Below are 60,948 nucleotides of genomic sequence, written 5' to 3' on the forward strand. Positions count from 1 at the left end.
GGCGAGGCCCAGCCGGATAGGGTTCGTGGGCTGCATCTCCTTCTTGCTGATGTCCATTGCCTCTTGGTAAGCTTTCCGTGCATTGTCGATGATCTGCTTGCGGTCATCCCCAGTGGCCACCTCGGCCAAGTAGCGGAAATAGTCGCCTTTCATCTTCAGGTAGAAGACTTTGCTCTCTGGGTCGCCGGCTTTCTGGATGAGGTGCTTGTCCAGCAGCCCCAGGACAACGTTGCAGACATCCTTCAGCTCCTTCTCAATCTTCTCCCGGTATTCGTTGACCAGCTGGGATTTGTCGTCACCTTCCTCGGTCTTGTGCTCGATGCTGGAGATGACCCTCCAGGCAGACCTCTGGCAGCCGACCACGTTCTTGTAGGCGACGGAGAGGAGGTTGCGCTCCTCGTTCGAGAGTTCAGCTCCGTCCTCCACCACTGCCTTCATGAAGTCGGCCATGTCCTCATAGCGCTCGGCCTGCTCAGCCAGCTTGGCTTTCTGCACCTGGTGGTTCCTGGCCATCGTGGGGGCAACGGAAGGGAGTGCTGGGCAAGGAGAGAGATCAGGCAGCTACTCGAAGAGCCCTCAAGAGTCTCTGCTGAGTTCAGCTGCCGGGATCGGCTTTTGGCTTTGGCGTCTCAGCCTGGAGCAAGAACAAGGCGTGGTGAAGAAGCGCTCAATGAGCTGCCCTTCCCCCACTTCCTTTCCTGCAGCCTCTCCTTAAAAGGAAAGTGGCAGTGATTCACTCTTTGAGCAAGACGGTGAATGAATGCTCACCTGCCCAGAGAGAGAGAGAGAGACACCTCTTGGGCAAGAGGTCGCTTGTCCTCCTGATAGAGGCATCAGTGGACAAAAATGGGCCACAGAGCATGAGCTCAAATAAAAGAGCGTCTGTTCCCCTCCAGGGGGCAGTGCACAAAAACCTAACCTGACCCACAAGTCCCAATCTTGACCCCTGTCCATCCCCAGCATTCTCTAGCCAGTATTTTCCAGGGGATTTCAGTATGCCTACACATCATATATCTAATCACATTCCTCCTCCCAAAAAATCATGGGAACTGTAGTTTTTCCAAGTGTGCTGGGAATCCTAGACCTGTGAGGGGTAAACTACAGTTCCCAGGATTGTTGCGTGTGCTTTAAATGTGTGGCATCTATGCACCCAGTACTGACTATGTGAAATTGCCTCCCTTCCGAACATGGGACCAGTTTATATGATCAATGGAACAGGACCCCAGCGGTCACTGTGGCTGGTATACTGTTGTTGTTTTGTTGATCTTTTAAACAGGATTTTTATTGTGATTTTATGGCTGCATGAGCCATTTTAGAGAGCAGTTATAGACAAGTCATGTGCAGACGATATTCAGCTATATGGAGCAATTTACGTGTGTTCAATATGTGCATGCAAACTGTGTGTGACAGTGCTGAACATGGACGTGACCCCAAAACATCACAGAAAAGGACAGGGTGGGGGCAGAACAGGGTGTTTGCAGGCTTTTTCAATGGTGTTTCAAATATATGCAATTTCACTTAAATGCATGGTGGCTTGGAATGTAACCCCTGCGTAAATGACCAGTTGCCTGTAACTCAAAATGGCATATTCTCATTAGACACATATCCCACTGCCACCTGCAAGAATTTGCAGATAGTCAAATATGGCTATGCTCAACCCCACTTCTCCAAGTGGTGAAAAGCTCCAGGTTGATGCTCTTTGGAAGAAACTCATTGGACGTCATGGGCCAGGAGTCAGCTTCACCTGCTGAGCAGCAGCCTGAAGGAGCAGAAGGTGAAGTGACTCCACCTGCTGCTGATCAGCCTTATTGCTCCTGATGAGAACCAACAGGCCCCAGCTTTCTTAAGCAGGGTTTCCAGCCTCAGTCAGTTGCGGGAAACAACATTAATCATTCCTGGTCAGACCTTGCTGCTTCTTGTGACCTTGGATCTTTGGCTTTCTTGACCCCTGGATTATTTGACTACGTGAACTAAGATACTCCTTACCTTTGGACTGGACTGGACCTTGTATGCAGACTCTGTCTCCAGGCAAGTACCCCCCCCCCCACTTGGCTGGCTGGCTGAGCTCTGCTGTGGCTGGAAGCAAAGGACTAAGACACATGAAGCTTACTGGCAGACTGAGGTTGGTGAGGCACTGTCCCGTTTGCCCTAATAGCCCAGCCTCCTAACTGTTCTGTTTTTAACACAGCTATTCAAGTTTACATAGAGATCCAAGTTCAAGGAACTTTGCTTGTGATAGAACATAAATCTCCTTAGCCCAGTGACTTGCAGCTAATAGAAAGACAATAATACAGATAATCACCTAATGACTTCCAAGATTTAGCTCAAAGGTATCAAGCTTGTTGGCTGGAGTCGTTTTCTTTTTCTGTGATATCTCCAAGAAGCACCTGCCACACCTAACAGTCACTTTAAAGTTTGACAGGGAGGAATGGACGACTCTTCGGAGAGGTGCGGATGTGGCATCTGTTCACACATGTTCACACTCGGTGATTGCAACCTCATTTGATGATAGGCATATGTGAATCAGCCACGACAAATCATCACAGGCCAAGGATCTTGCACACCTATCTTAGGAAGCTGCTTGTAGTCAATCAAATTACTGGCTCATCTAGCCCAGTACTGTCCACTCTGACTCGTAGCAACTGCAGGTGCTGTCAGGGAAGGACTTTGGGACTGAGGTCCAGGGCCCAACTCACCAGGAGGGGCCCCAAATGCAGCAGAATACAGTACCTCAGTTCTCGAACATCTCCGTTGACTAACGTTTTCGAACCCAAACACTGAAAAACTGGAAGTAAATGCTTCTGTTTTTGAACGCGCCTTGGAAGTTGAACAGCATCCGCTACGTGTTTCTCAGTTTTCTCAGTTGAATTTGCGGGCAGCCCTTTGCGCCTCAGTTTTCTAATGTTTTGGAACTGGCTCGGTCTTTTGGAACAGATTACGTTCAAGAACCGAGTTACTGCTGTAACTGGCTCACTGCATTTTGAGAGATCACTAAAACTGCATATACACCATGCAGTTGTACCTTGGATCCTGAACGCCTTGCGAGTCGAACGTTTTGCCTTCCGGACGCCGTAAACGCAGAAGTGAGTGTTCTGGTTTGCGAACATTCTTTGGAACCCAAATGTCTGATGCAGCTTCCACGGCTCCCAATTGGCTGCAGTAGCTTCCTGCAGCCAATCAGAAGCCGTGCCTTAGTTTCCGAACATTTTGGAAGTCAAATGGACTTCCGGAATGGATTCCGTTAGACTTCTGAGGTGCCACTGTATATTTAAAGCACATTCTCTTCCCCACCACAAATGTTGCATGTGCATCGTCAGGAGGCAGCTGAGTGCCTAGTCCAGCGCTGCACAGCGTCAATGGCCACAGCTCCTCCTCTCTCGCACTCTCAAGAGGAGCCTGTCACTGATGCTGCACCACATTTGGCTCAGCGCTCAGCCTCCTCTGCCCCCTCAATATTGGGAGTGGGGCTGAGCCCCCTGCTAAACAATATGGAGGGGGCTGAAGACACATCACCCTAAGGAGTTGGTGCCTATGGTGTACAGCATTGCACAGGATTCAGCCATATACAGAATCTAGCTCAGGCATAGGCAACCTTGGCTCTCCAGATGTTTTGGAACTACAACTCCCATGATCCCTGACCACTGGCCCTGTTAGCTAGGGATCATGGGAGTTGTAGCTCCAAAACATCTGGAGAGCCAAGGTTGCTATGCCTGGTCTAGATCCATATATACTAACTGGCTACATAAAGTAACATGTAGTCAGCAGGGGTAGCCAATGTGGTTCCCTCCAGATGCTGATGGGCTCCCACACCCATTAGCACTAGCCAGTATAGCCAATGGCTAGGAATGCTGGGAGTTATAGTCCAGCAACATATGGAGGACACCATGTTGACTGATCTACACTAACTGGCAGCATCTCTCTAGGATTTCATACAGGAGTCTTTCACAGACCTGCTTGGGGACGCTGAGGAACGAACCTGGAACCTTCTATATAGCTACAAAGAGACTTCAACAAACATTACCCATACATTCTCCTCTTTTCTTTGCCATGCTCCACATTAGTCTCCATGAAAGTACAGAAAAAGTTTCACTCTCAGAACTAAACCTGTTGCCACTTGCCGAAAGACTTCTCTTTTCTTTTGACACTGCCGAAAAGACAGATGGGAGAAAGCCCAACTGCATGACAAATTCCTTGCACTGCTGAGTGTTTTTTGAGCCTAGGGTGATACATCCCAGGCTAGCATGAGGAGAGGATGGGTGTGGCTGATAGCTCAGTTGCTCCAGCTTGAGAAGGTGAATTGTTCCACCAGGGGTGACTCATTGCTGATCTACGTTATGTGGTCTGAGCAAAACTGCCTTGTAGCATCTTAGCAGTGTGACACAGACCGCACTTTTCTTTTCAACTCAAGCGACTGGGTGGTGCAGGGAGATTCCTAAGGTGAGGGAGGAAAATGGGTCAGGAGCCCCGGAACACACCCAGACAGCTTCAAGGGCCTTGTAGGATAGTGGAATCAGAGCCATTAGGCTAAATGGGGTGCTGCCCCACCAACTTCCATTCTAGTCTCAGCCAGCCCACCTGCTTGACTTTATGCAAGCCTAGGGGGTGTCCTCCTCCCCAGCCTCAGTTTTGCTCTAGCAGAACTCAGGTGGGAGGATGGGGACATATCCAGAACTAGGTGGCTCTGCCTCTCATTGGCTCTGGTGCCACCTACTGTTTGGGTTCCCCATATTCAGCCCCGGCAATCACAATGGGCACCAACCAGCACTGTAGGAGGGGTGTCCAATTTCAGAGCACTGGAAGGAAAATGGCTTTGTGAACCATTTGGTCCAAACTTTGCTCAAAGCAGGGGATCCAGAGCTAGAGCAGCCTTTAACAGGTGGCCAGAGGCAAACCTAGGGTCCCTTGTGCCCTTGGCAAGGAGCTGTAGCGGCGCTCCCCCCCCCTCCACAGAAAAACACCTTGCTGTAATAGCCACACTAGAAAGTACTACATTTTATGTGACCCAACTACTTGAAACTTCTCCTGTGTTTGATCTTGCTGTGATGGCGGCATTGTATCACCACACACATTTATGTCACACACCCCGTAGTCTCCAGCTGTCTACCATCATACAGTTTTGCCATTTCTCTTACTGCTCAGCTCCCAGCTCTTATCTAAGCTCGCAATCTTACACAGATAGCTGGAGACAAACCTGGGGTGATTTTTTTGGGGGGGGGCAGTCTTGCCAACCTCTAGGTACAGCTCTGCAGGTGGCTGGTTGTATATCTCCGCAAGGCAGATCCCATCCACTCCCAGGTATTGGTTCCACTGGCAAACCGCTCGGCTGAGAGCTTTCTCTTCATATTCAGCTGAAACCTGCCCTCCCTGTAAGTTAAGCCTATTTGATCTAGGCCTGTCCTCTGTGACAACAGGGAACAAGTCTTTGGCCTTTTTTTCAGCATGACAGCACACCAAGTATTTGAAGAGTGCTATATGCTGTATGCCAAGAACACCTGATTTATATGCAGAAGGCCCTAGGTTCAATTTCTGACCTCTCCAGTTGAAAAAGCAAGTGATGACCGGGGGGGGGGGGGAGACGGACACTGCCTGAAGAGCTAGAAAGCTGCTGTCAGCCCATATAGATGATGGGTCATGGGTCTGACTCAGATCCATATATTGCTAATTGGTTGTGCAAGGAAGTTGGCCTGTTTTAGGGACGGCATTTACCCAGGATTCCAATCCAAATAAATTAAAACTGTTCGGAAACGATGAATTCTTTCCTCAAGCTAGCAAAACTATTGGGACTTGGAAGGGCTGCGTTTCTTGCCAAGGGTCCCTGTGTTTTCATTGCTTGATTGTACACAGCCCTTTTATAGGAAGGGTGGTATAGAAATGTTATAAAAAGCAATAGCACCAGAAAAACAAAATAATCTTGTGGGCGTCTGCTATCAGATTCTGCACTAAGGTGGTTCTTGAGCTACAGTTGCAACCTCCTCACATTCCTGCAGGATCTTAAGGGAGTGTCTTGTATCACATTGCAGAATCGCAGAACACATAATTATATGCTTGTGTGGCACTTTTTCATGACAAACACAGTGCTTCTGCTGGCATTAGCAATGTCCCCAAAGTTTGTGAGGCTGAATTTCCAAGCAGTTTTCTGGCATTGGTGGTGCTGGAACACAATTCCCAGGAGAGAACACAATATAATGAGCATGCGGGTGGTACCATCAGTGCAAATGTACCATTGCAAGCCAGGCGAGAACTCTTGGAAAACGGATGAGTGTTTTCTAATCACTCACCAAGAAAGCTCATGATTCTTGAGTCAGCTTCAAATCTAAGGGGAGTTTGCTTGTTGCTGGTCAGCATACTGATGTCATGACTAAACCACCCAAGAAGCATTTTCAGCTCATACAAGATGGCTGTTGCACACATTCCCAGCAATGGGGAAAAGACGGTTCCGGTCATTTTTCTTGATTATCCAACCATACATTACTAGAACAGACATTAGTCTTTGTCCTAGAGTCTGAGAAACACTTCTGACTTGATAAGTATGGAGTGACATTGTCTTGCTTGTACCATAAAATGCTCCCTGTAGTGTAAAAATCCAACACAGCTGTCAGTTCCTGTACCATGTTTTCTCATTTGTGCAGGAGCCTCTCTTCATTGTAGAGTAGGGGTGAGGAACCTGTGGGCCTGCAGATGTTGCTAGACTCCAGCCCCCATCAGCACCAGCCAGCCTGGCCAATGAGCAGGGATGATGGGAGCTGGAGACAGGCAACAGATGGAGGGACACAAGTGGTACACAATGCAAGGTGTGTGTGTGTGTGTGAGAGAGAGAGAGAGAATATCATACAAAGCTACCTCGTACCAGCTATTTAACCATCTAGCCTTTGCAGATTTAAGTCTAAAGTTTGCTGTTTGCAACAGTCCACCATGTACACCATGTGATTGCAAGATCACAGGCAGAGTTAGGTGTATACAGTAGTAGGCAGCAAAGAAAAATGGACGGCCCTGCAAAGAGGATGTTTCCATCAATTAAAACGCAAAAACCAGACAGTCATGGAGTAAGATAGGAGAAATTTTATTGTTACAAAAGTGAAAGGTATAACTGAATTTCAAACCCTACACAACTACACTTAAGGGACCGAAAGGGTTTGGTTTTGCTCCCTGTAGAGCCACCTGACAACCTCCCTGTGTTCCTTGGCCCTCATCTACCTGCAAAAGGTGAGGCAAGGCAGAATTCTGTACAGGAACTGTTGGATAAGCACTACAAAATACTGTTAATGGTTTATTTATTTATTTTTGGTGTGGAGGATGAAAGGCAGGGGTCCCCAGACTTACCGCGCAGCGGGCCGGTGCCCGCCGCGCCGACCGCGCGGCGGGCCGGAGGGCAGGGGAGTGCGCGCGCAGCGGGCCGGAGGGCGGGGGAGTGCGCGCCCGTGTGCATGCGCACATGCACACGGTCGGGGAAAAATCGCCGAAAAACGCTTGTGCGCATGCGTATGGGCCTCCCCCGACCCGGAAGTGCATCGGAAATGACCTCTTCTGGGTCGGGAGAGGCCCATACGCATGCGCACAAAGGATTTTCGGCGATTTTTTGCCAACTTTTAAGATTGTTGCTGCGCGCGTGGCGGCAGCAGGCGGCGGGGGTCGTCGCGGGCTGGATTGGGAGGCCGATTGGGCCGCATCCGGCCCCGGGGCCGTAGTTTGGGGACCCCTGATGAAAGAGAGGGAATAGATCTAAAGGAATCCTAAAAACAAGTGAGCTTATTAGCAAGTTAAAATGCCGGAAGGTACAAATTCCTATCTGACTACACCCAAGGAGTGTGCACCTTCCCCCAACACTCAAAAGTTTGAATAAGCAGCTTAGATGTGGGTTCTCTAATCCACAGCCTATGCAAAATCCTGCTTTGCAGGCCGTATCAGCTACATTTGTGCATTTCAGAAGGGAAGGGTTGCACTCTGGGGTGAAGCTGGCTCCTCTCACCCTCGTGGGGCAGCCCAAGACAGGGGTTAGGCACAGCATCCTATATAGCAGGGCTGTGTACCACTCTGTGCTTAAGAAGGTAGAAGAAAAGAAAGTTCTGTATCATGAAAAGCTAAATTACGCAGTGTATAAATTATGCAAGTTGACTTATTTACATAATCATTTAACAAATTTGCATATTTCTGTTTTTTTCGCCAGTGATGGGAAGGAGTGAAGGGTGATGTAGAGAACCGAATCTCCACCTTGAGTCATTGGAAATCCAAGTCTGCTACCCTTCTGGCTTTGAAATTTCGGCAGAAACAGCACCTACACATAGTAAGCATATCTTTGTAACGATTAAGGTTTAGAACTTGCCCTTTTTAAAGGAAAAAAGCATGAGATTCTCAGGAACAGGAATTCTGCATCCATTACCACGTTAAAACAAAATTGTTTTTAATGCTCCTGTGGAACCACATCACATCACAGACACACAGAGCCCTGGGTCTTGGTTCACAGTTCTAATGCACCACATCGCATTCAAACAGATGCAAGTTTTGACCAACTGCATCAAGTGGGAGCACATTAAACAGCTAGTGCAAACACAGCTTAATGGGCCCTGCTCTGCTGCAGCTAAAGACACCACATCAGTTCTTGACACCACAAGCAGATCGGGGCGCAGGGGAGAGAGAAGAGGTGGGTGCCTTCAATTGACTAGAAAAGTAACACAATTATCTCCTAGAATCTCTGGAGTCTTGAGACATCTTTTCTGCAGAGCAAGACTAGATAAAAACTCACCCTGGCATTGATGTGCTTAGATGCTGGAGTCCATTCCCCCCACCCACAAAAAAATAGGAACTCCCGTTATTGCACTCACAGCAGGTGGCATGTATGGCTTTAAGCTTCAAACCCTACAGACAGCAGGAGCACCTCTGCCTGAGGGTTTGGAGTAGCTTTTTCCTTGTGCATGTGGCATCTCCCTATTCTTGCTGTGAAACGGGAAGAGATGCAGCGATATATTAAAAAAAAAAGATAGCCCTGGAGGGTAGAGAGGCACAGGTGGTGGCAATGGCTGTACTTTCAGATATTTGACAGAGCCTCTTGGGGTCGCCTTGGGTTTTGCCACGAGGCGCAGAGGGTCCTCAAAATCTCTTTTGTGCCCCGGACACACTGGATGTTCCCAAGCAGTGCAGGAAGAGGGGAAAAACAGAGAGAGAAAAAGAGAGAGAAAGAAAGAGGATTAGTAAAAGGAAACACCAGAGACAGAAAAAAAGGGTGTGTTTACAGGAGTAGGTGCCTTCAGGCAAGCTAAAGAGGAGGAAGGGGGAAGATCCTGGGAAATTAGTGCAGTTTGGGTAAATGTGGAACAAGTGCCATTCTGGTAAGGATGACTTTATGAATGCTCAGGTGAGAAATGTCAGGAAAAGGAGCCGTTGGGTATATCAGACTACCAAAGAAAGGAATTTCAAAGTGATCCTGATAAGTTAAGTGTAATTACAAAAAGGGGGGGGTCCTGATTAGTGTTTCATGTGGGCATGCAAGTGTAAAAAAAGGACAGGCAAGGAAATGCCTGATAATGTCTGGATAGCAAAATACAGGCAGAAGCCAAGTGTGTCAGGTTGCCTCCCAAGTCACTTAATTCACTTTCCTTGGCATCTGTTTTAGCTACAGCCTCTGCTGCCATATCAGAAGAGAGAAGTGTCCCAAAGTTCACGATGCATCTCAACACTAGAAATAGTGTGGTAAAGGACCGTTTGATGGACTCTTCCGTTCAGACACGGCCCACTTTGAGCAGGATAGCTAGGAACTTCATTTCACACTGCCCCCATCATACAATACTGTATATGCAGCAACAGTTAAAAAGTAGGAAATAGCCAACCTGCCACCGGCATGGCTAATGTTTAGGGGTGATGGGAGCTGCAGTCCAACAGCTGTTGGTGGGCACCATGTTGGCTGCCCCTGGTGTGAAAAGAGGCTTTGCTGGGTTGCCGAGCACTCAGGCTGTGGGGGAACAGATGGAAGCAAGTTGCATTTTGCCTGGGATGGGTTCTATTTGGAATTCGCATCCCACCCTTTCCCTAGCAGTGAATACAGGCTGGAAAGCTCAACCCAAGTGCTCAGTCTTCTTCTGCTCTGCCCAGCACTCCAGCAAGGAGAGAACTGTCACCGCAAGCCCAACATAAGCAGTTTGCTTTATCGGCTAGCAGAACCCTCATTGCCCCAGCGGCTTCTCCTTTTGCTTGCTCTTGCCAAGGACAAGTGGGCAGCAACAGCTTTCTCCCTTCTGTGTGAGTGATGGGGAGTGGGGAAGGCAAGATGAAGAGAGAGCAAGATATAAGGAAGGTTCTCCAGATTTGTTTTTGCTGATGGGAGACAGGAGAAAGTGAGGTGGGCAGGTGGGTGGTTAACATGCATTTCCTCATCAAGGGTAACATATAAACTAGGGGTGGGGAACCTGTTTTTCAGCCCTAGGCAAGCTTGAGGGAGGCAAACGACAGCAATGAGCAGGGCCAAAAGGAGCAATGAATGTTAATTTTACCTTTGTACAGCAGGCTTGTTTCTACACACGTCACACACACTATCCTTCATCCAGGCAAGTGAAAAAGTATTATCAGAGTTCAAGGCAAAGATACTCAAGGAAGGGTGCAAAGCACTGTTGGCAAGGGGTGTGCTGGCTTGGTAAGAGTCTCGAGAGTCAGACCCCTCTCCCTGCCCATCCCTAATATAAACCAAAGACTTTGGGAAGCTATGACTATTTTTGTCATGAAACAGTCACAACAAATAAACCTAGGGGCTGGGCAACAGCACCAATTCAAGCCAGGCAAACAGACATTAGAATATGAGACTGTTTGTGAGTGATAATGCTGCCAGATATCTCTTATTCCAGAACATCTACATTTTTAGTCCACCTCAATACCTCAGGGCATCTATCTGTAATGAAAACATTCAGAACTTCCCAAAGTTAAGACAGTGAGCTTCCATACATCAATATACTCCTTTGAATCAAATGAGAAGCAGAGTTCTGGAACACCTGCACACCTTATTCAACACTGTTGTCAAACAAAGCATCCTCGTAATTACTTACCAGCAATGCACATACAGATGTGATACAGTTAAGCCTCATTTTGGAGGACGTGAGATGGCAACAAAATGAGAGCACCAGAGAGGGTGGGGGCAACAGCCATTAAAAGAGCAGAGCCAAGATAGCAGATTAGATTCTGGCTTTTCACTAAAATTTGGGTGTGGATACCCTGCACACCAGCTGGGGTAATGGTTAAGAGACTGGGCTGTAAACCAAGAAGTCCTTGGTTCAATTGTCACCTCAAATGTGAGAGTGGGTCTATTAGGCAAACCACCCACCCACAGCCTCAGTCCCACCTGAAATATAGGGAGAATACTGATCATACAGGGTAGTCATGAGAAAAACAGAGATAATGTGATTACATACTATATATAAAGTATGCTAAGTGGTGATATTTTCTACCCTGTCTCCACCTTAACCTGCCCTAAACTAAAATATCCTTTATGAAAACAAGGTAGGTGCAGGCTGATGATCCTGGACATCATCCCTTGTTCTGCACCCCAAAAGTGTTTGAGCTGATAACCTACTATAAAAATCATCTGCTACTAGTTGCAATAGTGAGTTGGCAGTATTGGGACTTGGGACCCCCCCCCCCCGGTCAAGCTTAAGCATCTCCCTGGTCCCAGCTTTTGGAAAATAACTGTGCATGGCATACTCATGACATGTTAGGCTCAACCACAACCCTAACTTAATTTATAACTTGATTTACACAAACAAGAGATTTCCTAAACATTTCTGCCTAGTTTTTGACTACTTCATGATAGTAACTAGTACATGGGAGGTAATTTTCATTTTTAGTCCTCCAAGCCATCATACAGAAGTGTAAAGACCTGCCCAAAAAGCCTGTGAAGACATTTCCTACCTCCTGTGTAGTCTCAAAATCTACTGGGATAAGCTGGGGCATCATGCAGTAGCCCATACATGGCAAGAAACAGACCATGTGTGAAAATATGTTCCCATCACGTTGAAAAGATTGCCTGGACAACTTCCACATGTGCAATGATGGTTTTAGTGCCACAGGGAGTCCTGCCATGGGAGGTGAGAGTAGAAGGTACCATGAACATCTATCTCATTTGCTCAAGATTCTCCTAACCTATCCCTCACGGCTACCTTGCTGTCACACAGGCCTCACAGATCTTCACGAGGCTTAAGCTATTGGTGGGATGGGTTGTGGGGCACACAACAAAATGAGAACAGCCACACAGACTGGAGGGATAGATGGGCTCCAGGCTTGAAGCAATTCATGCGGCAACAATGAGATGATTCACCAGATGAGGGCGAGGGGGGAAAAACCAATGCGTTCTTACCAGCTAACCTTCAGAGAGCAGTGCTAACCCATCCTGTGGGATGGGGTTATCCCATCAGGCAGTGCAAGATATGGCAAAGTCCTGGCAGGCATCCTCCTAGAGAAGACACCAGAGATTATGCACCATGGCAGTCTCAGGTTTGGGGAAGTAGAATTGGGGGAGGGAAAGGGGAAGAGAGAAAGAAAGAGCATGCTGTGCCCTCCATCAGTAGCATAACGTGCTGCTTTGTGCGGGGATAGGCCAGCTTAAGTTACAGCTACTTTGAAACTCTACACTACTAAATCACTGCAATTAACAGTACACAGATCCCCCCATATCCTCAACCACAATTAGAGCACTTAGGAGTTGCTTTTATGCCTGCTGGTCTCTAGTGTCAGCATCCAGGCAACCGTCTTAACCAGCAGATGTTCTTCCTCCAGTGATTTGCCCAAGCTCAGCTTCTTGCTATTGGAAGGAGCTTGAGCTTTAAATCTAGTGTTATGGTAATGCAAACACAAAATTCAAAGCGATTAGCTCTTTAAAAATAAAAATTTTTATTACAAAAGCAAATAACAAAAGAAACTCCCCACACAGACGTAACACTGCTACAAGTCCTTGTCCCCTCCCTCCCTCCCTCCCTGAGCTTTACAAATAAGATGGTGTTGGAGGGTGGCCTGAGCTCTCCCTCAACAAGAACAGGATCCTTCCCTGATAACTGAATGAGGCCACCCTTCTGTAAATAAGAGGGTAATCTAGGACAGACAATGATTAGTGTGCCTGGCATATGGAAGCCAGGAATCTTCTCTCCCTCCTGCACTTTTGATTCTGTTCCTGAAAAGTTGTACAAGAAATGAGTGTGTTTCCAACTCTTGGAAAGCAAAGCTGCTAGCTTTTCAGCAGGTAGTTCCAGAAGCCTTGCCTGTGCTGGCAAAGCTATCCTTTGGAAATGCACGCTTCACAGATGAGACTGTTAATGTGGCTGTGATGGAAACAGCACAGGCTGACATCTCTGGCACGATGCAGGGCACAACGGGGACACTGCTGCCTTCAACATCAAGGTTCAAGAGTCTTAATATTAACGGATTTGGCACTTGCCAAAATGGCACATGTGTTCAAGCGCTTGTCCCATGCATCAGCCAGCACAACACTTGGAATAGCCTTTGCAATAGCATCCAGATGTCAGGATGAGGACTAGCTAGGAAACCCATAGTTTCTTGGGGTCCTATATTTAGCAGAAGAGAATTGCAAGACCTGTCATACCTCCTGGGGGAATAAGTCATACTTGGAGGTTCTCCAAGAGGCCGATCAGTTACGAAACCCTTCAGATCTGCAGTACGAATAAGCCAAATTTTGCCTATCAAAATAAAAATGCAGGTCAAGCAGCCCTATTATAGAGATGGGTGTGTATCATGTATTCCAGACACACACCCGATTGAATGGGAAATGGTGTGGAAGTCTTTAGACACCAGCAGAATGTTCCAGTATGGCCCTAGTCCAGTATGTATCTGAGCTTGTCTTAAGTGCAAGCTTAAGACAAACTTCTAAGTTTTAGAAAGGGAAGTGATTATATGAGCTTCTTGGTTTCTCATTGTAACTCTCCTGATTTGTCAGGCAAACGCATTAGAATGCTGTCTGAATATGCTGTCTGAACAAAATTAATAAGAAAAGCAAGGGAAGCATAGAACAGGGTTAAGGACCCTCTAGGTCCAACTCCTATCAGCCCCAGACAGCCCTATAAATGGTTAGGAATGATAGGAGTTATAGTACAAAAACATCTTGAGGACACACAGTTGGCTACTCCCACCACAATATGTCAGTTAACGCTTACTAATGGAGAGTGCAAGGTGGAGGATGCTAATTTCCTCTTCACAAAACACACACCTCTCTACAGGGCTGGGTAATTTGCTGCCCATCTCGAGAAACCCTTACAAGAATCCTCTACTGGCTAGTGGGTGAAATCTGCCAGGTGCTTGTTTGTTGTAACTGATCGCTCTCAAGGACATTCTGCTGAATGGGGTGGTGCCACTCAAAAGTGCTGATGGATGTAACACGGCCCTGAACAGCATGAATGACGTTGGAAGGAAAGATCTGACTTACTCACTATCCAACTGCTAACTCAGTCACTAACTATTAACACAAATTCCTACAAGGTGACTACAATTATGCCAATTTTTATTTTTAAAAAGATGCAATGTTTGAACCTTCCTTATTCTCTGCAGATGCAAGGCAGGGAATGCTCATGTCCCTTTATTTCTCCCTTTGAGACCAGAGATCCTACCATGTTTTCCACAAACCTTAGTTTCTGCAGGTCTATAGGGATAAGAAAGGAGAATCTAGCTAGCCGTCATGTGTCCTATGGGCTCCCCATCTTTTCCTATGGACTGGTGAAGTCTAGGAAATAATGACTTAGAGATCTTTGTGTATGAAAATTACTTGATACAAAAATTCCAACATTGTAATAATAATTATATATCTAATGTGGTTCCAAGAACCTGTCACACAGGTTTATGTATAGTAAAAAGTTACTTTTAAAAAAACCCTTAGAAAAACCTACAAAATATGTGCAAAAATATCCAGCAGCTTTTAATAAACACATTTCAAGTATCTAACATATTTTAACCTTCCTATATGCATGAGGACTCAGCAGAACAAGATGGGAGGCACTGTAAGAGGATCTCCAGTAAGAAGAAACATGTTATATTGGTCTTTATGTGACTGGTTAAGAATTGAAGTGAATGGCCTCAACTTCCTACAGGAAACAAGCTTATTTTTGGACAGTGTATGCAGGAAGATATCCCTCCAAATTCCTCTTTGAAAATAGCCTTTGGTCAACAGGTCTCCTGTGTACGGATTTCCCTACCCTACCCCCACCATAGCTCTCTCACCCATATGCACACCAATGAATTATGTCTCATCTCTATTCACATCACTTAAGAATCTCAGATTGGCTTACTTCATTTTTTCCTAACCATTAAACACAGAACCTCACTGGGCTGTGTTTATCCTCTTGTCATAGCAATCATGCAATTGAAACGAACAAGGACAACTCCCGGTCAGTTCCCAAAGTGAGAAATCATTGCTGATCAAATAGATCTACTCAGGATCTTTCCTAGGGATCTTCAACAGTTTACATCTCCTTCATTCCCATCGGTGGGAGCCAGGCAAAGCAGATCACCAAGCACCACTTGCTGCTAGGGCATGGCGTGCTGTGTCCTCAAATGGTTCAGCTCTCTGCCTTACAACTTAGGCCAGCACCAATTATCTTTTGTGGTGGGATCCCTCATGCGTAGCGGTCCACCTTAACCGAGAAGCAAGTTCAAAAATAACCCGGAGTGTAGCTTCAGGGATGATACCTTGGTTCCCCCTGCTTCATTGTACTAACTCCATGCAAGCTACTACATCCTTTTCAACCAACCCCTGCAGAAGACCCTCTGAGAGTGGATGGCTTTCAAGAAGCTGGCATTTCCCAACCAGAGGCACTCTCTGCTCTAAGTGGCTCCAGTACTCTTTTTTTCCCCACTGTGAAAAGACGGCCCTGTCTAGGCTTAACTGCAGCAGTCCACAGTGTTCAATTTAAGTTCCACTGTATAAAAATGAAACCAAATAAAAATCAATGCACAAGGCGATGGGATGTGCTTTGAGTAGGAACTTTGGAGGCTCCGCCCTACAAGGCTGTCCTTCCTGGGCCCAGGAAATGGTAAAATGGAGGAGAGGCACCGGCTGGAGGTAGGCATAGGCATAGGACTGCTTAAGGGTTGGCTCATACCATACTGGCATCGGATTTCGTTCCAAAGGAAGGAATTTCACTCTTAGGAGTGGATGGGGTCCCAGCATCCGCCTGGATAAATCCTCTTCTGTCTATTAGGCTAGGGTGGGGGAAAAGAAAAACAAGTAACAAGGGGGGGGGGGGGTCAGTCTGGTAATCAATGCTAAACCAAATCAGCAGCAGCAGCAGAACTTTTTCACCTTGTCAATGCATGTTTGTGGATGAGATGGGAATTCCAACCTGCATTTGGATCACAAACATGAAATCAAGGGCATCATTTATGCATTAGCGCCGGGGTAGAGAACCTAAATCCCACTTGGTTCAAGTACATGTGTGAGTTCCTTGCAGGGAACATTCTCATGCCTCCAAGTTCTACAGAGAGAGAACTCTTTGTGCATCAGCTGGTGCATAAGTTCAGTCCTGTTGGTCACTCTTTCCTCCTCATGTGCCAACTGTGATGTCATTATGATGTCAGATAATTGAGAGGTGAGTGGTCCCTTTCAAAGTTGGCCCCTCGGGTGAGGAGATCAAGATTTGCATTATGGATGGTGAAAAGTATGTTTCTTTATTATATTTACCTGCATCTTCTCTTCTTACCTGCACATTTTAAACATGATAAATATGTTTAAAAATGAAAACAAAGGCATGTGCTCAAAAATTTAGGTGAATGTTCATAAAGGAAAACCTTGAATTTTCCCTTCAAGGAGGCCTGAAGCAGATCAATTCCTCCATCCAGGAAGGGTGAAGAGTCCAAGGCCCATCAAACACTTAGTGTGTCTCTTGCAGGTGGTTTGGATAGAATGGAGTTCTATCTACTGGAAGTACTGTTAAATCACGGCTAAATTCTGAGTACATTTTGTAAAGGCCAGACTCCCATATGATGAGAGCGGCTCATTGCCCATTGTAGTTTCAGAGAGGGAACAATGTGGAGGTGCTATATATTGAAGACAGGAGCTGAGGAATCCACAATAACAGTGGCACAAAAAGCAACTGTAAAAAAATAAGCTGAGCTGGAAGCACTCTTCAACTACAGTGGAACCTCGGCTCCCGAACACCTTGGCAGCTGAATGTTCTGGCTCCCGAGCAAACGAAAACCAGAAGTAATTTTTCTGATATAGCAGTATATAAACATTTAAATCAATAAAAAAAGTTTTCACTATATTTCATTGATTTCATTTGACCACCGTCAGGCTGTACAGTCTAACATACAGTATCAAGGACCCTCTTAGACTCCCAAGAGACAAGCCTAATCTGAACTTTAGTGTTCATGGAGTGACTATTTGATGTAATCTTGTAGTTGTGGAAAAGTTACAGCTCACATGGATGTCCAGTTTTTCTCAGGATACCATAGAAAGCACCTAACAGAAACAAAAGGTCCTGCCCAAATCATCCTTCCCAAAAACTCTACATGGAAAACCTTTTGCTGACAACTTTTCCTCCGGTATATGTACTCATAAATTCCTCCAAGGAGTCATCTCACAAACACCACATGCTAGTGATATAATTGCCCTTCATTTTGTCCAATTCTGCCCCCTTGTGACTATGTGGAGGTTGTTAAACTCGGATTATCAGCGAGGCACCAGGTAGGTTAAACTTGGATCTGTAAATACAGTAGAACTGTGTGCTAGACAGACAAGAATGTTACTCAATGGAGATTTCTTACATCAGCAATTGTCAAATGCTCATAATAGCACTACAGACCTGACATCTTTCCAGGGCTGGGCCTGCCATTAGGCTGAGTGGAAAAGCTGCTTGAAGGAGGCAATTTGTGTGTGATATTAAGGGGCAGAGGGAGAGAGGGGATGAACTTGAATTTCCTGCCTCAAGTGCAAAAATATATTGGGCGAGCTCTGCATCTTTCAACATTTAATTTCTTGCTTGCCTTTAGTTTATGTCTCATCCCCCAAGCCCTCCCCACTGCCATCTCTTTTAATTTCCTCCATCTTTCCAAGTCTATGTTTTGCACAGGAGTATGTGTGTCTGTTGTGTGTCTGTGTTGTTTCAACAGACATGTGTGCACATAATGGTGAGCAAAGGTTCTTGGCTTAACAAATCATATCGTGCACGCAACTTAATCGGTCCTGCTTCACTCCTCCCCTGGCATGAGCAAGTAAACAAACCAAGGAGGGGACATTTTAGTGTTGCATCTGAACCCAGGATCATTGTTTGTTTCATCCTAACAAGCCACCACCAGTAAGCCAACAACAAATCATGGTTTAAGGTTGGTGAGCAATCACTGTTTGTTAGGACAAAACCAACCACAATGCTGGGTTTAGAGGCAATGCCAAACCATCCCCTTTGTGATGTGTTTGCATACTCTTACCAGGGGAGGAACGAGGTGGAAGAAATTCATTTGCATGCACTTTGTGCTTAGTATGATTTATTAAACCAATAACCTCAGCTTTGTGTTATGAGTGAATGTGACCAACCTCTCTCAAGCTGTAAGGAGGAAGCAGCCATCATTCTGAGCAGTATACTGTAGATAGTTTTTGGAGTTAGCTTCCCACCTTTGGAAGCACATGCCCATTTCTTCCTTACTCATGGTGATGGGCCACCTGCGTGATCCTGACACACTGGTTGTTTCTCTCTTTTGTTCTCCCTACATGCACAGTAGCACAGAGTAGCAGCAGAAGCCAGTCATGGCAGAAAACAGCAACATCCCTCTCAACTTTACAATTCAAAAGTAGAAGCAAAATTTGGCAAGTTAGCAAGTCCCTGTCTTTTGGGTTTCTGTAATATCTTACCCATCAAATCAACACTGATACACACATCAATTCATACTGCTGTTCTGTATCTATCTCCCCACTTGAACATGATTCAGGAGCATGTATTCTGGAGCAAGTGGCCTTACCTGGGATAGAATGGTCCACAGAGCACTGCACAGCAGTTGGTGAAGATACTTTTATGGCTGTAGGGGTTGGCAAATTCAGAACCTCTTTTACTTGACCATGCTCCTTTGAGCTACAATCCAAGAGAGGGATGGTTAGGGAAAGGAAAAGGAGGCAGGAGATAATGAAAATAATGTGTTGGGGTGCTCTATAAAAGAATTTTGGAGTCATCTTTGGAGTCCTTCATATAGGCTCAGGAGCAGATAGACTACATGCACAAGTTTTGAAGAATCAGCAAATCACAGAAGTGCCAGCACACTTCAGCAATGAAGGAATTTCTGAAGAAAACAACTGTCCACAGAATGCAAAGTGACTGTACTTGCCGCTGCCTTTAGTTAACATGATTAGGTAATTTCTATGATCTATCTGCATTAGGAACAAGGAAGATGTGGCCCTCCAGATATTGTTGAATTCTCATCAGCCCCAGACAGCATGGTCTGGGGTGCATTGTTGCATATTACCCCTCCACCTTCTTAGATCTGCTGGAGATCTAAGAGGCCTTAATCTGTATTCTCCCCATTTACATATATGAAATCTACTGAGGTGCAGAGCAGAGAGTTCCACAATAGAGGAGTGCATGACAATGATTTGTTTCCCATATATTGATTAAAGTCTTAGATAATATAGAATTTTATCATTCCCTTGCAAGCCAATCTGAACACTTTAAATGGAAGAGCAACTAAGAAATTCAAATATAAAATAAAAGTCTTTAGAAGTATAAAGGGCTGCTTTGCTCTTATCCCCAGTCATGAATTAGGACTACAACATATCTCATCAAATAAGAAGTTAGTATAATCAATTAAAAAGTTGTCCTGATGAAATCAGATGGATTTCGTATGAGAATCTGACAGAAATAGTGGATAGCAAGCACCACTTTAGAAGAAGCATTCTTCTTTCTCTCCTACACAAGAGGGAATGACTTCTAAGGTGGGGCCTGATGCAGCATATCCAGGTATAATCCAGAAACAAAGATTATAGTCTTTGGGGTGACTGGCTAGAAGTGGGGCTGCTACTGTTTGCTTGATTGTGGAATTGGTTTAAAGCCCTAATAAGGAGTGATTGGGCTTCTATTTGATGAACAGAGATGGAAAAATATATACTCACATCTTCATTGGTTGTCAAGTTGGAGGCAACTAAGTAAGTGTGAAACCCTGAGAGGCCAAAAATAGACCATACTGAGAAGAAACAGACCACCAATTCCAACACAGTGAGTGAAGAGTCAAGGAAGGAACATCAGTATGTGATTGTGGAAAACCCACTCACCCCAAATGGTCCTAGACAAGGATCTTTTCCTTTAGTTTACAAATTCTCAAACCACTTTCAGCATATTTCTGGAAGGTGGCATGAACAAAAAAACTGGTTGATAATTATCATAAGTAGTTCACTAAAACAAGAAACATACTATACATGAGGACCAGGTTTCAGTTTCTGATATCTCTAGCTATTTATATGCAATATCAGATACCCAGCTTTTCAGTCCTTTAAAGGATTCACTGATTAGTTAAAGGTATAGTAATTAGCTGGTTTTTAAAATTCAAAACCCATAAACAAGAAAATAAAAATAACAAATGGCGGCAACAAACTAAAGCCGTACATCATACGGGACAGCCACACAGGCCATGTTAAAATGAAGATGTAAAAGGTCTCCATTTGACACCAAAAAGAAATGAACATGGCACCAGGCAAGCTGCATCAAGGGAAGGCAGATCACAGGGCTGAAGATTATTTCTGCTTTGGACCATTGAGAATTTGTTTTTCAGATTGGGCAAGATTGAAGACACTGGGCTATGTGGTCCAATTTTTACAAAATGAAGCCATTCTTTGTATCAGTCCTAGCTCTAAGGCAGAATAATGTGGAAAATTCTGCAAAAAGAAAAAAGAGATTATTAACAAAGATCAAGCCCCAAAGCAAAAGTTTTCTTTGACCCCTATAAGAAGATTCCCTGTGTGAGTGATCATGAGAGTTTGGCTGTTTCTTGCTTTACCCACTCAGAAAACACATCGGAGGACATTTTAGATTTTAGAATCTGTTATGCTAAACTGGCTCCTTCTTTGTCCCAACAAAAAAAGGAGGGGAGGGGGGAAGGAAGACCGATAGTGAAAGGATATCTTGCTGGTGTTGCTTTCAAAACAGTGAGAAAATCACTTCCCTGGGAACCTGCAAAGCAAAGCGAAAAGAGGAATGAGTTGAATGAAGCCATTTTATATTTCAAGCATGCAAGAGGTCATGTGGCACTAACAGCATACAGAACCCTTCTGGAAGCCCAGGTTCTCAGGAAGACAGAAGTGGTGAGGCAAGTTTTGGGCTATCCTGGATAGGTTTGCCTAAATTTAGCATGATAATGTACCAGGTTTTAAATAACACTTTAGAGTTGGCTTGGTGTTGTAAATTCTCCCTCCATCCAAAGAGATTGGTGGCATGGCGCTTTGAAAAGCATCCTGGCTTGGAAATGTGCTCACCCAGACACCTACAGAGACAGCGGGAGAGCTTCTGGTTCAGAAAGTACTTTATTAAAAGCTATACTTACGCAGGGCAAGATGGGTAATGACACAAGCGAAGATGAAGGCTGTCAGGAAGGAGAGGGAGAGGATGAAGGCATAGAAGTATCGGTAATTTCGCTTCCCTACGCAGTTGCCCACCCAGGGACAGTGGTGATCAAACCGTTCTGTGGGGGGGAAGGCAACAAGATGATAATATTAGGGTGGTTTACATACCACACACCGAAGCAAAACAAAAGCAAATGAAGCATAGCAGTACCATGAATTTGTCTAATTTCCTTTTAAGTTGGTGGCCATCACTATATCCTATGGTAGTTAATTCCACTTTATATTGTGTACTATATTCTTTTTTGTCTGTCCTGAATCTTCCAACATTCAGCTTCATTGGATGTCCCACTGGGTTCTAGGATTTTGAGGGAGGGAGAAGATGGGAACTCACTCCTCTACACTATGCATAATTTTATACATTTCTATCTTGTGCCCCCAAAGTTGGCATTTTTTCTAACCTAAAAAGTCACAGTAGTTGTAACCTTTCCTCTCTGGGCAGTTGCTCAAGTTCCTTGATTATTTTGGTTGCCTCTTTCTGCTTCTTCTTTTTTAACTCTAGAACATCCTTTTTCAGGTGTGGCATCCAGAACTGTACAAAGCATTCCAAGTGGAGTCACACAATAGATTTGTATAGTAGCACTATTATATTGGCAGCTTTATTTTCAGCATTTCAAGTATATTTTCAAGAGAATGCACTGCAAAAAAAATAAAAATACTGGAGGCCACACATAGGACCAGGCCCTCTTCTAATATATGCACAGTGAGAATAATAACTTCTTTTTTTTTTAAAGAGAGGGCTGTGACCATTTTAAGTCACTTTGTCTGAAATCAATGGATGCTTCTGATTGTATCACACATAACCTTGTTGAGGGCTAACCTTTTGGGGGCTATTCAGGTGTTGGCTTGGTTGTGGAAAAGCCAACTCCAAGTCTTCCTTTACTCATTAAGCCCACTGTGTGGATCTATCCTGTTATAAAATATATTCCTTGTCCTGCAGCACTACCAGATCTATATCCATTATAAGACTCCCAAAGCAAGGCTTTGTGGCCTTACTTGTACAAAAACAAGTACGCTAGTCATGTGATACTATCTGAACCCTGATCCTATATTCCTTACCCTCCTCTCTCTTACACACACAAAGAATACTGTTTATTTTGTATTTTTATGCTGTGAACTGCCTTGAGATCTTTGGATGAAGAGGTGTGTGTGTGTATATATATATTGTTGTTGTTTAGTCGTTTAGTCGTGTCAGACTCTTCGTGACCCCATGGACCAGAGCATGCCAGGCACTCCTGTCTTGCACTGCCTCCCGCAGTTTGGTCAGACTCATGTTGGTAGCTTCGAGAACACTGTCCAACCATCTCGTCCTCTGTCGTCCCCTTCTCCTTGTGCCCTCCATCTTTCCCAACATCAGGGTCTTTTCCAGGGAGTCTTCTCTTCTCATGAGGTGGCCAAAGTATTGGAGCCTCAGCTTCACGATCTGTCCTTCCAGTGAGCACTCAGGGCTGATTTCCTTCAGAATGGATAGGTTTGATCTTCTAGCAGTCCATGGGACTCTCAAGTCTCCTCCAGCACCATAATTCAAAACACATATGTCTTACTGAAAAGCTGGCCATAGCCTGTCCAGAACATAGTTCTGTGCTGCCCAGCAACTCAACCTAACATTACACTTCCTTCGAGCTGGTTCTTGTAATTGCTCCCTATAACCTATATGACTATACATGTACTTGGCTGAGGAAGGAAATCTGTTTTCAGACTGAATTCTTTAAGGTATACTCATCAGACTGCTTTAGCATATATAGAAAGAGAACGAGAGAAAGAAACTGCGCAAATCAAGCATCCAGCAATCCATTTCATGACTGATTGTCTCCCAGAGACCTCCCCCTCCCCCTGAAGCACTATACATCCTGGCGAGAGTTAACAATGTGGGTGTATCCAAAGCTTTTGTTCATGTCTTGATATGCCCTTTAATGTTTATTACAATCTACTGCTAAAGGAAAATTTCACCATTACAAACAGCTCAGGAATGGAAGGCATTTAGTGCTGAAATTTCTTTAAAGCAGAAATATTTTTGCAACTTGCCTGTTGCACTCAATTTTGCTCTTTCACCTCTCCATAACTACAAGTCTTCAACAGATCCTAGCATGTCTAGGAACTTGGCAATCTCTCCCAGGCATATACATCTCCCCTTCTCCAAGAAGATGCTCCCCAGGTCAGTGCAATGTGTCAATTTAAATCCTATATCAAGGAAACCAATGTTTTGCTTTCAAAATGCATGTATTTTTTGTGTATGTGTGCGTTCATAATAATAATAATAATAATTTATTATTTATACCCCACCCATCTGACCGGGTTCCCCCAGCCACTCTGGGCGGCTTCCAACAAAACATTAAAATACAGAAATCCATCAAACATTAAAAGCTTCCCTAAACAGGGCTGCCTTAAGATGCCTTCTAAAGGTCTGGTTCAGTGAGGGGAGTACTGTCTAGTCACTGCAATTTACATAAAAAAGAATGTTATACACCTTAAGAAATTCTATAAGTATTGTGTTTCATTCCCCCCACCCCCAAAGACACTAGAGAAATGGCTTGGTTAATCTGTTGCATGTACACAAGAGAGAATCCTGGAGCAATTTAGAACAGCATGCAGTATTGTTCTTCCAAGACTGAGGCTTTTATGTTCAAAGTTAAGGAAAATAGAAATGGGAGTACAACAAAAATTGGTGTGGGGAGGTGCAACAGTTAATGAAGCTTATCCAATCTGTTAAGCACAATGAAGCCCATCAACCAGCCAATGGAAGTCCAGCCCAGCCCTCTCTTCGTGTGCCTACCCAGACTCAAATATCATCATTTGGGGTATAGCTGAGATTGATTATGGAAGAGGAGACACACTGCCTCAAATTCACACACTTCTGACCTTCAGGTGAAGCAAGAAGATTAGGTAAGAACTGCAACCCTGACAGCCTGTGAGGCAACTCTTTCTGAACTTACCTACACAGTTGTCACAAACACTGCAGTGGGAGGTCCTGGGAGGACGGAACATTTTGCAAGTATAGCAGTACTTCAACTTCACCATGTATTTATTTATAACAACTTCCATGGTACGGGCAGGTGGGCGGTAGGTTGAAGTGCCCAGGTTGTCTGCAAAGGCAAAAACATCCACAAATTATGCTCATCCCAGAATGGAACACAGGGATAGAGGGAATGTGACCATCTTCTCATCGAGTCCCCTGTCCAAAAGCAGAACTCGCAACTCACACACTGACCTCTCAGAGAGTATTGTATGCCATCTGAACAATAGAACGCCACAAGTGGGAAACAGAATCCATTTTTTGCTGCGCATTTTTTAGTAGCTAATTTTTAAATATGCATGGTTCCTCGTGTCTATACAATATTATAACTCATACAAAAAATGTAGGATTCTGAACAAACAACCCATGTTCAAAGCACACACCTTATTTTAAAATGAAAGTTTACTTGAATTAGATTTTTAAGAAAAGCCAGAGTGGAAAATAGATGTGTGAATTACTGACCTCAAGACAGAAATAATCAGACCTTTCTGATTCTCACATGTCTTTCTCTTTAGAAAGATAAACTGGCAGCCTGGTCTTGTACAGGGTTTCTTTTTGGATTCCTATATCCAGTCCTTATGCTCTATGGTGCTACAAGCCTGGCTGCAACGTTCAACAGAACAGGCACCTGGCTACAAGCAAGAGGCTTCAGAATTGTGGAGATTTTTTAGCAGCTCTGAAGCAAGCAGGTGCTATATTATGGTCTATCACCAACCAAATTTTTGTGGGCCACTTAGTGTCTGCTGGTTGCTTGGATCCATGCAAAGAATACTGGAATAGGTGGGCCAGCTATGGTCTGACCCAGCAAGAGCACATCTTATGTCCTTAAACAGGCATCCACATCTTTGCTTGGCCCACTAATGAGGGCAGCTAGACAGTCCCTATCCCAATGAGCATGATCAGCATCTATCCTAACTTCCAGGCTTTGAAACTACAGAGGTAGGCAGGGATTGTCCCAGCAACGACAATCCCTGGCTCCCTCCCCAATACCAAGGTTGGAAACAAGACTGGATTCTTTGGCAATTATGTGGCTAAGGTACTTAAAGCACTTCAGTCATACAGAGCCAAGAGGGCAAGATCCTGCCTGCTTCCTTGCTTCAGAGCTGGAAAGGGAGGTAGGAGGTTTCCTTGGCTGCTACTCGGCAGAGAAGCCCCTCTGCCAAACAGCAGCCAAAGGCAACACTCTCTCTGCCAGAAAAGGAAGGGGTGTGGCTAATGCTTGATTAAGGTGCGTTCCACACCTGAAAAAAGGAAGGGGGTTTCATTAGTCAAGCTGGAGGACACACATAGGAATACAGTTTTTGTTTCTTGACTATAAGGCCAGCAAAATATTGTGGACCACTGGTAAGTCTGAATAGTAAGGATCACTTACAACAGATTAGGTGTGCCCTAAACTGTTAAGAGATTCTAAGTAGGTACTCTTGCTTTGTAAATTTTGCACACAGTGATGGCTTAAGATGACTCCAGCACAAAGATGACAATTCGAGCATTTAAGACTTCCAAAGGACCTGATATAATCCGTGGGCATATCTTTGACATTCCTGCTTTAAGTGCTTTTTTATAGAATTGCTGCTAGTCAAATCTATAATCTGATCCACTGTGAAACATAAAATATGCCAAGTTTCTACCTTATCTCCATCATATCAAAGCACTTCCAGCCAGGATCAGACTATCAGGCTGAAGCTAAGTAAATGGGAGAAGCTACTGAACACAGCCTCCAGACAATTTTTCTGTATTGCTATTGCACAATAATTCTTAGCGTGGCAAAAGAGTTCATTTTATTTAGCTGGATTCTCAGTTGCATGCAGCTTCAGTAGTTAAATCTGTATTCAGAAAATATAGTTAACACAGAACATAAAAGCAAAAGCATAGCCAGAAGCAAATCCAGGCTACTTGGTTATAAACAACTGTACATTTAAAAATCATTTCATCAGCGCACCTCCCCTGCAGATCTAAGGAATTGGGGAGATAACATATGGAAGGAGGAATTTCCACAGCTACACAGGCTTCAGACCACTTACATCGGTAAAGGTGAATGTAATGCTTTGAACTGAACTCAGAAGCAAATAGACAAGCAGTGCAGTAGGGACAGATTAGGAGTAGTATGCATTTACATGTGAGTTAGACTCCAACCAGTATCACAACTCTAAAATGCATCTGGATAATTGACTTTTGTCCCATGTATTTGGTTCCTTCCCTTCTCCACATTGTCCTTTAAGTTGCAGTTCCATATTGCTGGATAAATTGATTTGCAAATAACTGAATTACACTCAAAATGTAGTTCTTTAGATTTCAGTGTACAAAATGAACAGGGGTGACATTATAATTTATTACTACGCTTCTTTACCAGCTTTCATATAACAAAATCACAAAACGGTTTACAATATACATTAAACCAATAAATAAAACCAATTCTAAACAAGCCAATCAATGTCCATCAGAGAGCTGCTCACTGTCAACAAACCTCCAAAAATGTATCTGAAGAATCAATAAAGCCACGAGAACAGGTATTTGGCTCCTCAATCACATAGCTTGGGCACAGGGAAAGACTGGTTTAAACTCATACTTCCAATTCCTAATAAATTGGGATCATCTGGATTTCAAGTAAGCCATCCTTCCCCTCCTTTTACCAATCCAATGAATTTTAAGATGCAGTATTAAATGCACTTCTGGTGGAAGACTAGCTGCTGAATAAAACAGTGACCTTACAATGAAATTCTTGCAACTAGTTATATAAGTTATTACTCCATGAAAATTTACTCTAGTGTGCCTGCCCACAAAAACCAGTCAGTTCTGGTGTAACCTCTCCTCTCCAAAAACTTTGTAAGCTTCCCTACCTGGTCACCTACAAGTGAACAGCCAGAAACGAATTATGACAGACAGCTAGAAGCTGTCTTCCCTCCATGCTCTGAATGTTTAACTCACACAAGCTGCCCCTCAAACTGCTTCAGAGGAATGGAACAGCAATAGGGCTGGGCGATATATCATCCAAAACCGGTTTGAAGTTCACATCGTTATAATTGTTTCATAATATTTGAGCCGGCAATATATTGCGAATCGCAATGTGTGTAAGGGCTAGGGCCTGGCGATATCTGGTTTTCAACATCACAATAACTCACCAGCTAAACACTGCAATGTTATTACCAGCTAAACATTGCAAACTTCCACAATGTCTGAAATAAGGATGGATCTATACAGAGGCAAACAGGACAATATCCTGGCAACTGCTACTAAGGGGTCTAAAATAGATAAATGACAGTATTATCAATCATCACACACTCAGTTTCATCAGCAGGCCAAAATGCATCCCAACAGGACTTCTGGTTTTTGGCTTGGCTACCAAACGGTGGTATTCAGGACAACCCAAAGTACGGCAATGAGCCATTAAAGGTAAAGGTAAAGGGACCCCTGACCATTAGGTCCAGTAGTGACCGACTCTGGGGTTGCGCGCTCATCTCGCATTATTGGCTGAGGGAGCCGGCATATAGCTTCCAGGTCATGTGGCCAGCATGACAAAGCCGCTTCTGGAAAACCAGAGCAGCACATGGAAACGCTGTTTACCTTCCCGCTGTAGCGGGTCCTATTTATCTACTTGCATTTTGACATGCTTTCGAACTGCTAGGTTGGCAAGAGCTGGGACCAAGCAACGGGAGCTCACCCCGTCACAGGGATTCGAACCGCCGACCTTCTGATCGGCAAGCCCTAGGCTCAGTGGTTTAACCCACAGTGCCACCTGGGTCCCATAAGCCATTAGTGAATACAAATCTGGGACTGCCAGTAAGCCTGCTAGGAGGCAGAAGCAGCAGTGGCAGAAACAGCTTGCCATGACCGCAGTATGTGTCGGCAGTAGTGGCGACAACCTGCAGGGCCTTACGGCGGCAGAACAAACAGTGGCAACTTGTAAGGCCTCACAGTGGCAACAGGAGCTGACGGGAGTAGCAGCAGCACCCTGTGAGGACTCACAACAGCGATGGGAGGCAGTGGCAGTAGCAGTGGCAGCCTGCAAGGACTCACAGCAGTGACGGGAGGTGGCAGCTGAGCAGCAGCAGCCTGTGAGGCCCCACGGTGACAGGAGGTGGCAGCTGTAGCGGCGGCGGCATGCAAAGCCTCAAGGCAGTGACAAGAGGTGGCTGCAGTAATGACACCCTGCAAGGCCTCACAGCAGCAATGGGATAGGGCTGCAGTAAAGGCAGTGGCCTGCAAGAGAGTGATGGCAGCAGCCTGTGAGGTCTTGCGGTGGCCATGGGAAGTGGCAGCAGTAGCAGCATTACTGTCTTACAGTGGTGACAGAATTTGGCAGCAGAAGCGGCGGTGGTCTGTGAGTTCTCGTGGCAGATGCCTGCTGGGACTTGCAGCAATGACAGGAGGTGACAGCAGTAGTGACATCCTGCGAGCCTTGCGTTGGTGACAGGAGATGGCAGCAATCTTAGTGGCGGCCTGCGAGGCCTCGCCGTGGTGGCAAGGTGGGAGGTGGTGGCAGAAGTTGTGGCAGCCTGCCTCAGCGAGGCCTTGCAGGACACCTGTGCTTCTGCTACTGTCTCCTGCCACCACCGCAAGGTCTTGCAGGTTGCCGCTACTGCCACCGGTGTGACAAGGCCTTGCAGGCTGTCACTGCTTCTGCCACTGCCACAAGGCCTTGCAGACCACCACTACTGCCGCCACCATGACAAGGCCTAACTGGCTGCCACTGCTTCTGCTGCCGCCACCCACTACCATGCCAAGGCTTCGCAGGCTGCTGATTATTGTGCCACTGCTGCCAGGCTTCTGCTGCTTCTGTGCCCTTTTTGTTAATGGTTCTGCTGCCGCCAGGCTGCTGCCTAGCAGGCTGCTGGTAGTCTCAGATTATTTGTATTCACTATGACTCATCACCGTACTTTGGATTGTCCGGAATACCACCATTTGATAGCCAAGCCCAAAACCAAAAGTCTCATTTGGATGCATTTTGTCTTGCCTGCTGCCAAAAGTGACCATGAGGTGATTGATAATATCATCATTTATCAGTTTTAGACCCTTTAGTAGTAGCAGTTGCCAGGACATTGTCCTGTTCGCCTCTATGTCTAGTTCCTTCCTTATTTCAGATATTGTGATATATCTGAAATATATTGCCCAGCGCTAAACAGCAACAATAAATATCTGGCTCAGTTGAGGAACTGGCAGAAATTATCTGACAGCTTATCACCACCAAGGCTAAACCACAGGATAAGCTTCAAGTTCAACACTCACTATGCCTGCATCATAATTTGTTCCAAGCCACAGAGCAGAAATGAGAAGGCTGGTACAATATTTAAGCCAATAGCAAAGGTTGCAAGGTTTTTAGCTGGGGCAATCAGAATAAAATCCACTATTTGACTATTGATTCAAAATCCTAAAATGTATTTTATATAACTGACTTTTTATTTCTATTCTTTGTATATCATATTCTTTGTATGACTGATGGCTGAAGCATCACGGGTTTTCCCTAGAAAAGGTTTAAGCTATTAGGTCCCTCCAGTGAAGATCTGGCAACTGCTTTGTCTCCCTTCATGATAGCCTCAGACTCAGGAAAATGCTCAAATGAGGATGTTGCATACCATGAGATCACTAGCAGAGTTTAAATTTTTTCCCAAGGATGTAGAAGAGTGACAACTAGAACCTCACCTATCCATTTCTCCAGGTCTGCAGCTTCACTGGGGGTGGCTCTGGGCAGGATACCGGGATCTCTGAAACTGGTCTGCAGCAAAGAGCTGATGACAAAGAGGAACAGGATGCCAGCAATGATGGGAATGGCCAAGGTCAGGTTACGAGCCAAGAAGGGACAGCTGAAAAAAAGAACAACACATTTTTAAAGTAGGGCCTCCATTCACTGCACAAACACTTCACTCACGGACAGTGTCTTACTTGGCCACTGGAGCCAACAGATCATAACTTCTTCAAATTCCACCCTGCAAAATTCTGTAGATCTTTTAGAAGAATATGATTAAGGACCACATTGCAAATAAACTCACAAGTTACATGCCTGCAAAAATTACTAGTCGGCTAAGAGGCAAATTGTCTGTGCATCCATGCTCGTTATGGAGTTGGGACAGAGTGGATGAGGGACAGAGTGATCTCCTGCCCCTTCCCTTTATGGAGTTTCATATGCCTGCCTACATAAAACTCCTGGTCACCTATGCCTGCCAGGCAAATTGCTAAATGCAAGGCTGGATTAAGGGGCAGAGTGGACAGCAATAGCTATCTTATGAGGTCAGAATCATTTACAGTCATAGCTTATTCCTGGAGTAAATCCTTCCCTACTACACAATCTTTTTAAAATGTGGTTTTTTTGCCCGGGGGGGGGAGAGTTATTGGGTTGCTTTTATTTTGATTATATATTTTGTGGATTTATATTTTGATTTTGTTCTGTGAACTGCCCCAAGACCTCTGGGTATAGGGCAGTATATAAATTCAATAAATAAAAATAAAATAAAATAAAAACAATCTAGTTTTTCCTTAAATCCTGAAGAAAGCAAATCTACAAACTAGTTACTTCATTTCCCCCTCCTTTTTTCAATACCTCTCCACTAAGTTCTTACAAGTGTAAACTTGATACAGTTTCTAAAGACTGTTTAGTCACATAGCTGATGGCCTCTTATCTTATTAACCTGCTGTGTATATATCCACTTTTATCATTGTTTTTTATATAATGTATACAGCTCCATTTTTAATGAACAAATAGCTGAATATCTTATCAGATTTCTATCACAGAGATATTGTGAGGGAGGCCACAATTATTATGTTTCACTGAAGGAGAACAGGGACTATGAGGTAACTTACTTGTCAACGGCTACCTGGTGCCAGTGTGACTGCATGAGACTTGACAATGCCAATATTTGTCTGGATCACACTGGTTCACAATTATTTGGTGTTGGAAAACACAGCAAATCTACTGGTTAGAACAAGCTTCACTGTCTCCAGCAATTTTGGATCACCTTGCTGAAGCACAGCCGTTCTTCCCTTGCTCTTTAACTCAAGGTTGACATGCCACCAGACCCTGTGCCTCCAGCATCTACTCTGAGCTATACTGTACAGTCTTACCTTAGTTTTTGAACAGCTTAGTTCTCAAACATTTTGGCTCTTGAACGCCGCAAACCCAGAAGTGACTGTTCTAGCTTGCGAACTATTTTTGGAAGCCGAACATTCGACAAGGCTTCCACGGCTTCTGATTGGCTGCAGGAGCTTCCTGCAGCCAATCAGAAGCCGCGCTTTGGTTTCTAAATGTTTTGGAACTCGAACGGACTTCCACAACAGATTCTGTTCGACTTCCAAGGTATGACTGTACTCTGGTCCACCAAAGTGGGGGGCCAGATTACTGGAACTGTTGCGTCTGATGTTAACAAAGCCAGATCCAAACTAGATTTTTTTTAAATAAAAGAACAGGAACTCCATCTGAATCCAGAAGTGGCAATGGCATTTAAATCCTTATTTAGGGTTTCAATATTGGAGACCACAAATATAGTCCAATGACATGTCACCATATCTGGGAGAGGGGGAAATTAGCGAGAGAGAACCTGATCATGCTGGGCCTAGAGTTGTCAATGGTAACCATGGCATTCTTTTTTAAAAGGAGAAGAAGGGTGGGTGGGAGCTTGATTTGAGAAGTGGGAGCGAGCTGTGTGTCGTGAGGTAAATTAATACTATTTCTGTTCTGTTCTTTTCAGTAAAGAACAGATTTGCAAGGGCTGGGGTTGTTTGGCAGAAAGACAGCCACAAAGGCTGCGGAAGGTGCAGTGAATGAGCTGATATTAAGACTGTGGCAGAAGCACACGAGGCTTGTCAACTAACCAGGGGAAAATGTCCTTGTCTGATCCTGTGACTTTAAACAGCAGTTTGGTCTGTGGAAATAAACAGGTGACATTTCACATAGCTTGGAGATCAGTATTACCACTTCTTAGCATGCACCATTCGAAGCACGGCTGCAGAGACCAGCTAAAAGCCCCACAACCTTGGACAGTGGGGGGCAATTCAGCACAAACCCTGCTTCCTCTGAAATGTTTATCACGCAGGATGCAACATATAACATATCATGTTTACTAATCCATATGGGTTTTAGTGGATCCCAAGCAGCTACTTAAGCTTATCTATGTAAACAGGGGTATTTCAAAGGCTAACTAGGATTGATTGATTGATTTTATATATCGTCCTTCAGGGCAGTTTGCAGAATAAAATGCAAGATAAAACACAAGTAGAGAATTGAACCAAAACAACAAAACAAGACCCCTCTTTCCCACAGCTACATTTAACAGGCTGTAGTATATCAATCAGCCCAAGGCCTGGTTGAAGAGGAACGTTTTTCCCTAGTGTCTAAAATACAGTGGTACCTCTGGTTAAGAACTTAATTCGTTCCTGAGGTCCGTTCTTAACCTGAAACTGTTCTTAACCTGAAGCACCACTTTAGTTAATGGGGCCTCCTGCTGCCGCTGTGCCACAGGAGCACAATTTCTGTTCTCATCCTGAAGCAAAGTTCTTAACCTGAGGTACTATTTCTGGGTTAGCGGAGTCTATAACCTGAAGCGTTTGTAACCTGAGGTACCACTGTATATATACTGAAGGCGCCAAATGAACCTCCCTGGGGAGAGCGTTCCACAAACAGGGAGCCACTACAGAAAAGGCCCATTCTCATGTTGCCACCCTCCGGACCTCAAATGGAGGAGGCACACAAAGAAGGGCTTCAGATGATGAACACAGAGTCCAGGACGGTTTATATAGGGAGAGGCGGTCCAGAAATGGATCATCTCAACAATAACGTATTATATTTGCATGGATTCTGGAGTAACAGCTTCTGAGCCCAGCACACTGGCTGAGGAAGAAGCACACTTCCCCCTTCATTCTCACCCCTACTACAGATAACCAAAAGCACAAGCAAATGGAAAACAGCACAAACCCCCCTGCCAGCCAGCATCTTGCGGTCTGCCTTGCAGGCAAGGCAAAAGCAGCATGGATTTTGCTGAACAGTGGGCAGAAAGGGAAAGTGTACACAAGCGAAAGAATGGCAAAGGTCCCTTCTAGCTAGCTCCACCCTCCAATCTGCAAAACTACAGTGGTACCTCTGGTTAAGAACTTAATTTGTTCTGGAGGTCCATTCTTAACCTGAGGTACCACTTTAGCTAAAGGGGCCTCCCGCTGCCGCGCGATTTCTGTTCTCATCCTGAAGCAAAGTTCTTAACCCGAGGTACTATTTCTGGGTTAGCGGAGTCTGTAACCTGAAGCGTCTGTAACCCGAGGTACCACGGTAGTTATTCCAAGGCGCTATTTCACTTATCAAAATCATATCAACTTTTGATCTAGCGGGGGAGGGGGAGAGAAAATTCCAGAGAGGAAGCTTAAGTCTTGTCAACTTAAGGAACAGCATTAAGATGTCTTCTGAAGCAAAGTCAGCTTCTCAGAATATAAAGTCGAAGCTGAAGGTGGTTAAGGTTTTCTGTGACTGCAAACAACGTACAGGCAGCTAGGGTACTGCGGCTGGTTTCTGTTTATGTACGTATATTCCGGCGTATAAGACGACTGGGCATATAAGACGACCCCCAACTTTTCCAGTTAAAATATAGAGTTTGGGGTATACTTGCCGTATAAGAAATACGACCCGGCATATAAGACGACCCCCCCCCGGACTTTTGAGAAGATTTTCCTGGGTTAAAAAGTAGTCTTATATGCAGGAATATACAGTACAGTCGTACTTCGGGTTACGAACTCGATCTGTTCTGGGTCGCAGTTCGTAACCCGAAAAGGTCGCAAACCGAGCGCCTTTTTTGCGCATGCGCAAAGCGCGCTGCTTCTGCGCATGCGCGGAACACGCGCACGACGAAAACACTTCCAGGTTTGCGGAGTTCGTAACCCGAACTGTTCACAACCCGAGCGGTTCGTAACCCGAGGTACGACTGTAGTTGATATGTGTGGTGTGGTACAGGATGGCATGAGGATAGTGCTACTGCATACTATGAGGCAACACCACAATCACACCAGTACCGAGATCCATCCACAGCGCAGGTCACATGGGCTGGATCCAGAATTGGCCTCCACAGTCACTTACAGCCCCATTGTTAAAAACGTGTTTATGGAAGACAATCTTACTCGGCTACGAGTGATCACCAAAGAAGAAGATGGGCTGGTTAAACATATTAAACTGACCCAGTGTTTTACAGTAGCAAAGACAAAGCTTACAACTACACTCTCCTAACGGCTGGCATGGAATAACAGGGCCTAGCTGCTAAAACTCCCAAGATTAAATTTCCACCAAAGGCAAGGAGAGCTGGACATGCAAGCAGAGGCTTTAGAGTCAAAACTAGCACTCTGGGGAACGCACTATTTACATAAGGAAAACACAGAACACCCCCGCCCACTGCAGAAGGACTTTACTATTATAAGCACTGATAATCACACGGACTCCCAACACATACACAAAAGCTGCCCAAATATTTCCTGATACCTAGTCATGAGAGGATTAGAGGAATCTGATGCACCTCCCAAGTTCAGTTGTGAAGCCACACCAGATCAACACTAGTATCATCTGCTGCAGCTGTCCTTTGATTTCCCTTTTGTGCAAGCAAGGGCAGAGGGACATGCCATAAACTCTTCACATACATCCCTGAATCCTCCACCACTCTTCCTTCCCCACAGTGGTGCTAATCCCAGTGGTCAGAGAGGGTGTAACAAAAGATGTGCCCCCCCCCTTTAAAGGGTTTTTAAACCTAGGAGCCAAATACCATTCTTGACAAAACACCAGATACCACAACGTGAAGCTAGCACAGAGTATGTCTCTCTCCCTCCCCACCCCCCTTCCTGGCTAAAAGCCTCTAAGTGTCTAACAGAGACGTCTTAATTGCATGTTAGAAGGAGATTGGGAGCTGGCGTGCTATGGTCCATGGGGTCACGAAGAGTCGGACACGACTAAACGACTAAACAATAACAAGAGCTGTTTCTCATGATATGGCAGGCTTCTATTTAAGCATTCACCTGTTAGTCATAGACAACAAGGAACCGGATGCCAGCTCTCAAGCTGCCTACACACTTTGGTGGACATTTACAAGGTTGATATAGAGGCTGCTGGAGAATGTGTATGCATGGCAGCTGAATACGCTGAATAGTTCCCACACTGCTGCCAAACAACTCTAGCAGAATGGGAGACAGGCCCTGCAGACCTGATACAAGCTAGCACATCCCAAATGGAGCAATGGAGGCAGTTTCAAGCGGTCTCCATGTGCCAGCAGTATCTTGGAAAACTGCCTCAATTCTACGCATTAGCAGGTAAAGGTAAAGGACCCCTGGATAGTTAAGTCCAGTCAAAGGCTGTGGCTCCCATCTCACTTTTCAGGCCGAGGGAGCCGGCGTTTGTCCATGGGCAGCTTTCCGGGTCGTGGCCAGCAAGACTAAACCGCTACTGGCGCACGGAGGACCATGATGAGTGCCAGAGCGCATGGAAATGCCATTTACCTTCCCGTCAGAGCAGTACCTATTTATCTACTTGAACTGGTATGGCATAAACTGGTACAAAGCAATGGGAGCTCACTCCATCACGCAGATTCAAACTGCTGACCTTTCTATCATACTCATTAGCACAACACTGAACACACACATACACAACTGATTCACTTCCACCTGCCTTTGCAAGACAGCTCGCATGCCTTCAGAAGATCTTGTTTCCACACAAACACACACACACAAACACACACAGCACACAAGTGGTTAGAATATGAACACAAGTCAGACAGGGCTCAATCAAACGTTCACTTGCATGAACATTCAACGTCATGCTAGACGAATGCCCTGTAAGATGAATTTTTCGCTTAACGAAGAGATTTTTCGAGCGGAGGTTGCCTCGCAAGACAAAAAATTCGTCTAGCAAATCGCGGTTTCCCATAGGAATGCATTGAAATTCAATTAATGTGTTCCTATGGGCAAAAAATAAAATAAAAAATTCAATGCATTCCTATGGGATTCGCTAGACGAATTTTTCATTATACGAATTGACCCGTGGAACGAATTAAATTCGTCTAGCAAGGCACCACTGTATGTAGTTCCTAGTGGCTCTTTGCATTCTCCCTGCCCCACAGACAATTATGCTTCTTACTCTGCAAGAAGACCACCATGAATCCTACCCTTTCTAATCATGTCTTGCATTTCCACCTAAGCTTTGGAGCAAATTTAATAAGTGGCAGCCTCTCCTATGGTGTCATCTGAAGTTAACTTCTTGAATGTTTGTGTCATTCACTGAAAAACAACTTCTTAAATCATCCCAACCTCAGATCTTACTTTCAATGAGTCAAGTCAGCTTTCTTCACTTATGTTAGCCTAATAACCAATGGTGAAAGGATTCACTCAGGTCCATTCATAGAGCACTTGGAAGACAAAGTGGGGGGAAAAGAAGCACCCCCCCTTATTTTCCTATTAGAACAAGTATGCAAGTATGCATGCACACACTGGCGGAGAAGGAGGAGGAGGAGGAGGAGGAGGAGGAGGAGGAGGAGGAGGAGGAGGAAGAAGAAGAAGAAGAAGAAGAAGAAGAAGAAGAAGAAGAAGAAGAAGAAGAAGAAGAAGAAGAAGAAGAGGAGTAGTAGTAGTAGTAAGGAATCTCAAAGTGGCTCGGGGTGCCATTGCAGCTGCCACCCCGCCCGCGCATGCCCCCATGGGCGGCATGCCACGCCCCCAGGACACGCGCCAGTCCCGCCCCCGCCTGCTCCCCCCCCAAGTTCCGCCACTGCATGCACACTTACAGGCTGAGGGAAATGAGAAGCCCAAAGTCTTGCACATTTATTTATTTCACCTTGCCTTTCACCTTTGGTTATGATCCGTTGTAAAATGCCTTGGGGGATCCTAACAATTCAATACAAAACTACTAACTCCTTGGTGGCATGGGGGGAGGGGGGGCTGAGAAAGATGGTGGAGAAAAGGGATGTCAATACCTCTCACCATTTTTCTGGTATTGGTGACACTATGGCTGTTTTTATTGTCCTTTTTCTTACAATTAAAGCATGCGATGCAGGATGCCTTCACTAAGCAGTATTTTGATGTGCCTCTTGTGTGGGCTGCAGGCACCAAGCAAAGTTTCTGCATTTTCAGGAGAGGGCTATGTCAGCAGTAAGAATGTAAGAAGAGGCCAAGTGTTACTGGCTCAGCCTCTCTCCACAACACGTCATTTTAAGGGCTTTTCATGGGCTACTGCTGCCAATGGGAATGCCACCAGTGGGAGAGGAAGTGAACTCTGCCAGATGTTTCCAGGATGAATCTTGTATCAATTGCTTTCTCACACCTAACGTATCTCACAATGTTGATGCAAGAATAAACTAGCAAGGGGGGGGGGAAGCTACCCTAAGCCCTAAGAAATGTAATAAAGGAAAAAAATATTTAGTGCTTATCCAAAAGCAGGGACTTTATTACAGCAGTGGCACTGGAATCACAAAATTCCCTCCCCTCTTGGGGTCAGAAGCACACACCCGCCCTTTCAAAAGGAGTGTAAAAACCATGCCTATTTCGCTGTGCCTTTTCAGTATTATCTTGTCTTATCAAGTAAAGCTTTTGATACCGTGCCTTCACACAAAACACAGTACTGCAGCACCTAACAAAGATACTGTGGCATACTGGTTTACTGCTCAGAAAACGCCATCAAAGAGGGGTTCCTAAATCTTACCTGTACATGCACACAGTTATATATGTTAAGCTTCTATGGACTAGACAGTAGCCTGGCGAATTGGGGCTCTAGTCCACAACAACCTTATGCCACAGTTAAGCCCGCAATCCTATGCACCCCTAAAAGTGGGAGGAAACACCCATTGAACACAGCGGGACTTTCTAGAGGAAAAGGTTTCATTGCACGCCGCACCTGGCCAGCCTTTCAGTCGCCACAAGGCGCAAACAGGTTACACCCTCTAGCAATTAGCTTAACCTTAAGCTCGGTTGCTGCCTACGGCAATCACGAAAAAGGTTGACTATGTGGAAACACTCTGCGACCCCTTTCGGGGCTGGGGTTGGAAAGCGAGGTCACGGTTTTGCAAGGAAGGAAATAAATGTCAAAAAGCAGGAAGGGTTGTTGGGTGTCGTCGTCCCCCGTCCCCCCGTCCCCAGCCTGTGCTTCTCCGCTCCATCACTCACGGACTCACTCGAAGGCGAAGAAGAGGCCGCTGGTGACCACGATGAGGCCGAGCGTGAGGAGGAAGACGCCGCTGTGCCGGGCCAGCATGAGGCGGCCTCCGCAGTAGAAGCGGTTGCGCCCGGGGAAGACTTCCCACTTGCGGCGGCGCCCGTGCGCCGGGGTGGCGGCTGCCACGGAAGAGGCCGCCGGCGCCGGAGGCTCCGAGGAAGGAGGAGCGGCCGGGGTGCCCGGCGGGATCTGCCGGTACTCGCATTCCTTCATGGTGATGGCGCCGGCCGGCCTCCCCCGTCCAGACCCCACCGAGCGGCGGCAGCGGCGGCCTCTGGCGCAGCCAGGACCGCCCGGCAGGCAGGAAGGGAGAGACCCGCTCGGCAGCTCCGTCGCCCCGCCCTCAGCGGCAGAGGGAGAATGAGCCGGCGGGCGGGCGGGCACCGGCACACACCCCCTGCCCGCCGAGGCCTCCCGCCACAGCGCCTCCCTCGCGCCGGCTGGCCTGGAGTCCGCGCTGCAGCCGCCGGCCTTGCCTGAGCAGCTCCCGCCGCCTTCCCTCAGGAGGGGGGGGGGGGAAGAAGCGCGCACCAAAGCCCGCCGCCGCCGCGCAGGCAGCTCCCTCCGCTTCTTCACTCCGCCCCACTCGCCTCCCCTCACCCACCGTGCTGCTCTGTACTGAAAACTCCTTTGTCTTCAAGTAAAAGGCCTGTCGGGCCTTCGGCTTCCGATGATTCAAGGCTTTTCCCGCTCTCTTTAAACTGAATTCCGCGGGAAGTGACTCTGACCGCGGGGCAGAGTACCGGCGGTGTCTTTTTGTAAAGAAACAGGGCCAGTCCCTTGTTGTTGTTGCTACACATCACCAGTATCCCTTAAATGCCGTTTCCCGTAAGGAACAATCAAGGTCCTTTTGAGCATCTCACAAGCAGGGCATGAAAGTAAACCGGCTTTTCCTGATCCTTGTATGCTCCCGAGCATCTGGTACTCGACTCTGAAGGTGGAGGTTCCATTAACTATCATATATAATTTCCCCTACTTCTAAAGAGATGGAGAAAAGACCCATTTCAATGGGTCTTCTCTGAGTAAAGCTTAGTTAAATGCCACCCTTATTCCCACACAAGAAAGGTTTATTATCTATCGTGTGCTATTCACTCGAACTCAGGACGCAAGGGAGAAACGTGCTAAGAGGAAGGCACGCATGGCAAATCCACACCAGGATCAACTCCTGCCCAGAAACCAATGTCCCCACTGTGGAAGGACATGTGGGTCCAGAATTGGCCTCCACAGTCACCTACGGACTCATTGTTAAAACAGTGTTTATGGAAGACAATCTTACTCGGCTACGGGTGATCACCAAAGAAGACTATTTTAAACATTTTAAGCTCACAGAACTTCTTGCCTATTTACTTAGGTAAACATGTATTATTTGTCAACAGAATTACCGTATGTACTATCCCTTCAAAGCAATAGATGTTCCCATGAATGAAAATTATGTTGCATCCTGTACAGAAGTCACAATGTATATAGAAGACAAATATGGTTTGATGCACTAGTGAAACCAATTTGTGGTTGAAAAAGGGGGGGGGGGATGAAACGTTTTTGTCTCCTGCGCAATGACTCACCGTCTGCATCTGTGTTGTATTCAGCTGGTAGGTTGAACTTTACATGCTGAATGGGCTACAATATCAAATGGTAATCATACATGGCTTCCCCTGGCAAAACGCTCTTCATTGTGATGGGTGAGCATAGAGGACAGGTTTGAACCCTGCATGCAGCCTTGTTTGAGAGGGATTGCAGTGTGTTTGCTCTGTGTGCAAACATTCTACTATGGGATCCCTGCCAAGTCCAGGCAGCCCAGTTTACGAACCCATTACAAAGGTTACCACAAAGTATACCACTTCTTTTTTTCCATAGGCATGAATGGCAACCATCCACATACATCAGGTGTAGCCAACATGGTATCCTCTAGATATGTTAGACTTCAGCGCTCATCATCCCTAACCACTGACCATGCTGGCTAGTCTGGAAGGAGTCCAATATCTTTGCTACCTCTGACATAGACGGTGGAAAGCAATTACACTTCAGGGCACCATGGGGAGCTTAACCTGCTCCTTGCCCTCGTAATCCAAATCTTTAAAAATCAAGCATATTCCTACTTGCATGCCTTAGCTCCATATCAGCTTCTGTTTCTTGGTCACACCCAAAGTGTTAGTATTCAGTGGTTTTTTTTAAAAAAACAACTACCACAAATTATGAAGTTTCCCACATTTGGAGAAATCATAGGCGTCAGCACACCCACAGTGCAATGGATGAGCCATAGCCTAGGAAAGCCTCCTTCATGATCAAGGTGTCTCCCCTGCCAGGTAAGTATCCAGTGTTTTTTATATGGCTTTCCTCTGCATCCACACCAAACACACCTAAGATACAGACAGGATGCAAAGGAGACACTCTTCAGTAGATTTTGTAAAAAGTATTTTATTGATTTTGATACAAAATTACAAACATATGTACCTGTAACAATGGACAGTTCACCATATAATGTTGCATAAAATCATCAGGTTCAAAGTACCATAGTATAGAGAGTTCATTAGTTGATTTTTGTTTCTATTGTATCTCTGAGCCCAAAGTACTTAGCTGTAGTTGGCCATGTGTGGCTGGAGGTTTACAAACATTTTTGTCGTTGGTGGTCTGTGTAATCTACCATGTATCCTGAAATTTGTCCAACTCAGTTCCATTTTGTAGCACCTTAAATCTGTGAGTTACGGTAGCTTCTCCATCAGTGCCAGATTCCAAACCTTGTGGTACCAACAAAAAAGGTTAACAGCAGGGATTTCCAGTTCTTGGTGATCTCTCCAGCTGATCTTAATACTGTAAGTAGTTGGGCTCAAATGAGAGATTGGGCTCAAAATGAGATGTGCTCTCAATAACTGGCTTTTAACTATTGTGTTTCAGACTGACTGAAGTTTATAAACACTTCAAAGGTAGCCCCATGTAGAACATACTGCAGCAATCTAAATCTTGATGCAACCAAGGCATGTGCTACTGTGATTACTCTCTGGGAACCTCAGCAGGCACAGCAGCCTAAGGTGTCCTACCCACAGCCCCTGCCTGAATACCTAAGAGTGAATCTACGAGAACTCCCAAGCTGTGAACCTGAGTTTTTAAGGGAAGTGAACCGCCCTCCAAGACAGAAAGAACTCTTATTCCCAGAGTGGTAGCTCTTCTAACCAAGAACACCTCTATCTGGATTAAAAATAACTTTGTTTGCCCCACCCTACATACCAACAGAAAACCAATCCAGATTGTCATTTCTTAATATAACCAAAATAGCACCATGCAAGCACAAGACGGAGATATCAGCAGGTGTGGAAGAACCCAAAGATTTACAGAATGACAATTCCATACACAAGGTGGGGAGGAATGACAAAAGCCAACTGCAGACTAAGTATGCTCAATAACTACAGTGGTACCTCTGGTTGCGAATGGGATCCGTTCCGGAGCCCCGTTTGCAACCTGAGCAGTACGGAACCCGCGCCTGCACTTCTGCGCATGATGTCATTCGCTGCTTCTGCACATGCGCAAACCGCCAAACCCGGAAGTGATCTGTTCCGTTACTTCTGGGTTCGGCGCATTCGTAACCCGTGTTGTACACAACCCGCAGCATTCGCACCGTATCCAGAGGTATGACTGTACAGTGCTGAGTGTCTATTGGGAGGAAAAAACAAAACACTTCAATACTCTCTCTGGCTTGGCTGGAGAAGAGAGGAATTAGCACATTTTGTTGTCATCAGCACACAGATGACACTGAGCTCCAACTCTCTCCTAGCAGTTTCATGTAGATGCTAATTAGCCTCAACACTGACAAGGTGAAAGATGCTCAGTAAATGATCTAGTCGGCTTCCTCAGTTCTACAAACTTATGTCCATGGGAAAAAATTGCAGTGAAGGACCAGCCCCAACATCCAATAGGAAAGGACATATCCCAGAATGCACTTGGTGAGTGTGGTAGTCTGCCTCCAGTTGTACAGAAGTGCGAGCACAGGGTTTTCATTTCTGTTCCAGTTAGGAAGAGAGGGCTTATCTGAGAGGGGTGTTCCATGCTGTGAAGATTGGCTCCCATTTTGTAGCAAAGGCTCATAGTCATGAAGGAGATGAGCACAGAACCAATAAAGTACTGGAGAAGAGGAGCCCAAAAATCTGGTAAGGACCTATTATTAAAAATTGAAGACGTTATTTCATTATGCACATGCCCAAGACTTTTCAACATAATTCCAAGATACATACCGTAAATCCCCTTTTAAGAAAGAGCACAAGATGCAGGTGAAGTGATCTGAACCATTTGCCAGATTTAGGGCAGGGACAGCCTCAACATTTAAGATCTTCTGTTCTACCCAGAAAAGAATTACCGGTAAATACTGTCCTTTCTACATGTAACTGCATGCCACTTTATAATTTCTGCATATTTATCAGTTTATCAAGCCAGCAGTATAGTGTACTGCAGCGCTGGGGAACTTCTGGCTCATGGGCCCTACGGTAGTAGGCATGGCACATGGCTGGGATTGGGAGTACTGATGGGTGCTGAAAGCAAGTCCATTTGAAGGTGCACTGCTGACTGGAGCTGAGAGTGTACCTTAAAAGGAGCTTCCTCTCTGTGCTGATTAGCTGATGGGTGCTGAGAATGAGACCCTTTGAAAACAAATTGCAAAATGGGTTTCTGGATCAAAGCTCACAGTTTGAAGGAGAATTATTATGGAATAAGGATAAATTATGACTCAGTTGGAAGTTTGGTTCTGGCATGCGCCTTCCAGCATGTGCCTTTTCTACCATTCCTCTGACTTCTGAAGCTGCTAACCACCAGGCTCAAAAGAGGAAGTGATTAAGCAAACACAAGACAACTCTTTCTGCCCAGAATCTAGGGGAATTCCCTACTTCCCCTTTCTTGTAACTTTCTCTCTCTTAAAGCACTTCCAGGGAAGAGGTGATGACCACTTTCTATGGCAGGCATCCCCAAACTTCGGCCCTCCAGATGTTTTTGCCTACCTGTTCCCATCATCCCTGACCACTGGTCCTGTTAGCTAGGGATCATGGGAGTTGTAGGCCAAAACATCTGGAGGGCCGCAGTTTGGGGATGCCTAGTCTATTTTGTTGTTGTTGTTTAGTCGTTTAGTCGTGTCCGACTCTTCGTGACCCCATGGACCATAGCACGCCAGGCACTCCTGTCTTCCACTGCCTCCCGTAGTTTGGTCAAACTCATGTTCGTAGCTTCGAGAACACTGTCCAACCATCTTGTCCTCTGTCGTCCCCTTCTCCTAGTGCCCTCAATCTTTCCCAACATCAGGGTCTTTTCCAAGGATTCTTCTCTTCTCATGAGGTGGCCAAAGTATTGGAGCCTCAGCTTCACGATCTGTCCTTCCAGGGAGCACTCAGGGCTGATTTCCTTAAGAATGGATAGGTTTGATCTTCTAGCAGTCCATGGGACTCTCAAGAGTCTCCTCCAGCACCATAATTCAAAAGCATCAATTCTTCGGCGATCAGCCTTCTTGATGGTCCAGCTCTCACTTCCATACATCACTATTGGGAAAACCATAGCTTTAACTATACGGACCTTTGTCGGCAAGGTGATGTCTCTGCTTTTTAAGATGCTGTCTAGGTTTGTCATTGCTTTTCTCCCAAGAAGCAGGCGTCTTTTAATTTCGTGACTGCTGTGGTCTATGGCAACCCTTTAAACAGAGTTTTCACCAGGACAGAGCATTATATAAATTTAAAAATCATCAACCCAATAAAAAATATCATTTGGAATTAATGCCAGGAACCAGTGAGCTGCTGCTCCCATAGCTATCAAGATGCTACAATAAGTAATAATACTCATTGCATAGTATTTATATAGTGCTTTTCCTGAGTGTTCAAAAGCATTCCACATACATTATCTTAGTAATCCTTACAACAAGTCCTGTAAGGCAGGCTGATATGACCACCCACATATTGCAGGCAAGTAGATAAGGATGAGTGAACAGAAGCTTACCCGAGACTACCCAGTGATTGAAATTTAAAGCAGGAGCATTATGGCGCACAATACATAACACTAGTTCTCACTTGGGAGGTGAATACTAACCTTAGCCTGCCCAGCCACTTTAGCTGAACCTTGAGAATAGCAGTCTATCAGAGGAGCCATCTTTGGCCAGCTAGCCCATTAGGGAAGAGCAAGAACTTTGCCATAGGTGTAGCTAGTTTGCAGGGAGGAAGCCTATTTATTTGGAGACTGCTGTCGGTGATTGGTCATTGCCAGTGAGCCAGCCCTATGGGGGCAGCCACTTTGGGTTGTTCCTTTGGGGTGTGTTGAGAGTGATGGCACTCCCCAAGGGTGATTGGTAGTAGATCGCCTTATTCCTAGGTGACAGGCTGGGTGTGTGAGAGAGCTGGCCTGGCTTGAAAATGATAGATTGCTGGGGAGCTGCATCTGTTGCAAGAGCATGAATGCAGCTCACAAACAGATGTTTTTGCTATTTTAAAATCGTAACGGGGTAGCCTCACCTCCACTGCATTCATCCCAAACTCTCAAAGCACCCCTTGACCAATGTTCCAATGCTGAACAGCACAGGGACTTTTTAACCTAGTGGCAAGGTAATCCAACAGCAAACAGCAGGGCCTGCTTTGGTGTAGAAGTGGAGAAACGTATCACCTCTGGAAGCCCAGGCTTCAATACTTCATCCTGCTGCTGCTCCACAACAGAGCATAAGATGGGGCTCATATCACTAGATCCTATGCATGCTTAGTCAAAAAGAAATCCCAATGCCTAAGGCTCCAGCCCCATACACAGTAATCTGCAGATGCACAATAATCTCGGAGTAATCCTTTCTGAAATCTCTGGCTTTGCTTCCAATAAGCACGCACAGAATCAGACTGCAAATCTAATGAGAGGCACTTATCCATCTTTAAAGGGTGTATAAATTTCAACTGTGAGGTCACTGAGGAAACCACGCCCTTTTTAAACACACACCTTCTGCCCTAAATGAAGCTGAGAGCATAGCCTATTTTTCTGGCTTCCACCAAGAGGCACATTTGCACATCAGTGATTTCTGACCTGTCTGAATATCAAGCACAAGGCCAGTTTCCCCTCACCCCAGATTCTAAGTGTTTAAAAAGTTTCGGCGATTAGATGTTTACACTTTGGTTGTGTTTTCAGTATGTTTATTACTGAATTTTACTTTTGTATTTCAATTTTGTAAATCGCTTCTCGATTTTTTGCTGCAGAAAGCAATTCATAACTTTAACAGCTAACTAAAAGTCCACACCCACTCCTTTTTCCATGTACATCTGCACAGCCTAAATAATGCAGCTGCTCCCTAAAAGCAGGGGAATTCACTGTTTTCTCAGGCAACCTAGTTCATCACTGAGGTCTGCTGCCTAGAAGTATGAAGTATTCTTTGCTGCACAGTTCAAATTTCAGCAGCTGTTATTAAAATATTGTTGATTTCCCTGGGAGAAGAGTACCACCTTTCTTCTTTTACAGTACCCTTTCCCCCCATATTTGAACTTAAGAATCATTGTTTTTCCAAGCTAACTGCTTTTAGTTCCTTTGTTTCACTCCTGCTTGGTACTTAACCCAAAGCTAGATTAACTGCTCATTGGCAAATTGCACAGGAACATAGCAAGCTGTTTTATACCAGGTCAGATTATCATCCATTTAGCCCAGTAGTCTGGCAGCTGGGGCTCTTCAGGGTTTCAGGTCATTTTCATCACCTGCCACTCTTTAATCTGGACATGTCAAGGACTGAAACCTGGCCCCCGTCCATGCAGTGCACATGCTCTACCATGACCTAAGGTCTCTCACCCTAATATATGCGAAGGCTATACTAGCATACTTGCTTAGCACATAAAGGGACTCAGGGTTCATCTCTAGTTCAAGGAATGTTAGGTTAACAGAGCTGGGAAAGGCCAAAGTCTTGGGGCTATGTGACATATTAGTTTTCAGAATACACACAAAATGAGTACTGTAAGATGCACACCTTAAAAAAAATTCAAGTCTGAATGTCTTGGGTCAGAGATTGGCTACCACTTCCTGCTGACCATTTGCTCCTGCATAGTGTGTATCCCTTCGAAGCAGAGTTCAAGGTTTTATGCCAGGCTGGACTGGCAACACCATGATACACTTTTGCTCAGGTTGCCACCACCCTGCTATTTGATAGCCCTTCAAGAATCTGCAAAACTCACCTGCACATGCATGCAGAAGGTCCCAAACACCAACAGAACTGTTGCGTGGACCATGTAAACAAATGCACCAGGAGAGTAAAAACCAGTAGCTGGCTTGCTCAAGTCCTTTCCCTTCATTCCTTCAGTCTTTCTTCTCAGCAGGCCAAGTGTTAGGCAGTGCCAGGGGTTTGCAGCGATGTACCACCAGGCTGCCCAGGAGCCCAGCACAATGGCGGGTGCAGCTAGCAGGAAGTTGGGGATCTGTCTGGGCTCAAAGTACCTGAGGAAGCCGACATTCCAGTAAGTATCTTGAATGTAAGTGTAGAGCACAGGAAAGTTCCAGGAGCACCATGGTGGTGCCACACCATTTGAGGCTGCTACACGATACCCCTTATGTACAGCCAGTTGCAACAGTGGGTCCGGCACAGCATACTCAGGGCTAAACGTGGTGTTGCAGAACCGAAGGTATGCCCAGAACTGAAACAAAGCAAATGGCAGGAAAACAGAGGCAGACATCACCACCAGGGAAGCTACCAGGTTTAGGAATTGACCCAAGATCTGTGGCGGCTTTACTCCAGTTCCTGTCCTCGCCTGCAGCTGGGAGGTAAAGAGTTTTGTCTGGGAATAGAGGAGGAACCCAGCATTGATCAGTCCGTTGGAACGCACGCCAGCAGCTAGCGAAAAGAGAAGGGTGCTGGCCCAATGCTGCCCTTTCTCTAGCCGCCACATAGCGCCAAACACTAGGAGGACAAACATGCTTTCTGAATAAGCAGCTGCCATAAAGACGTTTGCAGGGGTGAGGCAGAAGAGGATGGCTGACAGGAACGCCTTCCTGCGGCACTGCAGGACTGCGCAGCTGAGCTTATACAGAGTCCATGCTGCCCAGGCAGAGAACAGGCCATTGAGCAGAGCTCCAGAAAGGAGCAGGCGGGTCCGGAGAGATAAGAAGCCTTTGAAGGGCCACAGCACCGTTTCCGCTGCCGCTCGCAGGCTCAAGGGAAACAAGGGGAAGAAGGCACAATTGTGCTCATACACGTAGCCGTGCTCAGCTATAAACAAGAAGTGCTCCGCATCCCACCGTGACAGGCCTCCCAGGAGCCATTCCAAGATCCAGTCGCAAAACCCGTACTCAGACAAACGGGGTGGAGAGAAGGCATCAGCAGCATGGTCGGGGATCAGGAGGTTGAAAAGGGCCTGGGAGGAGTGGGAAGAAAGGATAGAAAATGACAGCCAAGCCAACGTCCTGCTCCCCTCCCTCACAAAAACAACATATTCCCTCTGATTTGGGACCTGAACCTGACCAGGGAATTCAAAGCCTCACAACAAGTTATCCCCTGCCCCAAACAAGGACTTGCAGGCATTACGTCCGGGTCTGGAGCAATTTCTCATGCAGGGGCTGTTTTAGAGGCATTTCTAGTGGGAAAATGGGAGAACGGACAACTTGGGCAAATGCAGCAGTAGGGGAACTTTTTTCTTTAGCCACCAATGTTTTTCCTTAGGGTAGTGTCCAACTAAGTGCTATGCAGAGTAGACCCACTGAAGTTAATGAACCTAAGTTAATCATGTCCATTAACTTCCACTTTTCACTCAACAGTAGACCTACTGAAATTAATGGACTTAACTTAGTCATTAATTTCTGTGTATCTACTCTGAGTAAAACTTATCTGAAGACCACCCAAAGGCCCCACTTCAAACAGGACTAGCATTGGAAACAACTTTTAATGTCTTCTAGACTTTCTCCAACAGACCGCAAACTGCATATAATGGATAAGATTCAAGAAGTGGGTTAAGTAAATACTACTACTACTACTACTACTAATAATAATAATAATACCCCGCCCATCTGGCTGGGTTTCCCCAGCCACTCTGGGCAGCTTACAACGTATCTTAAAACATAATTAAAAACATCAATCCTTTAAAAACTTCCCTAAACAGGGCTGCCTAAAGATGTCTTCTAAAAGTCAGATAGTTGTTTATTTCTTTGACATCTGAAGGGAAGGTGTTCTACAGGAAGGGCACCACTACCAAGAAGGCTCTCTTCTCGGTATCTTGCAATCCTTACAACAACCAAGTAAGGGATGCCAGTACAGTATTACTATCACCATATTGCAGATGCAGGGCCGAAACTAAGACTGTTTCATGAGTTCATGGCAGAGGTGGCATCTGAACCAGCAACTTAGCCACTATGCTAAGCCAGCAGTCCTGTATGCCAAGATGAAGGTGCTCAGGGGGGAAAACAACTGATCATTGAGAATGCTTTGTACCTCTTGTTAATCTGTGGGAGAAAAGAGCAACATGCCAAAGACGGCAATTTCTAAATGTGCACTGAGATCATCTGCCAAATGAAAAGTCATTCCAACTTGCCGAGCCAGACTAAGCATTCAGAAATGTCAAACTCGGGGGTTTCCTTTGTGCAATGAATCCAATTATGTGTTGGCACACAAGGAACAGAGAGAGCCACACATCTAATGAAATCAAACTCAATAAAGGCAGTCATGCCTTTCCATAAAAAACAACCCTGTGGCTGTTTGGCTGGCCAGACGACAATACCCAGCACAAGCTATGAGGGACCAAAAAGGAATTCTCCTGCTAGCAGTCTGTCTGGCATCAACTGTGTGTGTATTTGGCACAGTTCCCAGTGTCAGAACTTACCTATGGCCCTACAAGGAACTTTAGTAGGATCCCATTGTAGCTGTCATGATGAAGCTGCATTCCACCCCAAGTTCTTCTAAGGCTGGAATATGCAACACTCTTTGGCCAGCATACTGTGTTAATATGCCCCATGTACAACACAGGGACATGGGAGACGGCCTTATAACAGTTTAGCCTATTTGCCCATTTAGCGCTGCACCATCTACTCTGGCAGTGGCTCTCCAGCAACTTCTATAGATTCTATAGCCATAGATTTCCATCTCCCAAGCTAGCCTCCTGCAACCTAATTTTAAACAAAATTAAACCCAAAGGTTGTAAACCAAGGAGAATAGAGAAGTTAACACCATGATTTAGAACCGGGGGGGGGGGGGGGGAATGAAGCAAGTGTTTCACTGCCTGCACAAAAGCCATCAGGGACGGCATCAGTCTGACTTCTTTTGGGTAGAAATTCCATAGTTGGGGGCACAGAAATGCATTGTTTCTCTTCCATCTCTCCTCAATTTGCTCTCACATAACTGAATTCTTAGTAATGGCTTACTCTGGCTCCAGTTTACCCTGGTTTTCTCATCCTACACAAGTATGACATCTCAGAACTTGTATGTGCTGTTTGCTTTAGCCTTGACTCAATCCAACTTCCCCAAGCTTGGTGTCCTCAGCTGCTGCTGACTCCAACTCCTGTCAGCCCCAACCAGCATAGCCAATGGTCAGGTATAATGGGAGTTATAGACCAAAACATCTGGAGGACACCAAGTTGGGGAAGGCTGCCTTAACCCTACAGGATGCATTTAATTTTGGTTCTAGCCACCCCAAAACCCTAATGCCTTAATCCTTGTGAAGACTCACTCATCTTACACTGCCAATGACTTAGGTTAGCTGAATTTCTGGTTGCCATCACTGCAGATAAATTGGGAGCAACATTCCTATCAGCCTGAGAGCAGTGCTTCTGGTTCACAGGTTGGTTGAGATTTTGTGAGAAAAAGTGGTATCTTTGGCAGAATGCACAGGGTGCTCCCTTTTCAGGGCCTCCCTTGCTATTGCAGTAAAAATATGCCTAATTTAAATGTCAAATACCTATTATGTAGAAAAAGCTCCTGCAGCTGGCTTCACGTTCCTCTGAGCACAAGAATAGCTAGGGAGGAAAATCTTGCCTGCTCAGAGATTACAAAGGCACAGCTACTAATCTTCAGAAATTCTGCATAGGATTAGCTCTCCAGAACAGAATATGGATTATTGAGAATATTTTGTTTTCATTTTTTAAAGTGTGTAGTCCACATCATATCTGCAGACTTACATTTGGAAGTACATAAACCAGTTACTGTATTCCCAAACTATTGAGTATGTGATGGAGAGTACACTATTATGCCACAACACATGAATTCTGTACATCCAAACAAATAACCTGCAGAAGCTTCCTGCTGCGTTTCTGTTTGATTCGCTGAGGGAATGCCATTCTTACTCATACACACTCCAAAAACTACACCTTTTGGGGGAGTTCTAAAATCATTTATGTAACCTGTAAAGCTATGATGTGTCCACAGTTTCAGACAGGGAACTGTAGCAACAGGGCCCAGTCGCTATATTTCCTGCACCATTGAAGGACACTAGCAGACAGAAGAAGCTTCAGCTGCAATGGCTAGAGATGGTCCTAGGGCTCTGCCAGACCAGCTGGACTAGCCATCTAAGTTGGTGGCCATCACTACATTGCATGGCAGCAAATGCCTTAGAATAACAAACTATGTGCTGATGAAAAAGTACTTTAAAAACGTCTCTCTTTTCCATTTCTCCACGCCATGCATAATTTTTATACATTTCTATCATCTCTCCCCTCCTTATTTACCCTTTTTCTAAGCTAAAAAGCTCCAATGCTGAAATCTTTCCTTTTCATGGGATTTGCGACAGCTCCTTGATCATTTTCACAATCCCGTTTTTTATACTTTTAGTATCATTGGCATACTTGGGTCAACACACAGCTCACCCCAAACCCCATATCATTTATGAGCAAGTTAAAAAACAGCAGCCCCATAATACAGATCCTTGGTGGGTCCCACTTGTCCCAGACTCTCTACACTGATCATTCTAACTGGAAATGTTTATAGAGTTTTAACCTGCAAATTTCTGCAGGAAAGGCATGTGCTCCAACACTAACCTAGGTATGACCCCTCTCTATCTAGAACAGATATACTACCTTTTGAAAATTTTAAACATGAGATCTTTAAACATATGAAAAAGAACCAAGTATTTATTTTTGATGTCACCTGTCCTGGTCTGAGAATGCCAGGCAGGTTATATTTCAGTGAGATTGTATACTTGAGTGCTTAGTATTAGCGGACTTGCCTGGAGGAAAAGTGTGAGCACTCTGCAAAGCACTGCAAACCAAACCACCTCTTGGCAACGAGGGTCTCCTTCCTTCCTCTGCAGCATTCTGACCTTGGAGGTCATCCAATGGGTCACCACTGCCTTCCATGCAGGAAAATCCACGGAGAGATTTTGAAACCTGAAATCAATAATAATAAATTCAACATCACGCAGGATAATACTTGCACCATGTTTTTCAATGGCAGGCAAATAATGGTTTCCACACTCGTTCTCTGAACTAAGAGAGCAGGTGTGATGTAGTGGCTAGACTCTAACCACTGGGTGATGAAGGAGATACAGGTTCAAATTCCACTCAGCTATGAGGTAGTGGTGGGCAACAACTTGGATGGCTTTAAAATAGGGTTAGACAGATTCATGCAGAATAATGTTATCAATGGCTACAAGCCATGGTGGCTATACTCTACCTCCACTGCCAAAAGCACCATACGTCTGAATATCAGTAGCTGGGAATTACAAGTGGGGAGCATTGCTGTTGCTCTCAGGTCATTCTTCTGGGCTTCCCAGAGGACGCATCTGGTTGGCCCCTGCGATGCTGTAGTACCTTGGGGTGACCTTGGGGAAGTCCCCATCTCTAGGCTAATAGGGTTGTTAAGACAGATAAAATGGAAGAACCACATGTGCTGCTTTGAACTCCTTGGAGTAAAGATGGGATTTAACTGTAGCTAAAGAAACAAAGCTAACTCTTGACTGCACTACCTAGCCATTTTCCTGGTGGTTATCATTGTGATATGGTAGGGAATGACATAGTTTAACCGCACACTTCCTCCATGCACACACACACTATCCATCATAATGACAGACATAAACAGGAACCTGTTTACATAAATACCTGTGGGGAGTGTCTGGTACTGCCTGGGAATTCTTAGAAAGAACAACAATAAATCATGATTTTTATATGGATACAGCAATTTGTGTGTTTGGACCTGTCACACCGAAAATTGGACAAAGTCATGCCAAAGTTACATTTGATTCAAAATGGCACTCAATATCCAACACCAACAAAGACAGTTGCCTAACTTGGGAACCCTTGTGCCAAGTTTGGCAATGATCTATTATTATTATTATTATTATTATTATTATTATTATTATTTAAATTTATATACCGCTCTTCATCTGAGGATCACAGGATGATCTATTATTATTATTTATTAAATTTGTTTACAATGTAAGACACTGAACAAAACCTGGGGAAACTGAGTTGAAGTGGGTACAGCAATGCAATAGGGGCAGGCTTGACTATCAGCGGCTGGAGTCACCAAAGTAAGAGAGCAGGTTTATCCTCCATGCCAGAAGGGGCTACTCAGTGTACCTTTACTTGCTCCTGTATGAACGAACAATTTCCCCATAGAGGTGAATGGCAAAGTAATGAGTTACACTCAAGAGAAGCAGACTGTAAAAAAAAGAAAAGAGCCAGCTGGATCAAAGCAACAGTCCATCTAAATCCAGGATCCTGTTTTCCACAGTGACCCACCAGATGCTTCCGGGAACTTCACCAGCAGAGCACAAAGACAACAGCCCTTCCTATATGTGCCAGCATCTGGTACTCAGCAGGATCTGTTTAGCTATCATTAGTAAGAGCCACTGAGAGCCCTATCTGCTACTGACTGGCATAACTAGCTCTGAACAGCAAACTCTATTTAACTATCAGGCTTTTGGTGTTAGGAGCAAAACATGCCCTCCAGACCAATAATTGTTGATCTGGCCTTCATCTACAAGGATCCCAGAAGTGTGTGTGCAATGTGTCTTTATGTGCAGACACACACTGGACCTCCTCCCCGGGGTTGTTGTAATATACAAACCCTTCCTTCATACCCATCCTATTCCTCATAATGGAAAGAGAGCTGGAACTTGCTGCACATGAAAGAGAAAGGCTTTGTGCAACATGATGAAACAGCTAGAGATGTCCCCAAGGACAGAAAAGGAAGTAAAACCTCCCACCACATCAGCGAAAGACTATCAAGCAGGCTTGCTTTTCTACTATGAGTACAGCCAAGCAGTCATCTGTGGCAGAAGCACTGAGAAAATCTTTGAGTGTTTTTTTTAATTAAAAAAAAACTTATGCAAATTTAAGCCTGGCAACATTTCTTATTTCTAGTCAGGAGTAGTTTGTTATTGAAAACATTGACCTGTCTTCTCTACCTCCATTTTTATCCCCTCCTGTCAAGAACAGCATGCAAATCTAAAAAGCCAGACGGCAGATTTTGTTTTTTTTAATCCTTTAAAATGGAACTATGAAATGGTTTTTAAGTTCTGCACTGTAGCCTAGTTGCCACCAGAGGGCACCAGGCACTCACTGTGTTGGTACCTTTCCACACCTTGCACTGCTGAGGGAATCAAATTATAGATACTGTATGTGATAATACAGGATTCCCTGATAAAATCCATGGCCATGCACACATTGAACTCTTTTATAAAGCACCTCTCCATGTATTTACATTTATCCTGTAGATTAAGATAGTAAAAATAACTCAGGAATTCAGTTCTCAGTATACTTCTATTAATAAGTCTAAATAATTCACTTCACCTGCCCATTTCTTTTGACTAAAGAAAAGATGTACTGTAGTTTGTTTCCCCTCCGTTTTGAGTCACATTAATTTCCTTATTGCAATGCTGTCCCACCTACCACCTTTTTTTGGACACAGCCTCTGCAGAGGTTATTTCTTTAAAAGCAGTTTCCATTTCAACATATACCTATTTTAATGGAAATAAGTATTGCTGTCTGAGGTTAAAGGTTTTTTTAAACGTTCCCCACCCACAACCCACCCCACAAAAAAACCTACAGAAAGATTTGATTTGTGTATGAATTGTGCACCTTTCTTGAAGGCTCTTGGGCTGGAATGAACTTCTGCGCTTTTATAACGATTGGTTTTGTTGGTTTTGACCAGGGATTTTGTATGGATTTTTTTTAAAAAAAAATATATGTTTATTTTGTTTCATAGGAGTGGAGAGAGGTTGCATGCACTGTAACTGCTCTGCACAGAAAGGCAAAGCATAATCATGAACATCTTCACCACAGGGCCAGCTCTGGGTGCCTCCATCTTGGGAGGGGAGGTGGGGGTGGCTACCAGGAAGAGTCAGGTCACATCATCTGTGGCACTCTCTCCCCGTCCATTCGTCTGGCATAAACTTTGGTGGTTTTAATGCACCAAGGGGGAAGCCTTCTTTGTTTTCCAGTGTTTTGAAGGCCTCGTCGTATGGTCTTGATTTTATTGCTACTTTTAATAGCTATCAGTTATGTTTCATTGTATTGTTATTTTATTTTATTATATTTCACTTTAAATTATAAACAACTACAGGTACCTGACTTTTAGAAGACATCTCCATTCTCTTGCATTGTTTTTCTTTTTTCTTGCACTTACCGGTATTAAAACAAATATCCCTCTAGAAACGGGAAAATGGTTTCTCCCTATTTTGGAACTAGTGAGAAATAGCTTTGTCTCAGTTTCAGTACATACTGTTAAGATCTTGGTGTAGAATATATTAATACACTTGGAAGCAAAGAGTCAGAGCCCCACCAGCATCCATTCACACATATAGTACCACTGGTCCTGTTGCTCCAAATTAAACATTAATTTTTGAGTGGGAGAGTTATTGGATTAACTGGTTCCAATTTAACAGAGTTCTTACATTCTTACGAGTTTGTAATGTTGCTAAACTAAGGATGCACCACACTTGTATCATCCATGCTACTTTGTCTTTGGGGTATAATTTCAAGTACATGTCTCTGATTGACATCATTTCAGTGTCATCTTCCCAGACTGACCATAAGCAACTTATGCAATATTGATCGCTTATTTTATATTTTCTTTTTAACTCTGCTTCTTAGCCATTCTCCGAAAGCCATGCTCTTTTATACATCTATTGCATTTTTAATTTACAAAGTGCTTCATACCCTCAGTGACCCTATTAGTCCTGTTTTACAGCTGGGAAACGGAGGCTGAAAGTGGTTTCCCCAAAGCACACACAGTGGCCATGATCCCAAAGATCAGTAACACAGTGGCCTCCCAGAGCTGATTTTATGACCTATAATTCACAGAGCAACAGCACAATGTGTGCTGGTGGTTAGCTAAATCTGAATACACTTGCTCCCAACCAGCAGCAAACATACTTGGTACACTCTGACCATTAAAACATTGCTGATGAAGAATTGGCGGAATAGGGCCTTGTCCTGGGATTTTTTCACTGGATTTTTTTTTTTTTGCCTCACTGTCATACTGGAATTGATTCCTATTTGAATTCATCTTATCATTACATAAATAAAACCTTTTGAAGACTTACTTGAAATTCATCTTCCTCCTTGTCCGAGTTCTTGCAATTTACTGTTTATTTCTGGACCCAACCAGCAGCAAGCAAAAAGGCTGCCACCTGACTACCACTCATCCAGGCAGCTGCTCACATTTCCTGGTGTTTGCTACACTGACACATAATGAAACATGGCCTGTGAACCTCCAGTGCCGGACTCATTATATTCTAATATGTGAATGCACACTAAGCTGATAATTCAGGTGGCTGGTGGCCAAATTCGAGCCAGAGCGGGGAGAGCGGGGAACTACTAACAAATTAAGATATATTTTAGCCTCATGACTTCTTTGCCACAGGGAGCTCACCTTGATGTGCTGTTGAACAAAAATTGATTATAAAGCTGTGAAAACAAACTGGCTTAAAAGCTGGTCAAAAAGCAGATTCATGCAAACAAATCACTTTACAGTGGAACCTCGGTTTACGAACACCTCAGTTTACGAATTTTCGGTCTACGAACTATCCGGAAGTTAGTAAACCGAGGTGCCCGAGGCCTACTGAGCGTCCGATACCTTCGGGGAGGCTGGGCCTTCGTTCCGATGCCTCCCAGAGGCCGGGGAGCGCTTTCACGGTTGCAGCCCAGTCGCGGAAACGCTCCCCGGCCTCCGCGAAGGCATCGGAGCAAAGCGGTTAATCCTTCTAGACAAGAAAAAACACCCCCTAAAGCAGCAGGGCCTTCGCTCTGATGCCTTCGCGGAGGCCAGGGAGCGCTCCCCAGCCTCCGCGAAGGCATCGGAGCGAAGGCCCTGCTGCTTTAGGGGGTGTTTTTCCTCGTCTAGAACGGATTAATCAACTTCTCATTACTTTCAATGGGAAAGTTTGCTTCGGTTTATGAACACTTCGGTTTATGAACAGACTTCTGGAACCAATTGTGTTTGTAAACCGAGGTTCCACTGTACCTCCTACCATCAGAGGATCACTTCTTGTTTTCTCATATGATCATTTACACCAAGCATCCCCAAACTATGGCCCTCCAGATGTTTTGGCCTACGACTCCCATGATCCCTAGCTAACAGGACCAGTGGTTGGGGAAGATGGGAATTGTAGTCCAAAACATCTGGAAGGCTGAAGTTTGGGGATGCCTGATTTACATGCATTCCTCAAACATTCATTTTTTCAAGGAGATACCCAGCACCACAAGAACAGTGGTCCATCTGACTTTCCATATATACCAAGAAACCCTCTAACAAGCAAACATTGCTTCCCAAGTGTAATGCTCAAGATCTTTTAACAGGGCACCCAACACCTTATACATAAAATACCTGCACTCCAACTCTGAACCGGACTCATTCACTCATGCATGGAAACCTGAGAACACAGGAGACCATCATGTAATGAAGTCAGAAGATGAGGGCAATCAAGTCTTCAAAGATTAAATGGAAACAGAAGAAATACCTAGTAGTTGACAGAGAAGAATTCAGAATTGTTCCCCACTCCCCAGACACATCACCGGCTTCTTACTGCACTTTTCACCACCACCAGGCTTCTATTCCTCCCTATTAATGTGATCCCCCATTCTGATCATACATCTTCCCTTAACTCCAAATCTTTTACTCCTTACATCTAACGCAAGCTCATCATCTTCTCTTGCCTCCCACGGTTTCTTCCATGTTGCTCTTCAACTTGGGTCAGCTTCTATTTGCTGTTCCTTCACAATCTCACCTGCTCTGAAGTTCTTCATGAAAACAGAGTACTTTAGGAAAGCCTTTCTTTAACAACCCTAGCTTCATTAAACCTGTCCCTCCACTACTATGAGTGAAGACAGATTAAGGTTTTAAGACTTGACAAAAAAGAAGCTGCTGAGGTACCACTGTATTTAACTCGCAAGCATCTGCCTCTAACACAAATTGCAATCCTGGGTTTAGAGCTGACACAGTCCACCAGCTGAGGCAAAGCCACTATTATTAATAATTATTACATTTCTATACTACCCTTTCCTTCATCCAAAGATCAAAGGATGGTTTAAAATATAAAAACACAAAAATAAATAGCATAACAATAACAACAATGCCCCCCTCCAGTTTTAAAAGACCATAAACTGTTTAATTAGCCAAAGAAGAGGAATGTTTTTTCCCTGACACCTAAAGTTGTGTAAAGAAGGTGACAGGCAAGCCCCCCTAGGCTAGTTTCCTGGCTGGTGGGATACTGTTGCTTACCAGATGAGGGGTGTAAGCAAGGAAGCAGGGAGGTTGGCATAATGCAAACACATTGGGAGGATTGCTGGACTGTTTGAACCACACCCACCTCCCTGCCACCTTGTCCCTCTCCCTCCCAGCAAACAACAGCAACCCATCTGCCAGGAATCTAGCATAGCAGCTCTGTCCCATCCTACTTTTGGTTTAACGACAAACGAATGAACCACCAGGCGCTCCCTCAAAATAAACATCTCTGTCACTCTGATTTTCCTCAGGCACTTCCCCTCTGCTCATTTTTGTATCATCCATCCCTGCATTTAAGGTCAAAATGTAAACTGTAAGACACCCGGGTAGAGACCGTGTCGTTTTCATAGTGTCTAGCTGGCATAACATTGAAAGTAGTGTCAAGAGTCAAGACTGTTGAGTGTTGAGAGGGAAAATGTGTGCAATGTAACATAGGCTAGGCTGAGACAGGGTACACTGGCATAGCTTTGGAGCTGAGTAGGGATCTGAACCTGTTTGAACCTTGAAGCTCACCTTTCTCCCAGCCTAATCTACTCCACAGTGTGGCCGTTAGGATAAAAGGGGTAGTGTCACCCACAAAGGTCACCCGGAGCTCCTTGGAGGACATAACTGAAAAAGAAAAATGCACCTCCCCTCTCACACAAGCCTTGCATTTAAAAACTTGTCTGGTAGCCATAGGCAACCAAGAATTCCAAGATGAACGAGCAAACTGACAAGAGTACAGACACAACAATTTGTCTTCTCCATCAGCCCACTTAAGTTTCTATGCCAGCTACAGAGAAAATTCACTTCCTCCATGGTCAGCCCAGAAACACAGCAAGCTGTTAAGAAGCGAGCCAGTTCACTCTATCCCTTGCCCACCAGGATAGAAGGGTTCTTTTTTACCTAGCCAGGTAAAAAGCCAGCAGTTTAGATTTCCATACTGGTCACAGAGGAGGGAGCATGGAAGCAAATACTAACCCCTTGGCCTTATTTGCATGTACATCCAATTCAGTCACACATCTGTGAACCCAGGTCAGCGGTAAGAACACAAGAAAAGCCCTGCTGGATCAAGCCAATAGCAGATCTACTCCATCATCCTGCTCTCACTGTGGGCAACCAGATGCTTCTGGGAAGCCTGTAATAGGACCAGAGTGCAACAGCAACTGGCAGCAACTGATATTCAGAGGTATACTGCCTCTAAGAGCGGAGGCAGAACATACCCATTGTGGCTAGTAGCTACTGATCGCTTGACTTTGTATAATTCTCTTTTAAAGCCAACGCTGCCTCCTGTGGGAGTGAGTTCCAGAGTTTAACACAGTCCAACCACTACACCACACTGCCTCTCAAAGGCGGCTTCATATGTTCATAGAAACCTGCTTAGGAGCCCAACCAAGCAGTGGTTACTCAGCGGCTATGGCGGGGGACAGCATGGGGATGAAAGCTAAGAGAGGAGAGAGGGAGGGGAGTCAGGCGTGGGGGGCGTGTCCCCATCTCTCCTTCGGCAGGAAGAAGGGAGCTTATAGGGCAAGCGGCAGCCTATGGGATGAGCCCATGTAGGGAGGCGCTTTTGGGGCGAGCCTCTCAGAGGAGGGTCTAGAAGCCAGTCCCCTCTCTCCCTCAGCTGGCGGCCCCCGGCGACAACCGCTGTTCCTCCCCCCCCCCAACCTGAGTGCTCAGCGCGGGGACTCAACGGCTCCATCTCCGTCTCTTGTCTCACACACAATCACAGGCTCTCTTCCTCCTACTTCCGGCCCGCGACGAACCACTTCCGTTGGTAAGGAAGCCCTTAGCGCCTGCGCAATAATCCAAGAGCAGCCGCCCTTCCGGCGTTAGAACGTAGGCGAAACCATAGAGAGGGAGGGGGCCGCTAGACTCACCATAGACTTACACCCGGGACGTCCTTTAAACTTCTTTTTAAAAAGGCCATTGCAAGTCTATGGTTCTACATTGGAAGCCGCCATTAGCCGCGATTCTCTCTTCCATGAGCGCAGGAGTGGCGCACTGGGACCAAATAAAATAGTTTCGGTGTTCTACCGGAAGTGACAATAAGGAGCGTGTTGACGCTGTTCTACTTTTTTTTAAAAAAATAATAATAATATGGTGGTTGCAACCGCCGCCGCCTTGTGAAGCATAGGGAAAGAGCCGCATGCGGAGGACTCGGTCCGTGGGCGAGGGAGGAGGCGCCATCTTTGCTAAGGGCAACATGGGTGGGCACTGCGAAGGCCCCCTCAGCACCAGGCGGTGCCGACTTCCTTCGCTGCGCAGGGTGGGGCTGCCGTGGGCGGAACATGGCTTCCCTCTTCCTGACACATTTATTGAACAAAGTTGCTGTTGTCTCACAATAAAAACCTCTCTCTGCTCTCCCTTATGCCCCGCGACCATTTTCTTCCTCATTATTATTTCCTCCAGAAAATCTAGTTTCTCCCCTTCCTTACTCACTGGTAGCTTTTTGCCTCTCGAAGGTGCCTCAAAAGTGTGAGGTGTGCTGAGGCAGTTTGTGCAAACCCAGTACTTTGGAGTTTCGTTAGGTATGTGCCTGTAGATGCATGCACGTGTATGTGTGTATAATTAATACACGTGTGTGAGTAGGAAAACGCTCACCAATAATTTCCTGGCAGCCA

General features: G+C 45.2%; 3 protein-coding genes and 1 pseudogene across 15 annotated transcripts in view; all 4 read right to left on the reverse strand.

Annotated features, from left to right (window-relative positions):
* SFN (stratifin) overlaps positions 1-605 on the reverse strand; it is a 1,567-nt gene extending 962 nt beyond the window's left edge. Inside the window, exon 1 of the mRNA XM_035121108.2 lies at positions 1-605. This exon is cut by the window's left edge and continues 962 nt beyond it. Coding sequence (XP_034976999.1) covers positions 1-513 — 513 coding nt within the window. The 5' untranslated portion in view covers positions 514-605.
* A 6,965-nt stretch (positions 606-7,570) lies between these two features.
* Positions 7,571-39,221, reverse strand: ZDHHC18 (zinc finger DHHC-type palmitoyltransferase 18). Of its 8 annotated transcripts, XR_004692893.2 has the most exons (10): positions 38,690-39,219; positions 30,219-30,379; positions 24,502-24,651; positions 21,493-21,630; positions 21,074-21,122; positions 20,069-20,171; positions 18,928-19,037; positions 16,077-16,176; positions 12,332-12,427; positions 8,160-8,272 (listed from the first exon to the last, which is right to left on the reverse strand). XR_004692893.2 is itself a non-coding variant. In XM_035121101.2 (9 exons), exons 1-9 carry the CDS (start codon positions 38,933-38,935, stop codon positions 8,126-8,128), a joined length of 1,212 nt encoding a protein of 403 aa, XP_034976992.2. In that variant the 5' UTR covers positions 38,936-39,221; the 3' UTR covers positions 7,571-8,125. The 8 variants fall into 8 exon arrangements, 6 of the variants coding, with proteins under 6 accessions (XP_034976992.2, XP_034976991.2, XP_034976993.2 ...); XM_035121101.2 differs by lacking the exon at positions 12,332-12,427 and having other exon boundaries at positions 7,571-8,272; positions 38,682-39,221; XM_035121100.2 differs by lacking the exon at positions 12,332-12,427 and having other exon boundaries at positions 7,571-8,272.
* Positions 39,222-40,888: 1,667 nt separating this feature from the next.
* LOC118088038 (U1 spliceosomal RNA) lies at positions 40,889-41,041 on the reverse strand (annotated as a pseudogene).
* Positions 40,911-60,338, reverse strand: PIGV (phosphatidylinositol glycan anchor biosynthesis class V). Of its 6 annotated transcripts, none has more exons than XM_035121109.2 (4): positions 60,205-60,338; positions 51,846-52,005; positions 46,881-48,053; positions 40,911-42,877 (listed from the first exon to the last, which is right to left on the reverse strand). In XM_035121109.2, the coding sequence occupies exons 1-4, from the start codon at positions 60,252-60,254 to the stop codon at positions 42,587-42,589; spliced, it is 1,674 nt and encodes a 557-aa protein (XP_034977000.2). In that variant the 5' UTR covers positions 60,255-60,338; the 3' UTR covers positions 40,911-42,586. The 6 variants fall into 6 exon arrangements, with proteins under 6 accessions (XP_034977000.2, XP_034977006.2, XP_060131768.1 ...); XM_035121115.2 differs by lacking the exon at positions 60,205-60,338 and adding an exon at positions 59,993-60,130; XM_060275785.1 differs by lacking the exon at positions 60,205-60,338 and adding an exon at positions 60,019-60,096.
* Positions 60,339-60,948: the final 610 nt, after the last annotated feature.

The sequence above is a fragment of the Zootoca vivipara genome, chromosome 6 (genome assembly GCF_963506605.1).
Source record: "Zootoca vivipara chromosome 6, rZooViv1.1, whole genome shotgun sequence".
Lineage (NCBI taxonomy): Eukaryota > Metazoa > Chordata > Lepidosauria > Squamata > Lacertidae > Zootoca > Zootoca vivipara.

Coding starts and splice junctions, on each gene's coding strand:
- PIGV (XM_035121109.2), bottom strand. CDS start 60,254: ATGGCCTTTTTAAAAAGAAGTTTAAAGGACGTCCCGGGTGTAAGTCTA. Junction 48,054..51,845: donor TGCTCACACTTTTCCTCCAG/GCAAGTCCGCTA, acceptor CACTCCTCCCAG/GCCCTTTTCAACCTCCTGAT. Junction 42,878..46,880: donor CCTTCTGCATGCATGTGCAG/GTGAGTTTTGCA, acceptor TTTTAATAATAG/GTCCTTACCAGATTTTTGGG.
- ZDHHC18 (XM_035121101.2), bottom strand. CDS start 38,935: ATGCGAGTACCGGCAGATCCCGCCGGGCACCCCGGCCGCTCCTCCTTC. Junction 24,652..30,218: donor AGACCTGGAGAAATGGATAG/GTGAGGTTCTAG, acceptor TTGCCTTTGCAG/ACAACCTGGGCACTTCAACC. Junction 8,273..16,076: donor CGAAATCCGATGCCAGTATG/GTATGAGCCAAC, acceptor TACTATGTGTAG/GTGCTGTTTCTGCCGAAATT.